Source organism: Mesoplodon bidens (assembly GCF_964165515.1).
Source record: "Mesoplodon bidens genome assembly, chromosome: 16".
NCBI lineage: Eukaryota > Metazoa > Chordata > Mammalia > Artiodactyla > Ziphiidae > Mesoplodon > Mesoplodon bidens.
Genome location: NC_138173.1, coordinates 28,641,566 through 28,713,654, shown reverse-complemented (window position 1 = coordinate 28,713,654; position 72,089 = coordinate 28,641,566). Strand labels below are relative to the sequence as shown.

The window sequence follows — 72,089 nt, the reverse complement described above, 5'->3', positions numbered from 1 at the left end:
CGTCTTCCAATACCAGTGCTCATCACAATGCCTGTCACATAGTAGGGACTCAGGAAAGAATGGTTGAATAAATAAGCAACAAATATTAGTAAACAGCCATTACTTACTTACTTTTTATTAATGCACCAGTAACTATAACCTATTTATAAATAAATGAGTTTGTTCAAAAATATTAAACAGGGGCTTCCATGGTGGCACAGTGGTTGAGAGTCCACCTGCCGATGCAGGGGACACGGGTTCGTGCCCCAGTCCAGGAAGATCCCACATGCCGCGGGGAGTGGCTGGGCCCATGAGTCATGGCCGCTGAGCCTGCGCGTCCGGAGCCTGTGCTCTGCAACGGGAGAGGCCATAGCAGTGAGAGGCCCGCGTACCGCAAAAAAAAAAAAAAAAAAAAAAAAAAATATATATATATATATATATATATATATATATATATATATATATATTAAACAAACGCTATGTGTCTGAACTGTGTTAGTTCTGGGGGTAAAAACATGAAATAGACACACCCCTTGCCCCAGAAGAGCTGCAGTCTGCCAGGAGTGGAAGAGGTAAATACAAAGAATTATGTTATAAGTTGGGCATGCTCCAAAAAAATACATGGTAGCAGATTTGAAAAAGCTCTTAGTTCTGCACAACAGAGAGAGATGGTCAAAGAAGGATTCTGAGAGGAGGCTACATTTGTGCTGGTACTTACAGGCCAAAGAAGTAGACAAAGGGAACTTAATGGAAAAGAAGAAAGCATGAACACGAGCAAAGGTAGCAAAGAACAGGGCTTGCTTAGAGCTTGGCAAGTTATCTGAAGAGTCCATACGCTGGAGGGTAGGGGTGAGGTGCTGGCCAGGCATGAGTGGCAGGAAATGAGGCTGGAAAATGGAGTTGGAGACAGAGAGAGTAAGCTTTTGAAGGCAAAACCTCTTGAATGTTAGGACTCTGTCGACTGTGTAGTCCTCATCAAAGGTGTGTAGTCAAGGAAGAACCACCAGCTCTGTGTGGTAGAGAGATGATCAGTACAACAGTGAAGCATTGGACTGAAGGCAAGACAGTGGGAGGTGATGACAATAAAGACCTGAACTTGGGCAATGGATGTGAGGAAGAGTTCCTGCTTCCAAAGACCTTCATGTTGCACACAGGATTCCCAGGTTCACAGATCTGTATGAATGTGTGAAGGGGGGTATTCAATGGACCCATTCGTCCAATCCCTACTGCATCCCACAGGACCAAACTTAAAATGAATTTCTCTATGCAAAAAGGCAAACATGACTTTTGCCAGTTAAGATCCTGGCATCTACTTGCTCACAGATTTAACAAAAAAGACATATTATTTCCTTGTTTGCTCTGCCCTTAATCCTAGCATCTGTGTGACATCATAGACTGAATGTTTCTGCTTTATGAGAAAAGAGTTTAGCACCACAGGACACTGTATGACATTCTTCAACCATTTGCCACCACCCTGCCATGGATGGTGTCATGTGAAGGTGAGGAAATTGTACAATTTTTCCTGCCGTCCTATTTTCTGCCTTGCAGACAGAAAAGCCAGCTGGAGGTTTTATATTTGACTGAGGAAAGTAAACTAGTGCTTTTGGATAAAAAACAGCCTTTATCCTTCATATTATACAATACATTGTAACTTACTGAAAATATGGAACTTACAAGATTGGAGTTACACCCAATTTATTTGGTTCCTTCAATTTTCCACTGCATGATCCAATTTATAAAAAGTAAAACAAATTATCAAAACTTTATGACAGCAAGATGCACTAGAGAGTCATATGCTAACACATATATATGGAATCTAAGGGAAAAAAAAAAGGTCATGAAGAACCTAGGGGTAAGACGGGATGGGAATAAAGACACAAACCTACTAGAGAATGGACTTGAGGATACGGGGAGGGGGAAGGGTAAGCTGTGACAAAGTGATAGAGTGTCATGGACATATATACACTACCAAACGTAAAATAGATAGCTAGTGGGAAGCAGCCGCATAGCACAGGGAGATCATCTCGGTGCTCTGTGAGCACCCAGAGGGGTGGAATAGGGAGGGTGGGAGGGAGAAGCAAGAGGGAGGAGATATGGGAATATATGTATATGTATAGTTGATTCACTTTGTTATAAGGCAGAAGCTAACACACCATTGTAAAGCAATTATACTCCAATAAAGATGTTTAAAAAATGGCAAAATAGAGTGATATTGGCGTGGAAGTAAGAATATGAGTGATCTTTTTCTTTTTCTTGTCTTCGATAAGTGATATTTTAAAGCTACTATCTGCATGTGGTAAATGCATTAACATTTTCCCAATAGAACCTGTGAATGAGCTGCACCAATTAAATTCTGCCTGTCTAACTTTCAGAGGCAAGATATCTTCTGGGAAAGTCCAGTTGCCCAAGTTGGACATCCCTCTAGGATGGCCCCTCACAATTCCAGGAGGACCAGGGCCTCTTACCTTTTCAATGGTCCCTGAAGAACCTTTTAGGAATGGCTCCTGACAGTCTTCTACTTCCACAGACTCCCTGGACAGAGTTATACCATTTTCACATGGACTCTCTGGCCACCCTACCACAGCCAACTCAGCTCAGCCATGGGCAACCTCCAGTTGCAGGCACCTCTTAAATTAGGTTATTTTAAACACACTAATTTATGTTGCTGATTTTGTATTGGTTGGGGTTTTGTTTGATTTTTGTTTTGTTTTTTAAAGCCGTTACTTTTGGGTTGTGGGCAAACTGCATGTGTGCTCACATTGCCATTGGCAGTGTAAATTGTAAATTGCCTTAGACAGGGCCTCTTGGCAATGCTGCCTAAAACTCTTATAAACATCCATGCCCTGTGGGCCTAAATCAACTCTCGGAAATTTAAAGTAAGGAAACAGTTTAATTGAAAAATTAAAACAATTAAAAGGAAAAAAATTAAAGGAAAAAAAGAGATGCTCTTAGGAGTATTATTTATAACAATAAAAAAACAGAACTAACCTAAGTGTTCAATAGAAGAATTATAAATTATGATATATTTTAAAAGGAAAAATTAGAACAAAAGGAAAAAAATAAAGAGAATAAAAGATGCCCTTAGCAATATTATTTATAAAAATAAAAAATGGAACTAACTTAAATGTTCAATAGAGGAATTATAAGTTATGATTTAGTTAGTGATATTTAAACTTGGTTTAGCAGTGGGAACCTGTCCTCACTGAAACATTACACATAAGCTAAATACGCAAGTTGATGTAAAATATTTTATTTTTAAAGAGCAACTCCTCTAAGTGAAGCAGGGGATAGGGGCTGGACCTGAGGCCTTCCTGTTTGTGCTCCCATCCACCCTCCATGGGGCCCCAAACCACCACTGAGACATCCATAGAGCACCATGAAGCACCATGATACACCATTTCTGTTGTCACGAAAAATAAGTGTATAGCCACAAAAAATATTTCTGAGACAATGTTATAGAGTGATGATAAATGAAGAGGGTGGAACACAGGCACACTATACATACATATATACATACAACTGTATAAAATGTACATAATTAAGTTTGGAAAGATGGTGGATAGATGAACATAATTGGTCTTATCTTACAAGGTTGTTTTAGAAACATACAAGTTGACTTAATGGAAATGTATTTTAGCAACATCACTGCTTAGCCTCAATGCTTTAGACAATTAACCTGAACTTCCTCAGCATTCTCATCTGTAAAATGGCAATAATTATAGTACCCGTGTCATGGGGTTACTGTGAGCCTTGAATGGGTTTATTTTTGTACAGGGTTTAGAGCAATGCCTCAACAGATATTAGCCATCATTAGTAATATTATCAGTCCCTTACACTCAATTGTAACATTTTTGAGGGAAAGTGTGATAGCAGAAGAGAAAAGTTCAGATTTAGCCAGATCCCATCTCCTTCCTCTTTTGCTAAACCCAGTAAATGCCTGCCCATGCTGGCTATGGAGGGCCACCCCTGAGCTAAGACTCTCCGCTGCTGTAGAGGAACCCCAGGAAACAATGTTTATGAGGCTTCTAGACTCCCACCCACCCCCTTTTTAATATTGTTCTTGATAAAAATAGTATTTCCCTCTCAGACCTCTCATGCAATTAACATAATCAGCACAACTTGAAACTCCATTCTTCTTGGGTATATACTGAATTCAGGAATTTTTACTTTAGAATATTTTCACTTAATCTGATATTCTATACACATAGAGATCAAAGAAGTTACTTGAAATAAGGCTACAGTATTTAAATACATTGACTAAATATTTAATGGGAAGAAAAAGACCTATGTTTATATGACGTCACCTGTCATACAAATACAGGGTCAGTACGATGCTTTATGTCTTATTGTTTTTCTTCCTTCTGTTGTTCATCTATTTGCTAACATTCCCTCTCCATCTTCTCATCCAAGCCTCTAATTTCTGAGGCTGATTTCCTTGCTTTAGGCTTACATCAGAAGCAGCAGCATCTTAAATATAGCATCAGGATATATTTTTTATCAACTTGAATCGGTTCATCAGCAAACCATAGCTGGCTTACTTGATGTCTAAATATGTTGATTAAAGCCTTATGACTTTTCTAAAGTTGACTCACTTTTATTATGATATTTAAAGGAATGCTTCCGGGCTCATGTTCTTAAGAAAGCAATCCCCCCACCACTCCCATCCCTTTTTTTTTCCTTTGGAACGTTTTTTTAACCTTCATTTGGAAAGTACCAAACATTGGCAGTGACATTGAGTGCCTAAATCTAAAAGGAACCTGGAACTACTGGATTGTCCTTGTATCTCCCTCATTGACAGACTGTGTTCATTCAAAGCATGAGACTTCTTGGAGTTTCCCTTTGATGATTCCTTTAAGTGCCTCTGCTTGTCTAAGATGCACAACCAACTTATTATGTTGAAACTCTTCTCCTTTTTTTGTGGATTAGCAAAGTGAGACCCGAAGAAGTTAAGAAAATTGCCCGTGCTCACAAGCCATTACACTTTTTCCTCCCTCCTGATTAGAATCAGTACTCCTAGGCGGCCACTGTCCTTAACCTCAAATCTAATAATGTGCAGAATGAAGTGCTCAGATTGTTCCCGGGTGATTCAGTGTGGGAGGGAAGGGTCAGAAACCCTGAAGGCTTTTCAAAAGCCTTTATCTTTTTGAGAAAAGATTTTTTTTAAAATTGCTTTTAGGGCTTCCCTGGTGGCGCAGTGGTTGAGAGTCTACCTGCCAATGCAGGGGACACGGGTTCGTGCCCCAGTCCGGGAAGATCCCACATGCCGCGGGGAGTGGCTGGGCCCGTGAGCCATGGCCGCTGAGCCTGCGCGTCCGGGGCCTGTGCTCCGCAACGGGAGAGGCCACAACAGTGAGAGGCCCACGTACCGCAAAAAAAAAAAAAAAAAAAAAAAAATTGCTTTTAAATGAGAAAGCAGTAACCTGGTTTCTCTAGAATTTTATGGCTAGAAAAATCCTAGTTATGCTCCCCTTGTGAACATTTTTGTGAGTATTTTGTTTTTTAATTCCGCTAATTGTAAGAATGGCCTGGGAGGAGAAGAGGTGTGTGTATGGTGATGGATGTATGGGGATCTGAGGGAGAAAGCTAAGCTGAGCAAGGGAGTAGACTGCCTTTAATGAAATCTCTGAGCCTTGAAGGCAGGTATAAGGTTTGTTTGTTTGTTTTGAATTTTATTTTATCTATTTTTTTATACATCAGGTTCTTATTAGTTTTTGACCTAACAGAGAATGAGGATTGAAGAAAGAATAGCAGCTGGTCTCCTAACCCCACCATGAATCTCAACAAGACTGAGGTGGTGCTAAAGAGAAAGACTATGTGGTAAAAATGACACAGATGCCTTTGTAAGTAAGCCTCTGATAAGAAAGCTTTTAATAAGTAAGTCTCTTATATCTGCTGATAAATCCTGAGCACTGCTTGAAGACCCCTGAGTTAGTCCATCCCTTTTGCATAGAAAGAGAACAACAGTCACAGATGAGACTCTATGCCATTCATAAAAAAAAGAAAAACACACACACACACAGGGAAGGATGACATTTTTATAGAAGTACAAGTGAAGCATTAAAGCAGCCTTGACTCCAGGAAAATTTCATGCAAACTTGTTTCCACCTGAGGCTGCTTCCCCTGATTATGTGCTAGTAAAAGTAGACCACAGAGAGTAGATACATCAAATGTTTACAGTTAACGAGTACTTCCTCAGCTTTCTCTCCCTTGGCAGGGGCAGAGACACTGTGCAGTGGGATCTGCACGGTGCCCAAAGGATTAAAAGATACCCAGAACAGGTGGCAGAGATGTGCCCAGAGGGAATGGTAGCCTGGAGATGCACCTGGGGGAGAAGGGAGAAAAGGAGTTAAGAACAAAAGAGAAGGAATTACAGGACACCAGGTATGAGCTGACTTGACTAATTCATGAGCACAAATTAGACACTCTGTCTCATACTAAAGAGTAAAGGAGAGGAAGCCTTTGGCAGGGACTGGAATCCAACACCAGCCAATGGAAGTAAAGCATGGGGTTCTATGTTAAAGCCCCTTGGTGTGCAGTCTCCCTGCGGTCTGTCCACTCCCAGGAGAGCAGATTAGCTTTTCTTCTCCAACAGCACCATCTGGAGGTTAACAATCACTGCTGTCTTATACCTTCATTTTTCACCCTTTTATGGAGATTATGTTCACATACATTTTTCCTCTGAAAGTTTTTTTTAATTCCTGTTAAAATACTCTTTTTCCTTTACCATATACTCTCCATTTCAAATATTGACCATGTACTGAGAGAACATCCCCATCCTCTCCTGTGTTTCCTTTCTCTTAGTGTGTCTCTCACACTACCACTGTTGTTCTGGAAGATTTGGTGTCCCGGACAAAGTGACCACCTGAGTTTGGAAATATGGTATCCATTAATTTGTGAGCAAGAGTCTTCGAGGGAATCACCTACTTGACAGTAAGATTTATACATTGCATGAAAACTTATAAGAGCCTTTCAAGTACAAAAGCACTATTGCAGATAGCTTGTGAACATATATGTATATGCAATGTTGTACTCACTCACATCTTGAAGACTGCAAAATCATGTAAAAGTTTTTTTAAGGAACACTGCACACTCTATATGTTACCAAAGCTGACAAATAATTATAAGTCTACACTCAATCTTCTACAGAAGCACAAAACTACTGCAGAAAATTAAAGATTATATTGTGAATCTCTGTGTTATTTTACTTGTTTTTCATTGAGATGTAACTGACATAAAACATCATGTAATTTTAAGGTGTAAAATGGGTTGATTTGATACCTTTGTATATTGTATTAGCTAACACCTCTCTCATGCCACATAATTATCATTTCTTTTTTTATGGTGAGAGCATTTAAGGTCTAGTCTGTCTGCAACTTTGAAATATATAACACAGTATCATTGGCTATAATCACTATGCTGTGCATTACATCTTCAGCATTTATTCATCTTCTAGTTGCAAGTATGTACCATTTGACCAACTATGTTTATTTTAAATATGCATGAAAAAATATTCATTTGTTCCTTAAATAAATATTGGTTGATTTCTATCATGTGCCAAGGAATATTTCAACGCTCAAAACACTGGTTAACAAAATAAAACCCCTGTTCTTAAGAAGGTTAACATTCTTGTAGGAGAAGGTGACATTAGAAATAAACAATATTATGTTATATTAAGTCTTATGAAGAAATAGTCAAGCAGAGTAAAGAGAGAGTAATGGTGCTACTTCAGAGGGCATGGTCAGGTCCTTTGACAGGGTGACCTTTGAACGAATGAAGGAGTGATCCATGCGAAGATCCAGGGAAGGGCTTTCCAGGCGAAGAGAATATCAGATGCAAAAGCTTGAAAAAGCCTGTTGGAGGAACCACAGGAGTGTGCGGGCAGTGGAGTGCAGTGGGGAAGGTAGTTGAGAGTGAGGACAGAGAGGCAGCCAGCACACAGGTCCCACAGAGCCCCACCAGCCCCCATAAGGACTTTGGCTTTTATTCTGAGTAAGAGGAAGTCACTGAAGTGTGGAGCTCAATGGAACGAAGCACTTTGATGTACGTTTTTTTAAAGATTCACTCTGGCTGCTTTGTGGAGAAGACAGTAGGAGGTGAGAATAGAGCTGGGAAACAAGTTAGGAGCTATCATTTAAGAGCAGAGTCCATAGGACTTGCTGACAGATTGACATGGCTTGAGAGAAAGAGAGTAATGTGAGATGACTGTGAGTCTGGAGATGAGTCTGGAGTGAGAAAGTGGCACCACCACTCCAGATGTGTGAGTGCCATTTACTGGGATGAGCCTCCTAGGAGAGCGAGAGGTTGCAGGGAAGAACACGGGGTCTTGTCTGGATGCATTATTGTGAGTGTCCATCAGAAATCCCATGGAGCTGTCCTACAGGCAGTTGGATGCATGGAATTGGAATTTCAGGGGCAAGGTTGGGTATCATCAGTATAATTAAATATTGTTTAAAGTGATGGTGCTAGAAAAAATTCACCCGGAGAGAGAGTCAAGTAGAGAGCAGGGCAGATGAGAAAAAAGCAGCTGGAAAGGAGGGAGGAAACCAGGAGGTGTGCCTCAGAAAAGTGAAAAGATGCATTCACGTGTGTGCGCGTGTGTATATGCATGTGGATGTATATATATATGTATGTGTGTATAGGTGTGTATGTGTGTGCATGTGTAGGTATATATGTATGTGTGCATATGTATACCCATGTCTAGTAGTAAATAATTAAATTCATAATTAGGCACATAGTGTTTCTCTGATTCTCTGCCAAGACTAAAGGAGATTAAAGGAAGGTGAGGAAGAAGGAGAATAGACGATTTTTGGCCTTGATTTATGACTCTGTTGCAGAGCCTTCACGTGTAAGCCTAGCTATATGAAATTATTACAGAACTATGGCATGTGATTAAGTTTTACCAAGTCACTTGTAACATACTATCTGACCTGACGATAAATTGACACATCTACAATAAACAATAATCAGTTATAGGGACTAATTTAAGAATTAACTGTTGTTGAACATTAACAGTTCAGAGATATATCTGAAATATTTATTTTATTAAAAATATTAAAATAGAATATGTCTTCAGAACCTTGTCAATCTTACTAATTTTTAAAAAGGATATATCTTCGTTAAATATGACAGGGATTTTTTGCTTGGGTAGGAATGAAGTGTATCCTCATAATAAAGAAAGTAATTAGAGCTCTTTGTTTCCTCTCTTAATACTGGTTGGAAAGCCAGATTTGGCTTTGCTTTTTCTAAATAGAATCCTTTATGTAAAAGAATAATTGGGGCTCAAATTTCAAACTCTTGTGATAAATAAGTAAACTAGGCCAAAAGTGTGCTTCTGGGTAGCTACAAAGCACCACAAAAACTTCCATTGTTTAAGGAAGGAGCACTTCAAGCTTGTGTTTGTACAAGCTCCCGTTTCTAAAGGGAAAAACAGAGAAAGTATATTGACTACACAGGAAATAAAAAGATCAAATAGATGTAGGTTTAGGAATTGTTGTTTCCCTGCTTGATCTCAGGACGTCTGGGTCGAGTGGTGGCTGGAAAGCCCACACAGCAGAGTCCCTGTACCAAGAGAAAAAGGCACGGTGAGGTAAATGATATTTGGGAGATCCCTTGTTATCAGGGCTGCAGGAGTTTCCTGGGTCCCAAAGATTATTTTATAACAACCCTGAAAATTGTCTTTAAAAGTCTTTATACATGCACAATCTTTACTTAGCCACAGAATTGTGATTAGTCTGATTCATATTTACCACGGTCAATGCCTCCCATCTGTATCCCTGATTTTATCCTTTTGTTTCTCATCTCAGCTGGCTAAGAAAACAGTTCATCTACTTATAACAAATGTTAAGTTTTCCCAACCTAAATCCATCGACAGATGCATAGATAAAGAAGATGTGGTACATACATACAATGGAACACTACTCAGCCATAAAAAAAATAAAATAATGCCATTTGCAGCAACATGGATGGACCTAGAGGTTATCCTCTAAGTGAAGTAAGTCAGAAAGAGAAAGACAAATACCATACAGTATCACTTATATGTGGAATCTAAAATATGACACAAATGAACTTATCTTTGAAACAGAAACAGACTCACACACATAGAAAACACACTTGTGGTTGCCAAGGGGGAGGAGGGGTGAGTGAGGGATGGATTGAGAGTTTGGGATTAGTAGATGCAAACTATTATATATAGAATGGATAAACAATAAAGTCCTACTGTATAGCACAGGGAACTACATTCAATATCCTATAATAAACCATAATGGAAAAGAATATGAAAAAGAATATATACATATATGTATAACTGAATCACTTTGCTGTACAGTAGAAATCAATACATTGTAAATCAACTATACTTTAATAAAATTAAATTAAATTAAAGAGTTGTTTCCCTAGAGGAAAATTACCATAAAAATAAAACAGGATAAAATTAATAAACAGGCTATATTGAATTCTTTTAGGTATGCTGTCTCATTTTTTGTTTTCTTTTTTATCCATTCAATACATAGATTTAAATGATACCATTGTCAGGCCTTGGAAGATTTACTGAGACTTTCTGAAAAAAAAAAAAGAAAAACTTGAGAATAAGAAAAATAAATTTAAAAGTTTACATATCAGCTAAACAGATCTAAAGTTGGGCTTTATAATCTATGTATTATGAATAAGAGCTGACATTTGAAAACTCTCTTTAAAGGGCAGAGTAGCCTTCAGATTTGAAACTCTTACTTGGGTGAATGTGACATGTCCCAAAAAAGGATGTGCCAACTAGGGAAAAGGTTGATTTGTCACAACAGAACAGAAAAATGAAAACCATGGAAGTATTAATAAAGTTTTTCCAAGCATGATCCAATGTTGAGAAAATATTAGCCAACAGACCATGTCCTTCTGCCAAAATTATCTATATTTTAGAGATAATGCTGTGGAGATACAGGAAACAAAATTCTATCATTATGGTCTCATTGTTAAAAGCACCCTTTTAGTGATCTGGCTGTTTCATACTCTTCCAGCTCTAATGTTTCTATTTATCTTCTTTGTCCTGAGTTCCATGCTCACCAAGCAAACTTTTGATTCAGTTTTCTGTGTATGGTAGCCTTCCTAGTGGAACTCAGTAAATGTTCCTTGAATGAATGCTCATGTTGGCTTGGGTATTCCAGCTAAGGTAAGACTCATATTACTCTTTCTAAATTAATAACTTGAATTTTGTTTTGTATATCAGCCTTGTAAGCTCACTTATGTTGGGTCTGCCCCTCTTCTTGTATTGATTGCTTTATCACTATATAATTCATTGCTGTGACAAATTAGGTTTCTGACCTTGCAGAAGGTCTCTAGACTTGGAGAGCTCTATCAAGGTATATCAGCTTGTGAGACTCCTTGGGAAAGTGGCGTGATGGCCAACATCTGACCACACATCCCCAATTTGTACTGCTTTGACATAGTAAGAAAGCTGAATTCTAACTAATCTGCCAAGATAGATTATTACTCTTTTTGAAGAGAAGAAGCAAGAACGAAGGTAGAAACAGTAGAGAGATCATTCTCTAAGGGTGGACTAGAAGGAGTGACGGAAAGGGGAAGGTCGCAGTAAATGTAAAAGATGAGGTTAGGAAAGGATATAGGAAAAAAACTTGCAGTTCATGGCCAGAAGCATTCAGAAACACACAATGAGAAAAAGAGAAAGGTCTGTAAAGAAATTTTTCAAAACTGGGTGCTTAGAACAGGAGGAAGAGCAGTTTGCTAGGAGCAAAAAATAGGCGGGAAATTTCTGCTGGTAGAACCCAGGGAACAGTTGGAATAGGACCTCAAGTGACTATAATGAGCAGTTCAGCCTTGAATTCAAGGAGTTAACCTAAACGTAGAGAAAATTATAATGTTAATTCAGCACCTAAACAGGAATTAATGCAAATTTCCTGGCCTTGAATTTGATGTTGATAAGAGTAAATCTAGAAGTACCTGTAATAGAGCGTAATCCTATGCCAAATACTGCATTCAATCTGTTGTGATATGTTGTTTTGGTTGAGTATATGAAGAAAATCTATTCTTACAGGGACATGAACGTGGAAAAGGGAAGAGTTTTCAGGTAATAGTGGATATTCTTCTTTGATATTCCACCAAAATTTATAAGTAATAGTTCTTCAAGGTTATTTGTAATATGCAATATAGTTTCATTAGAACTATATCAAGAAACTTTTTGTACTCTGTTTCACTAAAAAAATCCTATATCAAATAATGTGAAACTATGGACCACAGTTTACCTTTTTTATATGAGTTACATATATATGTATATATATATGGTTTTATTACAGCATAAGCCAGTCTGTTTATTAGAACTGATTACAGCTCTTTCAGAGGAAAGGAGTGCTGAGAAGAACAAGGGATGGGACACTGAATCATGGTACGGTCCTCGTGGGTGGTTAGGTGTTTCTCAATCCTTTGGTCTCAAGATATTTTACACTCTTAAAAGTCACTGAAGGGCTTCCCTGGTGGCGCAGTGGTTGAGAGTCCGCCTGCCGATGCAGGGGACACGGGTTCGTGCCCCGGTCTGGGAAGATCCCACATGCCGCAGAGCGGCTAGGCCCGTGAGCCATGGCTGCTGAGCCTGCGCATCCGGAGCCTGTGCTCTGCAAGGGGAGAGGCCACAACAGTGAGAGGCCCGCCTACCGCAAATAAAAAAAAAATAAAAATTAAAAAAAAAAAAAGTCACTGAAGACCCCAAAGAGCTTTTGTTTATGTGGGTTATATCTTATTGGTATTCACTGTACTAGAAATTAAAGAAGAATTTATTAATTCATTTAAGGATAATAGATTCATATCATAAAGTAACATAGCAGGTTTTATAAAAATAACAATATTTTATAAAACAAAAAATGTAATAAAAAAGTTGCACTTACATTTTTAAAATCCCTTTAATATCTGCTTAAATAGAAGACAGCTGGATTCTTATATCTGTTTCTGCATTCAGTCTGTTGTGATCAGCTGTTTTATTTGAACTACTTGAAGTAAATCCAGTCTCGCACTGACGTGTAGCTAGAAAATGGAGGGGCATATTAACAGCCTTTTCAGTAACTGTGAATAGTATTCTCCTTCAGTACTACACCAACGCTTAACAAGTGGTAGTTTCTTAAAATTTGTGCATAAATAAACCATATGAATGAACTTTTCATACTCTGTTCCATTCAAATCTATTCGTCTATCTCGTATTTCGAATAGATATTTTACTTGTGCATGATTTTGTAACACCATATACTGTCTCATTAGAAAATATTGATTCACTGAGTGACACATATGTTCAAAATGTTGACATGACTCATTATACAGTATCAAAAAATCACATTTGTTAAAATTACTCCTGGTCCCATCAGAAATATCTTTAAGCATTGAGAAGTGGGCATGCTCACAGAGGCAGATAGAAATTTTCCAAAATCCTAATTTTCTCTTGAAAGTTCTAATTTTATCTTTGCCAACAAATACTTTTCGCTGTTTTTGTTGAAGTGACAAACTCACTTTGTTCATTTGCAAGAAAATATTTGCCAGTTACCCAAGTCTGAACATCTGTAGTTTGTCAGTTGTTCTTTCAAGTCAACATGATGCTCCATGAAAAAAGTGGTTTACTTAGTTTGCAACTCAAACCATCACGTAAGTGCTTTCCCTAAAGAAAAGCATCGTACTTTAATGTGCATCAGGACTTAATGCAGACTTTCCACATATTTGATTTTACACCAAATATTAAAAGAATATGTCCTCAGAGTACATGCCCAGTAGTGGAATTGCTGGGTCATAAGGTAGTTCTTTTCTTTCTTTTTTTTTCTTTTTTAAACATCTTTATTGGAGTATAATTATTTACAAGGGTGTGTTAGTTTCTGCTTTATAACAAAGTGAATGAGCTATACATATACAAATACATATATCCCAATATCTCCTCCCTCTTGCGTCTCCCTCCCACCTTCCCTATCCCACCTCTCTAGGTGGTCACAAAGCACCGAGCTGATCTCCCTGTGCTATGTGGCTTCTTCCCACTAGCTATCTATATTACATTTGGTAGTATATATAGATCCATGCCACTCTCTCACTTCGACCCAACTTACCCTTCCCCCTTCCATATCCTCAAGTCCATTCTCTACATCTGCATCTTTATTCCTGTCCTGCCCCTAGGTTCTTCAGAACCTTTTTTTCTAGATTGCATATATATGTGTGTTAGCATACGGTATTTGTTTTTCTCTTTCTAACTTCACTCTGTATGACAGACTCTAGGTCCATCCAACTCACTACAAACGACTCAATTTTGCTTCTTGTTATGGCTGAGTAATATTCCATTGTATATATGTGCCACATCTTCTTTATCCATTCATCTGTCAGTGGACACTTTGGTTGCTTCTGTGTCCTAGTTATTGTAAATAGAGCTGCAATGAACATTGTGGTACATGACTCTTTTTGAATTATGGTTTTCTCAGGGTATATGTCCAGTAGTGGTATGGCTGGGTCGTATGGTAGTTCTATTTGTAGTTTTTAAAGAAACGTCCATAGTGGCTGTATCAATTTACATTCCCACCAACAATGCAAGAGGGTTCCCTCTTCACACTTTCTCCAGCATTTATTGTTTGTAGATTTTTAGATGATGGTCATTCTGACTGGTGTGAGGTGATACCTAAATGTAGTTTTGATTTGCATTTCTCTAAAGATTAGTGATGCTGAGCATTCTTTCATGTGTTTGTTGACAATCTGAATATCTCTTTTGGAGAAATGTCTGTTTAGGGCTTCTGGCCATTTTTGGATTGCATTGATTTTTTTTTTTTTTTTTTTTCTTTTTGTGGTATGCGGGCCTCTCACTGTTGTGGCCCCTCCCGTCACGGAGCACAGGCTCCGGACGCGCGGGCCCAGCGGCCATGGCTCACGGGCCCAGCCGCTCCGCGGCATATGGGATCCTCCCAGACCGGGGCACGAACCCGTATCCCCTGCATCTGCAGGCGGACTCTCAACCACTGCGCCACCAGGGAGGCCCCTGATTGTTTTTTGATACTGAGCTGTTTGTAAATTTTGGAGATTAATCCTTTGTCAGTCACTTCATTTGCAGATATTTTCTCCCATTCTGAGGGTTGTCTTTTGGTCTTGTTTATGGTTTCCTTTGTGGTGCAAAAGCTTTTAAGTTTTATTAGGTCCCATTTGTTTATTTTTGTTTTTATTTCCATTTCTCTAGGAGGTGGGTCAAAAAGGATCTTGCTGTGATTTATGTCATAGAGTGTTCTGCCTATGTTTTCCTCTAAGAGTTTAATAGTGTCTGACCTTACATTTAGGTCTTTAATCCATTTTGAGTCTACTTTTGTGTATGGTGTTCCAGAGTGTTCTAATTTCATTCTTTTACATGTAGGTGTCCAGTTTTCCAAGCACCACTTATTGAAGAAGGTGATTTTCTCCATTGTATATTCTTGCCTCCTTTATCAAAAATAAGGTGACCATATGTGCATGGGTTTATCTCTGGGCTTTCTATCCTGTTCCATTGATCTATATTTCTGTTTTTGTGCCAGTACCATAAGGTCTTGATTACTGTAGCTTTGTAATATAGTCTGAAGTCAGGGAGCCTGATTCCTCCAGCTCCGTTTTTCTTTCTCAAGATTGCTTTGGCTCTTCGTGGTCTTTTGTGTTTCCATGCAAATTGTGAAATGTTTTTTTCTACTTCTGTGAAAAACGCCATTGGTAGTTTGATAGGGATTGTATTGAATCTGTAGATAGCTCCGGGTAGTATAGTCATTTTCACAATGTTCATTCTTCCAATTCAATAACATGTCATGTCTTTCCATCTGTTTGTATCATCTTTAATTTGTTTCATCAGTGTCATAGTTTTCTGCATCAGGTCTTTTGTCTCCTTAGGTAGATTTATTCCTAGATATTTTATTCTTTTTGTTGCAATGGTAAATGGGAGTGTTTCCTTAACTTCTCTTTCAGATTTTTCATCATTACTATATAGGAATGCAAGGGATTTCTGTGCAATAATTTTGTATCCTGCAACTTTACCAAAATCAGAGATTACCTCTAGTAGTTTTCTGGTAGCATTTTTAGGATTCTCTATATACAGTATCATGTCATCTGCAAACACTGACAACTTTATTTCTTCTTCTCCAGTTTGGATTCCTTTTATTTCTTTTACTTCTCTGATTGCTGTGGTTAAAACTTCCAAAACTAAGTTGAATAAGAGTGGTGAGACTGGGCAACCTTGTCTTCTCCCTGATCTTAGTGGAAATGGTTTTAGTTTTTCACCACTGAGAACGACGTTGGCTGTGGGTATGTCATATATGGCCTTTATTATGTTGAGGTAAGTTCCCTCTATGCCTGCTTTCTGGAGAGTTTTTATCATAAATGGGTGTTGAATTTTGTTGAAAGCTTTTTCTGCAGTTATTGAGATGATTGTTTGGTTTTTCTCCTTCAATTTGTTAATATGGTGTATCACATTGATTGATTTGCATATATTGAAGAATCCTTGCATTCCTGGGATAAACCCCACTTGATCATGGTGTATGATCCTTTTAATGTGCTGTTGGATTCCCTTTGTTAGTATTTTGTTGAGGATTTTTCAATCTATGTTCATCAGTGATATTGGTCTGTAGTTTTCTTTTTTTGTGACATCTTTGTCTGGTTTTGGTATCAGGGTGATGGTGGTCTCATAGAATGAGTTTGGAAGTGTTCCTCCGTCTGCTATATTTTTGAAGAGTTTGAGAATGATAGGTGTTATCTCTTCTCTAAATGTTTGATAGAAATTGCCTGTGAAGGGCTTCCCTGGTGGCACAGTGGTTGAGAGTCCGCCTGCCGATCCAGGGGACGCGGGTTCGTGCCCTGGTCCAGGAGGGTCCCACATGCCGCTAAGTGGCTGGGCCCATGAGCCATGGCCACTAAGCCTGCATGTCCAGAGCCTGTGCTCCACAACGGCAGTGGCCACAGCAGTGTGAGGCTGACGTAGTGCAAAAAAAAAAAAAAAAAGAAAAAGAAATTGCCCATGAAGCCATCTGGTCCTGGGCTTTTATTTGTTGGAAGATTTTTAATCACCATCTCAATTTCAGTGTCTCTGATTGGTCTGTTTATATTTTCTATCCTTTCCTGGTTCAGTCTCAGAAGGTTATGCTTTTCTAAGAATTTTTCCATTTCTTCCAGGTTGTCCATTTTAATGGCATATAGTTGCTTGTAGTAATCTCTCATGATCCCTTGTATTTCTGCAGTGTCAGTTGTTACTTCTCCTTTTTCATCTCTAATTTTGTTGATTTGGGTGTTCTCCCATTTTTTTCTTGATAAGTCTGGCTAATGGTTTATCAATTTTGTTTATCTTGTCAAAGAACCAGCTTTTAGTTTTATTGATCTTTGCTACTGTTTCCTCCATTTCTTTTTCATTTATTTCTGTTCTGATCTTTATGATTTCTTTCCTTCTGCTAACTTTGGGTTTTTTTTGTTCTTCTTTCTCTAATTGCTTTAGGTTTAAAGTTGGGTTGTTTATTTGAGATGTTTCTTGTTTCTTGAGGTAGGATTATATTGCTATAAACGTCCCTCTTAGAACTGCTTTCCTGCATCTCATAACTTTTGGGTCATCGTGTTTTCATTGTCATTTGTTTCTAGGCAACTTTTAATTTCCACTTTGATTTCTTCAGTGATCTCTTGGTTATTAAGTAGTGTACTGTTTAGCCTCCATGTATTTGTATTTTTTGCAAATTTTTTCCAGTAGTTAATATCTAGTCTCATAGCATTGTGGTTGGAAAAGATACTTGATATGATTTCAATTTCCTTAAATTTACAAGGCTTGATTTGCGACCCAAGATATGATCTATCCTGGAGAATGTTCCATGAGCACTTGAGAAGAAAGCGTATTCTGTTATTTTTGGATGGAATGTCTTATAAATATCAATTAAGTCCAGCTTGTTTAATGTGTCATTTAAAGCTTGTGTTTCCTTATTTATATTCATTTTGGATGGTCTGTCCATTGGTGAAAGTGGTGTGGTAAAGTCCCCTACTATGATTGTGTTACTGTCGATTTCCCATTTTATGGCTGTTAGAATTTGCCTTATGTATTGAGGGGCTCCTCTGTTGGGTACATAAATATTTACAATTGTTATATCTTCTTCTTGGATGATCCGTTGATCGTTATGTAGTGTCCTTCTTTGCCTCTTATAATAGTTTTTATTTTAAAGTTTATTTTTTCTGATATGAGAATTGCTACTCCAGCTTTCTTTTGATTTGCATTTGCATGGGATATATTTTTCCATCCCCTCACTTTCGGTCTGTATGTGTCCCTAGGTCTGAAGTGGGTCTCTTGTAGACAGCATATATATGGGTCTTGTTTTTGCATCCACTCAGCTAGTCTATGTCTTTTGGTTGGAGCATTTAATCCATTAACATTTAAGGTAATTATCGATATGTATGTTCCTATTACCATTTTCTTAATTGTTTTGGGTTTGTTATTGTAGGTCTTTCCTTGTCTTGTGTTTCCTGCCTAGAGAATTTCCTTTAGCATTTGTTGTAAAGCTGGTTTTGTGGTGCTGAATTCTCTTAGCTTTTGCTTGTGTGTAAAGGTTTTATTTTCTCTGTGGAATCTGAATGAGATCCTTGCTGGGTTGACTAATCTTTGTTGTAGTTTTTTTCCCTTTCATCACCTTAAATATATCCTGCCACTCCCTTCTGGCTTGCAGAGTTTCTGCCTAAAGTTCAAATGTTAACCTTATGGTGATTCCCTTGTATGTTATTTGTTGTTTTTCCCTTGCTGCTTTTAATATTTTTTCTTTGTGTTTAATTTTTGATAGTTTGATTAATATGTGTCTTGGCGTGTTTCTCCTTGGATTTAGCCTGTATGGAACTCTCTGTGCTTACTGGGCATGATTAACTATTTCCTTTCCCACATTAGGGACGTTTTCAACTATAATCTCTTCAAATATTTTCTCAAATATTTTCTTTTTCTCTTCTTCTGAGACCTCTATAATTTGAATGTTGGTGCGTTTAATGTTGTCCCAGACGTCTCTGACACTGTCTTCAATTCTTTTCATTCCTTTTTCTTTATTCTGCTCTGCAGTAGTTATTTCCACTATTTTATCTTCCAGGTCACTTATCCATTGCTCTGCCTCAGTTATTCTGATATTTATTCCTTCTGGAGAATTTTTAATATCATTTATTGTGTTGTTCATCATTTTTTTGTTGTTGTTCTTTAATTCTTCTAGGTCCTTGATAAATGTTTCTTGTATTTTTTCATTCTATTTCCAAGATTTTGGATCATGTTTACTATCATTACTCTGAATTATTTTTCATGTAGACTGCCTATTTCTTATTAATTTGTTTGGTCTGGTGCATTTTTACCTTGCTCCTTCATCTGCTGTGTGTTTCTCTGTCTTCTCATTTTGCTTAACTTACTGTGCTTGGGGTCTCCTTTTCACAGGCTGAACATTCATAGTTCCCGTTGTTTTTGGTGTCTGTGCTCAGTGGCTAAGTTTGGTTCAGTGGGTTGTGTAGGCTTCCTGGTGGAGGGAATGGGTTCCTGTGTTCTGGTGGTTGAGGCTGGATCTTTTCTTTCTGGTGGGTATGACCATATCTGAGGGTGTGTTTTGGGGTGTCTGTGACCTTATTATTATTTTAGGAAGCCTCTCTGCTATGGGTGGGGTTGTGTTCCTTTCTTGCTAATTGTTTGGCATAGGGTATCCAGCACTGTAGCTTGCTGGTTGTTGAGTGGAGCTGGGTTTTAGCGGTGAGATGGAGATCTCTGGGAGAGCTTTTGCTGTTTGATATTACAATGAGACGGGAGGTCTCTTGTGGACCAATATCCTGAACTTGGCTCTCCCACTTCATAGACACTGGCCTGACACCTGGCCAGAGCACCAAGACCCTATCAGCCATATGGCACAGAAGAAAAAGGAGAAAAAAAGAAAGAAAGAAAAAAATAAATAAAATAAAATAAAGTTAGTGTAATAAAAAATAATTATTAAAAAAATTTTAAATAATAAAAAACAGAAAAAAAGAAAGAAAGAAAGAACAACCAAACCAAAAAACAAATCCACCAGTGTTATCACAAGCAGTAAAAACAATACTAAAAACAAAACAAACAAAACAAAACGGACAGCCAGAACCCTAGGACAAATGGTAAAAGCAAAGCTATACATACAAAATCACACAAAGAAGCATACATATACACACTCACAAAAAGAGAAGAAGGAAGAAAATATACATATCTTTGCTCCCAAACTCCACCACCTCAATTTTGGGATGATTCATTGTCTATTCAGGTATTCCACAGATCCAGGGTACATCACTTTGATTGTGGAGATTTAATCCACTGCTCCTGAGGCTGCTGGGAAAGATTTCCCTTTCTCTTCTTTGTTCACACAGCTCCTGGGGTTCAGCTTTGGATTTGGCCCTGCCTCTGCGTGTAGGTCACCTGAGGGCATTTTTTCCCTGCCCAGAAAGGTCGGGGTTAAAGTAGCAGCTGATTAGGGAGCTCTGGCTCACTCAGGCCTGGGGGGAGGTTGGGGGGATATGGATGCGGGGCGAGCCTGCGGCGGCAGAGGCCATCATGACGTTGCACCAGCCTGAGGCATGCCGTGTGTTCTCCTGTGGAAGTTATCCGTGGATCACGGGACCCTGGCAGTGGCGTGCTGCACAGGCTCCCGGGAGGGGAGGTGTGGATAGTGACCTGGGCTTGCACACAGGCTTCTTGGTTGCTGCAGCAGCAGCCTTAGTGTTTCATGCTCATCTCTGGTGTCCACGCTGATAGCTGTGGCTCGTGACCATCTCTGGAACTCATTTAGGTGGTGCTCTGAATCCCCTCTCCTGGCACACCCCAAAACAATGGTCTCTTGCCTCTTAGGCAGGTCCAGACCTTCTCCCGGACTCCCTCCCGGCTAGCTGTGGCACACTAACCCCCTTCAGGCTGTGTTCACGCAGCCAACCCCAGTCCTCTCCCTGGGGTCTGAACTCCAAAGAAGCCGGAGCCTCAGGTCCCAGCCCCCAGCCCCCACCCCTGGCCGGCAGGTGAGCAGACAAGCCTCTCGGGCTGGTTAGTCCTGGTCGGCACCAATCCTCTGTGCAGGAATCTCTCCAGTTTGCTCACTGCATCCCTGTTGCTGTGCTCTCTTCCATGGTTCTGAAGCTTCCCCACCACCACCCGCATCTCCACCAGTGAAGGAGCTTCCTCGTATGTGGAAGATTTTCCTCCTTCACAACTCCCTCCCAGTGATGCAGGTCCCATCCCTATTCTTTTGTCTCTGTTTATTCTTTTTTCTTTTGCCCTACCCAGGTACGTGGGGGAGTTTCCTGCCTTTTGGGAAGTCTGAAATCTTCTGCCAGCGTTCAGTAGGTGTTTTGTAGGAGTTGTTCCACATGTAGATGTATTTCTGATGTATTTGTGGGGAAGAAGGTGATCTCCACATCTTACTCTTCCGCCATCTTGAAGGTCTCCCTCGGGTAGTTCTATTTTTAGTTTTTTAAGTAACCTCCATAGTAGCTGTATCAATTTACATTCCCACAAAAAGGGCAAGAATGTTCCCTTTTCTCCACACCCTCTCCAGCATTTATTGTTTGTAGATTTTTTAATGATGGCCATTCTGACAGGTGTGAGGTGATACCTCATTGTAGTTTTTTTTTTTTTCTTTTTGCAGTATGCGGGCCTCTCACTGTTGTGGCCTCTCCCGTTGCGGAGCACAGGCTCCGGATGCGCAGGCCCAGCGGCCATGGCTCACGGGCCCAGCCGCTCCGCGGCATATGGGATCCTCCCAGACCGGGGCACGAACCCGTATCCCCTGCATCGGCAGGCGGACTCTCAACCACTGCGCCACCAGGGAGGCCCTCATTGTAGTTTTGATTTGCATTTCTCTAAGAATTGTGATGTTGAGCAACTTTTCATGTGCTTTTTGACCATCTGTATGTCTTCTTTGGAGAAATGTCTATTTAGATCTTTCACCCATTTTTTGATTGGTTTGTTTGTTTTTTCTGATATTGAGCTGCTTTTCACTTTCCCCTCCTTGCCCCACCTCCTCTCAGGGGACAAGGCAGCCCAGTGCAGGGCATCACAATCCAAGCTGAGAGAAAAGGGCATCCATGACTGTGTGGGTGAGAGGTCGGACGTGCTGATGGGATACTGGTTACACACAGAAGAAGAGGCCAAACTAGTAAATGTATTGAGGATAGTGGGAGCCAGGTTTCTCACTGTTGGAGAAGGGGATTCGAAATATGGAAATGGAGAACTAGAATGAACCCTGTAGTATTGGATTGAAATTAGAGATATGAGTGTGAAATTGTGACTTTTTACAATATAGATGCAGAAATATAGATGTTGTACATATGAGTACACACTGTGTGTCTGTGTTTGTGTGTGCATTTCTGACCTCTGTTCACTGAGAGGATCTAGGGGTAGCAGTGCTCCAATAGCCATGCACTCATCTAGCACCCAGACGTTAGTTTTTTCAATACTATTTTCCACTAAAAGAAACCAGGGTTCCTTGGAGAAATGTTAGATTCCAGGGCAGGGGAAGGTGCAGAATGAGCTGAGCCAGGAACATCACACTGCTGTCAGAAAGTAAGAACATGGGGATGAAGTGTCAAAAGGGCACAGAAGCCAGCTTGGAGGTGCTCCTCCTGGCCAATTAAGAAAAATATGCATGTGAGAATAGATGGTAATAGTGATAACAGTCTTACAGCCCACTGAATAAAACAGGGATCCCTTAAATCCGTAGTGGAAACAAATGAATAAATTGGAGGTTTCATCAGAAACAGGATATTTACATAGTCTCAAAGCACATCCCCACACAAATATTTGTTAATTACAAAGGAAAAAAGAGTAACTTTGCAGTGGAGAAGCCTAGCAGACACCATCTTAATCAAGTGCTGAAGTGAATATACTCCATTAGAGGAAAAATCAATTTGCCTGATAGGACCCAGCATTGCTTTTGTGATCTTCCTGCCAACAATGCAAAATCTTGATCTAATCACAAGGAAATCTCGAACAAACCCAAATTGAGGGGCATTCTGTAAAATAACTAGCCTATCATCTTCAAAAGCGTCAAAATCATAAACAGCAAAGAAAGACTGAGGACCAGTGCCCAACCAAAGGAAACACAGCCAAGTGAACGAGTTACCCTCGAATGGCATAGTCAGTGATAATAAAGCAAGGTTAGCCTCATGGTTGTTTTAGCTGTACTATGGCTCTGTAGGATAATGTCCTAACTTGTGAAAATATACACTGAAGTTTGTGGGATAATGCATTAACAGGTTAACAACTTACTCTCAAATAATTCAGCAGAAAAAATTGTTTGCAATTTCTCTGTGAATTTGAAATTCTTTTCTAAATAAAAAGTGTAAAAATGTAATCTCATTCTGTACCTTGCATATACAAGTTCAAAGTTTGTCTTGTAATCTTTATTGTGGTTGAATCCAATTTAAGTTAAAATACAAAATGCTTAACAAATATAAATCCAATACAGGTGGGAAACGAGATTATCCATGCTAGTATTTACAACTCTTCAATCTTTTCAAAAGATAACAACTTAGACTTTAGATAAAACTTAGACCTTTTTGCCTCTAAGAGATAAATTATCAGACAATCTTCAAGGAAATTGGTGCTGTGTAGACGTTTTTAGTCTACTAAAGTCCAATTTGTAGCATAGAACTGATGGAATATTGTAGCAGAAACCGTTATGAAGTGGTAATGCTCATACACAGTAATTAGAATCCCCATCCTACATGCTATTTACTTTCTCTGAGAAAACAGACTTCTTTCTCTGACTAGGATACTTCACAACATGTCTTTCCAAACTAAAGAAGTTCATTCAACATTGGTATTTTTAAAACCAGTGAGAACTTCTGGTTACACAGGTAGATTTAACAAGTATTCCTTTAAGAAAAAACAATTTTCAAGGGATAACTTGCACTTTACTTGTTACATGAACTTACCGTGCATTTGATTGCAAGCAGCAAGATAATTACCAAAGATACAAAATAAAGTTTTTTAAATATTCAATTAATTAAATATTTGCTACTTGTCAATCACCTGCAAGGCCTCAAGCTAGATACTGTGAAGGAGAAACAAAAACCAATGGAGCTTTCATCTTCAGGAATTCGTCTTAATGCAATCCTATCTATCATTATTACACAATTTACTGATAATCGGTGATCCTATCAAGAACTATCACGGGGAATTCCATGGTGGTCCAGTGGTTAAGACTGTGCTTTCACTGCTATGGGCCCGGGTTCGATCCCTGGTCGGGGAACTAAGATCGCACAAGCCATGTGGTGCAGTCAAAAAAAAAAAAAAAGAAGAAGAAGAAGACTATCACAGAATACTTCCAATTATTAAAATCTACATTCAGGGGAAGAGAGGTGTCTTAATAAATCATCAAAATTAAGGAAACTCAGTTAAACTTTTCTCAGAAGATGACAGAAGTGTAGCATGTGTTCAAGTCTTAAACGTGATTATTAAGTTAATGCTTAGTGTCACTGTACTTGTACCAGAAAGAGCAGAAGGACCTCCCCCATCCTCCTTCACCAAAAACAAACAAAAATATACAAGAGAAAATAGGTTAAAGTGAATATATCAAGAGCCAACTTACAAAATTAAGAGATGGATGGACACGTGTGTAAGGGGAGAGGGGTGTTGTCATGGAAATGGGTTGAAGGGTTTGTGACTGATTATATCTATAAAACTCAAGTAATTTTTCCCCATCAATTGACAAAACAATGACCTTCACAGGACTGCTCCCTGCTCTGTTGCCAAAACACAGGACAAAATTAGCCAACCTGTGCCTCATGCCCATGGGCAGCTCTGCCTGCACTGGTACCTTGTAATCTGTTTCAAACCATGCTAATGCCATAAATTGACAACCACTTTGATCAATTATTAGCCAGTTTATCATTAACATCACCAAGTGAATGAGACATATGGCATAAGTCATTAAAGTTTAAATAGCCATTTATATCCTGGGGAATTCTTCACCAAAATTGTATTGACTCTTTTTCTTTTTTTTTTTAATTTTTTTTTGCGGTACGCGGGCCTCTCACTGTTGTGGCCTCTCCCGTTGTGGAGCACAGGCTCTGGACGTGCAGGCTCAGCGGCCATGGCTCACTGGCCCAGACGCTCCACGGCATGTGGGATCTTCCCGGACCGGGGCACGAACCCGTTTCCCCTGCATCGGCAGGTGGACTCTCAACCACTGCGCCACCAGGGAAGCCCCTGTATTGACTCTTTTTGAGCTGTGGAATAGATGCTTTAATTCGCTATATCCCACCCCCACCCCCATAACTCTCCTCTTGTTCATTTTATTAGAGGTATCCTGCAGTGAGAATCAGCAACACGATCCAAACGAAAATTCACTTTAAGAGGAAATAGTATCTACTTTTATGAATTGGAATGATAACAAGATATTAAGCAGAATCACTTGTTTAGGAAAAGGTACCACAATCCTATCATTCTGGGAATGAATTTAAGTTTTTCACCAAACATCACTGAGAGATATGACTGATCAGTCTTTATGGCAAGGGAAGATTTTTAATACATTCTGAGGTTTGCAATGCCTGCCACGTTGTCACGCAGGTTGAAGTAGATGTACTCCGTGTATTTTAAAACACACCAGTGTTCACTGCTTATATACCCGAGTATATACTGCTTACATACTGCAAATCTGAGACAGATGACTTAAGTTAGTTTGATTTAAAAGATCTGATTTTCTTTGTGCTGAAGCTGACAGCAAAATGGCACCCCATAAATTAGAATTCTAGGAAAGAACTGTTAGTAGGGATTTTTGTGTTTCTTTTGTTTTGTTTTGTTTTCTCTCCACAGACATGTTTGGGGTGGTCTGTTGGTGACAACTTTTAATGGAAAGAGGCTCTCACTTTTCGGCCCTTCAGAGGCTGTGGTGGACGGTGATTGCTCAACAAAAAAGCCTCTGCTTTGCCCTCCCCTGTACACAAGAGGGTGCGGAATGTGGCCAGCTGTTGAAGAAAAGAGAAGAGTTAGTTTTAGCATAGAAAGTCACACCAATGTTAATGAATTGCCCTGCACAGAAAGTTAAGAAACTTATAAGCTTTCTTCTACTGGGAACTAAATGTACTTCAATGAAAATTTTCTAAGTTATGGGTCATACATCATAAAGCAACTCTTCTGCTAGATTCTTATCACTATACAAATACCTATGGGTTAAAAAATTAAGTATATAAGCTTCCTTCATTTGAAGATCAAAGTAATAAGAGGAAACAACATTTAGAAAGTGGTTTAAAGAGTACATATCTAGAAATCAGAGAATGTCACCTGCAAAGGCATAATGGGACAGTGGAAAGGGTTTTCCAAGCTGGGTCCCAGTCCTGGTTCTGCCACTAGTGAGCTGTGTGACCTTGGGAAAATCATTTATTGTCTCTAATTTCCTCATCTATAAAGTGAAGCATTGGATTAGATTACCTCAATAGGTATCATCCAGTGTCTGGAATTACACTGAATACTCACGAGCACTCCAATATAACATGGCCCAAATTTTCAAGGGAACCATGTGGTACTCATCCTACAGAATTTTCATCTTTTATTTACTGTTTTCCTTAAACAGTGATTTTTCTCTCACCGTATGTGTGCCTTGTCAGCAACTAACTCTGGGAAAAGACTAGGAGTCTTCAACCACTTACAATATTTCAATACAATTTAAGTGATATAGGCATATTTCTCAACACAAGGGCTTACTTTTTCTTATCACACACACACACACACAATGCTTAATTATCTTACAAACTTCATATAGTACACAAAGTGTCAAGAAGAAAATAGAAATTATGAGAAATCACATCACAAAATATAACCACTGTTAACACTATGGAGTATACCCTTCTAGATGTTTCCTTATGTACAAGCACTATATGCACATGCACCAGTGCACACGCTTGACATATGTTATTGCAAAATAAGCTCAACTATACTTACTCTTTTGAAACATTATTTTATCACTTAATATATATCCCTCACATGTCAATAGATATATCTATGTCATTATTTTTAATTGCTGAAAAGTTTTCTATTATAAGCTTGTTTTATAAACTATTTAGCAATTCCTTTGTGATTTAATATTACTTTTTAAGACTAAGCACAGGTCTATAGTAGTAAAATGAAGACTGGGTAAATTACCTGAATAATTCTACTCTCTCAAAAACGTTCACTGAAATCATATTGCCACATAAGTAAGTTTTTGGTGTCTGTTTTGCTGTTTTGAGTGAGTACAAAGTATTAAATTGTTGAGAATGAGAGCCTTCATTCTCTAAGTTTCGTCAGTCACCTAATCAAAGAGTCAAGGAAATTCAGACTAGGACACATATATTAGGTTTCCATCATCATCATTTACATGAAGCCTAAAATATTTCTTTTAACAGTACTAGCAAGGATGGGAGACAGAGGTGACGCAGGTCCTTCATAATAAATAGGCAATAGTTTATAACCGCACTCTATGGAGATATGTTCAGGTATCATATACAAGCAGCTCTGTATTTCCACAAGTCATATTTTGAGGTGTCTTTTCAAAGAGTATAGATATGGGAAGAATAAGATAAATATTTACAACTTGCTATTACTCATGTTTCATTAGACCAGATCATTATGGCTAAAGCCAGATGGGGCATATATAATTCTCTGGTAAAGTCAAGTAGCAGAGGCTAATGAAATCTAACCTCCACAGCCACAGAGAAGATGTCCAGCCTTCTGCAGATCATGATGATCCAGGTCTATCTGGAGTGGCCACTCCAGGTGACTGTGCTGGAATCCCAAGTCCTGAATCAGGGCACTGATTTACCGGCCTCACCTAACACAACTAGCCTCCCAGGGAAACCGCCTAATCCTCTGAAGATCTTGGCTTTATTTATCCCCCTATCCCCCTTTGACTCCTCTGCAAATTGATCATGGCTCCCTACCTCTGCAACACCTTAGCCTCATCCATCTAGAACTAGACCTTATTCTAGATCTTTCTCTGACCAGCCTGCTCATTTTGGTAAGAGTCTCTGAACCTGTCCTGGTGTCTCATCAAACCCCTTCCCTTTTTGGTGCTGGATCATCCTACTGGTCCCTTAGCCCAGCTAGGAAGACCCTGATCTGCTAGGCTCTGCTTAGATTGGCTCCTATCAGTGTCATGCCCTCACCAGGCCTCTGGCTTCCTTTAGGCAGAAAATCTGTCCCTCTCTCACTAAGGCTGACTCAGTATCTAAACAGCTCCTGGCAAGAATCTTCCCAGCTCAGAGTGAAGGTTGTTTTGCTGTTTTCTTTGGCTCTACTACTGAAAGTTTAAATTTCTTCTGTAGTGACCCGAGTAAGCAGAAATACCCTTTTCTAATATTTTGTAAACAGCTTTGATTAGTCACTCTAGTGCTCAAATGTCTTTATTAGCTCTCCACTGCCTGCTGAAGTTGAGTAACAATAAAAATAATCTCTCTCTTATAGAACATGGTGGGCCACGTACTATGCTAAGTGTTTTACATTAGGTATCACATTTAATCCTCCAAACAAACCTATCAATAATATACCATTAGGGGCTTCCCTGGTGGCGCAGTGGTTGAGAGTCCGCCTGCCGATGCAGGGAACACGGGTTCGTGCCCCGGTCCAGGAAGATCCCACACGCCTCGGAGCGGCTGGGCCCGTGAGCCATGGCCGCTGAGCCTGCGCATCCGGAGCCTGTGCTCCACAACGGGAGAGGCCACAACAGTGAGAGGCCAGCGTACCTCAAATAATAATAATAATAGTAATAATAATATACCATTATACCTATTTTAAACATGAGGAACTCGAGGGAGAGTTAGGAAATTTCAATAAATAAGCCATCTGGCAAATAAGCCATGCACTAACCACAGCACTACACTGTATCTATAAGTGTTTTTCTTTCTTTTTTTTTTTCCATTTTCCCCTAATCTCTTCTTATTTGCTTCTTATTATGGAAACTGGCAGATATACAGAAGGGTAGATAGAGTAACATAATAAACCATCACCAGGCTTCAACAGTCATCAACACGTGGCCAATTCTGTTTCACCCACACTCTCACCCATTCTCTCTCTCCACCTAAGAATCCTGCGCAAACTGTATTATTTTGAAGCACATTCCAAATATCATATCATTTCAGGTGTAAACATTTCAAAATATATCTCTAAAATATATAACATTTCAAGCCCTATTAAGGCTCCAAAACAAAGTTGTTAGCATGGCTTCCAAGCCTCTTGACCACCCAATTCCAGCTAATCCTTCTAGATTATTTCCTATTATTCCACACACAGGTCCCACTCTAGGTCAGTTTTATGAAGGGGAGGCCCAAGAGCATCTGAATGAAAAGATTTTGAGGTGATTCTTAAAACTTGAGATTCCTGGAACCCCCTCAGACAATCAGAGTTTCTAACAAGGCCCAAGGATACACATTTTGGTAAACTTCATCAGGTGAATTCTTGCATACTCTCAATTTTGACAACCACAGGTACAAAGTTGCCCACATTTTTTTTTTTTGTGGTACGCAGGTTTCTCACTGTTGTGGCCTCTCCCGTTGAGGAGCACAGGCTCCAGACGCACAGGCTCAGCGGCCATGGCTCACGGGCCCAGCCACTCCGTGGCATGTGGGATCTTCCTGGACCGGGTCACGAACCTGTGTCTCCTGCATCAGCAGGCGGACTCTCAACCACTGCGTCACCAGGGAAGCCCTGCCCACATATTTTTTACACTTCTCTTTTTTGCCTTTATTTATGCTATTACTTCTTGAAATTCCCCTTTCCTTTATACCCCCAACCTGTCTTCACTTTTTGAACCAACCCAAATGTAAGCTCTTTCATGAAGTCTCTTCCTGATTTCTCCACTGAAAACTAGTCTCTCCCCTTCTGAACTTCCCTTACACCTTATATTCCCTTACAGTACCAAGCAAAGCCACTGTGTTACCGTTTTTTATGCATTTATTTTATCCCCTCTGTTAGATTATAAACTATGGGAGGACAAGGGCCTTTTTAACACTTGTTTATACCTCTTGCATCATGCCTTGCAAAAATTGGCAATTATTAAACAATTCTAGAATTGACTTATACTGTCTTCTAAAATTTAAAACTTTAATTTCAAAGATAATTAGATAGTTTCATATAGTAAGTCAAAATTAATATTCAAGTGAATGAATTATTGCCTCAATTCACACATAGTCTGAAGATGCAGAAGTTAGGGAAATTTTCCTAGATTGTTAATTATCATTAATTACAAAATAAAAAATTTTACTATTAAAAAAGGGCATTAGAGTTTTGATTCCAGATTTACTGGACTAAGACTCTGCAGACAACCTTCCTGTAGAAAAAGACAACTGTAAAACCCAGACACAATACAAAAAAACAACCAGTTGCAGGTACTAAAGAGTGAACAGAAGTAGAGGGATTCAGATGGGGAGTTCATGCTCACTTGGAGAGATGGGAGCCCTCAAGTGAGTTCCTGTCTCTCCAGTTTTTCACTTGGACAGGGTGGAGTCTGCAAGGTGCATAGAGCTGCTGTGGGGCATACCTGTCTTGCAAGGAAAGAGCCAGAGAGAGGATCCCCAAACTCATACCCAAGAACTACATATGTACTGAGACTGAAGCTACTGCACAAGAAGGAAAATCTGCAACTCAAGCCCAGCCAAGAAAATAACCTGCCAACACAAAGGAAACAGTAATCATCAGAGAAAAATAACAGATCCAGAATCTCCACAACTTAATGTTTGTAACATCTAGAATGCAATAGAAAATTACTCAATATACAAAGACTCAGGAAAATGGAATACATTCTTAAAGAAAGAAAAATCAACAAAGTGAGACTCAAGATTTCCCAAATTTGGAACTTACAAGGATTCTAAAGTGGCTACTTCAACTACCTGTGGGTTATATGAAGTTAAACAAAGCATACTTTTTAGTGTGTGAAAAATCTCAGCAGAGTAATGGGAAGTCTCAGCAGAGAAATAGAAATAACAAAAAAGAATCAAGTATAAATTTTAGATCTAAAAATATAATTTCTAAAACAAAAATTCACTGGATAAAATTAACAGCCAAACTGACATGACAGAGAAAGAGCAAATGAACTTGAATATAGATCAATAGAAATTATCCACAGTGAAGAACAGAGATTTTTTAAAAGATTTCAAACTAATAGAGCCTCGGAAGGAACCTGTTAGATGTTATTAAAAGGTCAAATGTTTGCATAATTAGAATATCATATATGAAAGCAACCTAAGTGTCATCAACAGATGAATAGATAAAGAAGATGTGGTGTGTGTGTGTGTGTGTGTGTGTGTGTGTGTGTGTGTGATGGAATATTACTTGGCCAGAAAAAAAGAATGAAATGTTGCCATTTGCAACAAAATGAATAGACCCGGAGGGTATTAGCTTAGTAAAATAAGTCAGAGAAAGACAAATACCATATGTTGTCACTTATATGTGTAATCTACAAAATAAAACAAATGAACAAATATAACAAAACAGAAACAGACTCAAGATAAGGGAACAAAATAGTGGTTACCAGAAGGGAGACGGGTTGGGGAAGGGCAATATAGGGGTAGGGGATTAGAGGTACAAACTACCAGATATAAAATAAAGAAGTTATAAGGATGTAATGTACAGCACAGGGGAATATAGCCAATATTTTGTAATAACTTTATGTAGAGTATAATCAATAAAAATAATAAATCACTATGTTGTATACCTGAAACTGATATAATATTGTAAGTCAACTGTACTTCAAGTAAAAAAAAGAATATCAGAAGGAAAGAAAATGGGACACAACACACATAAAAATTAACTCATAAATAATAAAACACTTAAATGTGAAAGCTAAAACTATTACTTAAAGTAGGAAAAAATATTTTGTGGTATATAGTTAGGCAAAGATTTCTTATCAGGAAACCAAAAGCACAAACGATAAAAGATAAATTGATAAAATGATCTTCATCTAGATTAAGAACTTTTTAACTTTTGCTCTTCAAAAGATATAGTGAAGGGCTTCCCTGGTGGCGCAGTGGTTGAGAGTCCGCCTGCCAATACAGGGGACGCGGGTTCGTGCCCCAGTCCGGGAAGATCCCTCATGCCGTGGAGCGGCTGGGCCAGTGAGCCATGGCCGTTGAGCCTGCGCATCCGGAGCCTGTGCTCCGCAACGGAAGAGGCCACAACAGTGAGAGACCCACGTACCACAAAAAAAAAAAAAAAAAAAAGATATAGTGAACAAAAAAAGAGAGGCAAACCACAGACTGAGAGAAAATACTCTGTCAGAGTGCTTTGAATGCTCCCTTTTGGAAAAGGCCTTTAATTCCAAACCTGAAGGAGGAGCAGGAGTGTTTATGTACTATACGATTCCATTTAAATAAAATTTTAAAAAGATAACATTCTAGTGACAGCATCTCAGTGGTTGCCTGGGGCCATGGACGAGGAAGAAGATGGAGTACAGAGGGGCACAAGGAAACTTTTTCAGCCAAGGGATCCATTCTATGTCTTGATTGTAGTGGTTGTTACAATAACCAAAATCATCAGTTGCACACTAAAATTCATGAATTTTATTGAATGCAAATATCATAATAAACAAAACAAGAAAAAAAATTTCTTTAAAAAGGAGTACAGAATTAAAGCAGAAGCACATCAAATTTCAGCAGGTCAGGAAGCCACTTTAGATAATCTGGCATAAACCAAAGAGACTTGGCAAGAGAAGTCAGCCTTCCAAAGAATGACAGATCTGTTATCGGAAGTAGCAAAAAACAGTGTATCTGTTTACTGGCCTGGCAGTTAAATCAAGCATTCCCGTAAATGACTCTTTTTCTTTGGGGAGAAAAATGGACTTGGATCAAGAAAAAGAAAATGAAAACCATCTGATTTGCCCTTTAGGTCAAACAATGACTTGGCAAGAAATAGCAGCAGGAAAAAAACCTAGAAAAAAATTGGCACCAACTTACTAAAAAGAGGATTTAATCTTCACAGATAGTGACATTATATGGTGGAATTGAAAAATAAATAAAAATACTATTTTCCAGTGGTTTCTAAAATAAAGAGCTGCTAAAATTGCGATTAAAAATTCTCTTTTGAAAAGTAATCCTTAAATCAATGGTATACACAAAAGACATTTTCATTTTACTTTATATAAAAGAGTTAAGCAACTAAATAATTTTATCAACCCTTTCATGCTTTGGATTTTTAAAATATGCTTTCTATTTTAGAACAGTTTTGGATTTACAGAATTCTTGCAAAGATAGAATAATTAGTTCTCGGATACCCCACACTCAGTTTCCCCTTTTATTTTTTTTCATTCACTTTTAAGGACACACACAAAAGTTTCCCGTTATTAACATCTTGTATTAGTATGGCACATTATTCACAATTCGTGAACCAATATTAATATGTTATCATTAACTGAAGTCCATCCTTTATTCAGATTTCCTTTGTTTTTACCTAACATCTTTTTCTGTTCCACGATCCTATCAGGAAATAGCATCATATTTAGTTGTCTTGTCTCCTTGAGCATTTTGTGATTATGACAATTTCTCAGACTTCCCTTGCTTTTGATGACCTTGACAGTTTTGAGGACTACTGATCAGGTATATTGAGAATATCTCTCAACTGGGCATTTTCTGATGTTCTTCTCATGGTTCAAATGGGATTTGACTCTTAAAATATCTTTTGCTTCATTCTTTAAATCTTAAAATCACCATAATAATTTGGATTATTATGATACTATAATCATCATGATAATTTGGATTATTAAGCTATTATAATCATCATAATAATTGGGATTATTACTCAGATAATCATTTCAATCTGGTTAAAAATAAAATGCCTGAAAGTGTTCCTGCTACAGTAGATTTAAGTGAATGCCTCAAAGTGAATTACCACTCACACTAAAGCTCTAAAATACAGCTATTATTTTATAAACTCTAACTGCATAAAAACCACATTAACAATTAACATTAATGAATTGAGGTTCAAATAAGATACAGTAGTGAATTCACAGCTAGGCAGTCAGTCATTCCTAAACTTGCAGGGAGTTATTTTTGATTAGGTTAACTTTATGTATTTTAAGTAACTAAATATATATTTTGATATATATTGTTTTCCAAATCACAGGTGGATTGAAAAAAAATATTTTCCAACTGGCTTTAAGGAATAAAGAAATTCTTGAAATATGAGGGAAAACATGATTCCCTTAATATTACTAATCTGCTGTTATAATGTATTAACTCTTACTATTAACCTATTCAAATTTAATAAAAGAATGTAAAAGTAAACAGTTTAGCACATGAAGGGGAGGAAAATTAACCCATTAATAAAGCCACTGAATCTGTGACAGGTCATTTTTCTCATGATGCAACTCACCTTATTTATGATGGAAAAAATTCACAGGAATTTCCGTGTCAGTCAAGCTCTGGATTTCTACCCAGACTTTTATAAAATATTTTAATAAGTATGCCCCAGATTATTATTTGGCTTTCATTCTAAAGACAAGGTCAACAAAAGTTGGATGCGTTCAACACCTGAAGGGGAAAAGTTACCTGATATGACCTTCGTAAATGTGAACCAGCTCTAGTCTTTGGACAAAAGATATAAACCACTAGGCATGTGGGCCAGCCCAGGACAGGAGTACTTTATTAGATGCAAAAATTACTAGGTTATGTTCTTACTAAGATTTCGCAGCATATAATTCGAAACGGAAAACAAAACAAAACACGTTAGGTACAGCATCCCAGAGCACAGAGCATCCACCCAGCAGATTCATCAGTCACAGGGTGGGTTCACAGCTCTGGCCAGAGTCTCTGGGCATCAAAGACAGTCCGAGACTGACTGACCGACTGACCATGGGGGCTCTATAAGCATTTATCAGAAGAACCAGTGAGGAAATGTCCTCACAAGAAGAGCACAGGCAGCCACCCACAGTCTCTTAGCAAATGCTTAAAGCCCCTCAGGCAGCTTCACAACAGTTTTGTCAATAAAAGCCAAAAGATCAGATGGACTTCTTAAATTTAACAAGTACACACATTTTTTAGGGTTCTATGCCCATGGCTGTTATCACCTTTCCCTTTCTAAATGTGAGATCATTAGGGGAGGCAGGTCCAGGGACTGAGGTCAAAAAGGAGACTATCATCTTTTGAGAGAAGCCTCTCTCCTGATTTTCCCGTTTGTATCCCAGGCTGTTAATATCTCAGACCACACAAAATAAAATAAAAACAAACAAGTATAGCCCTTAAAATGGCACTTCACTTCCATCCGTGCCTGTTTGCACATTGCATTTCTAGGAAATGGGAAAGAAATCATCTAATCACAGAAGGTCAAATAAGAAAGGGACATAAATCTCATCTTGTCCAACCACACATCCGACTAATGAAGAGAAAGGTAAAGCCTTAATTTCAGGCTTCACAACAGCAGAAATGAGGGCAGGGTTTGAAAAACACACACACACACACACACACACACACACAAGATTAAGCCCAGTTTCCTCTAGTGAATCAGGATAAATGTGGAAAAAGCAATATACCTGTTGAGAGCTGATGTTTATAGGTTGTTTTAAAATGATCCATGTGACGCTCTCTAGAAGAGGTGGGACTGTAAGGGAACCAGGATACGTCCAATAATCCCAGCGTGGAGGAAGCAGAGATAATGGGTCAAAATTTGTGAATCGAGTTTGTTTACCCTGAGGAAGAAAAGAGAATTCCCACAAATTACAATGGGAAAGCTTTACACAGACCTCAAAAAAACATACATCCATTGAAATATTATTTCAATGGAATTCTGTAATTCATGGAATTATTTAGTATCTGCTTTTCATATCTTAAAAAAAAGAATCTTCCTTAATCTAAAAATTTAAGATGAAGTAGCGCATCACCTAGATTTATTTAAGAAGCTCAAGATTTATTTTTTAATGTAAGTGGTCTTTAAAATGTGTTGCAACGAAAGGCTTACTCTGCAAAACTCCAATAAAAGAAACTAGTTATGAAAAAATAGACATATTAGTGATTGTTTTAGATAATTGATTGTTTTAGATAACTTAAGACCCCTTCATAATTTTCAAGAGATAAGTAGTAATAAGCTACTTCTATTCTATTGGTCAAGTATGTTCCAAACTTGCTTCCAAGCCGGCAGCATATGTTGTGTCAAAGTCTAAATTTTTAAAAGAAGATAAGAGAATTCAGGAGAAACCAAGGAATATATTAGTCACTAGTAAATAGTAATTAATTTTACCTTTTCTTTAATGGAATCCAAAATGTCAGTAATCTTTTGCAGTTGGGGATTATGCTCACCAATCTGTAAACACAAAATTTCAGAAGAAATGGTCACTGTAGCACATCAGGTCTGAATCACTCCATTTCAGTCGCTATTTTTAAATTCTTTAAAAAAAAAAAAAACCTAAGCCAGCCCAGAACAAACAAACAGTGATTGTTCTATAGTGAGGCTCTCTTTCACCTGCCAGCTTTATCACGCCAGAAAAATCTAAACAACAAGATAATATTACAGGGCTCCTTGGCTGAACTATAACTTCGATTCCAAAACTAGCAGTAACAGCTTCATATTTGTCAGCTTTATGAATGTTCAGGGTACAGATTCTCTTGAGAGAAACTTTGCTTAGGAAACTCCTACATAACACCCGCACTATTAAACCAGATGTGACTTTCAGACCCTAGATCCAAACTGACTATCGGTGACAAAACATTAGAGGGAAACATCTCCCACTTTCAGCTTAAAATGACTTGAGGTCCTGAATCAAGGGAATATATCATCATGAGGAGAATCCTTCAGAAAAATATATGTACTTCTTTTCATTTATTTGGGGTGTCCTGAATCTCTCTGAAGGTTTTAAGTCCTTGGAATTCAAGTATAATGCCTTGCCCCACTTGGATCTCACTGCCACCACCAGACTTGGGGACCGAAAAAAGGAGCTGCTGCTATGCATGCCAGTCTCTGCTCTGCCCCATGCTTCCCCCTGTCCCAGTGCAACGACTTACAACATCAACATCACGCAGAGTCAGGGGCATATGGAAAGTGCACACCCTAAAGAATGTGGTCGCAGTGGGAGTTGAGCGGCCCAGCCCACCCACAGGTATTATGACAGTGATACCTCCTGTGAATATCAGATAAAGGAAAATACAACAGAATCTTTAAAATGGTCAGTGTGTTTAGGACAAAACACTATTGTGGTCAAACTAGTGCTTCAAGAATCAGGAACTTGAATTTTACCCCATCCTGTATCTCCAAATATTGAGCAGTCAGGAAGAGCCTATTATAAAGATTTTCTTCTGAAGATCTCAGTTGTTACTTCTGCTACTATTGTTGCTGTATCTGCGTTTGCTATTCACAAAAAAATGATCAATGGACAATGAGATGTATCATAAGACAACATTCCTAGGGTAGTTCTGGGCCCTTAGATGAACCATAAACTAATATACAAAACTTTAAAATTCACTTCAAAAGGAAAACATTAAACCTAGAACTAGTTTCCTATTAAAAAATGGTAGAGGGCTTCCCTGGTGGCGCAGTGGTTGAGTCCACCTGCCGATGCAGGGGACACGGGTTCATGCCCCGGTCCAGGAAGATCCCACGTGCCGTGGAGCGGCTAGGCCCGTGAGCCGTGGCCGCTGAGCCTGCGCGTCCAGAGCCTGTGCTCCGCAGCGGGAGAGGCCACAACAGTGAAAGGCCCGCGTACCGCAAAAAAAAAAAAAAAAAAAAAATGGTAGACTGTCTACCCCATGATTGAAACTCTTTATCCAACATGGCTGACTAGTTATTCAAAATGAAATTAGTGATTCTCACCTGTAAAAATACACCCAAGACAGCTAGTCCATCTGGCTCATGAGCTGCCTCAACAAAGCTGGGGTATTTGTCTGAATTCCAGTGAACAACGTGGAGCTGAAAGGGAAGAACACAACATAATTCAAATGTTTTTTTTAAACACCCTTAAAAACATAAATGCAAATAAAACATTTATATAGATCTTCTGGTGTTGTGCACTTATATGTATAATGTCCAGAATCCTCCTCTTTACTTTTGTCTAGAAACTAAAGTACACAGGCGAAGGACCATGTCACTTTGGTCTGTAGTGCACTGTGCTGAAGTCCACATCACTAGAAGTCTCTGGAGCATCTTGTCAAGCCTGTCTAGGCCTAACAATCTCCAACCATTGCTCCCAAGTGACTCAGGGTTCCCCCATGTCCACAGATGGGACTGCAACTGTTCAGCCTTCAATTAGACCCCAGGTGGTGGCTGAGTCCAACGCACAAGTGCAGGGTCATAGGCAAGTGGAGAAGTCAACCAACACACAGTAGGTATTTGGGGACAATCCTGATACCGAGGACAGCGTCAGTTGTTCCTTAAACTGCCAGTCAAATGTTCATCACTGCAGTTTAAGACTTTTTATGGTTTGAAAATGCAAAGTCTCCTTGGGGTAATTATTTTTAGTGGTATTTACACATTTTCTAACTTCTAAGAATATGTTCAGATCCTCTGTTGAGAGCAAGTTTTAAGAGGGAAAAAGAGGCTTCCGGGTCTTGTAAACAGAGGCATCTGAGGAAGAAAATGAGAGGCAGCTGGTGCTACTGATGGGGGTGGGAAGGAAGAGACAAGGAGTTGGAGAGCCTGGAACTCTAGAAAATAGGCTTCACCCACTTCACAACTTCCAAAGGTGTCCTAAATGTCCTATGAAGGGTTGTAGAATGACAATAAGGCAGAAGACCACTCTTAGAGGGTCTTCATTCCTGGTTAAGGGAAGGACAAACTGAGATAGAATCCAGAGGGCAATGAAGGCACCAAAATGACTTGGCCAAGATCATGACTCGGCCGTGTTGTCCAAGGACCCTCCATGAAGGATGGACTTCAGATAAGATCTCCTTCAAATGAGTCCTTTTGGCACCTCGGGGAGGAAACACTTATTCACGAAGGGATTCATGCACAAATCACCTTTCTGGCTGTTACAGAGAGAATTTAGTATATTCAAATGAATGTTTTTATCCCTTCCTTTAAATATAAATTTACATCTTACAGGCAACTAATATGGGAGGATTTCTAGATAAATAAGAGTTACCATAAACTGGGAACTATAAAACTATAAAATAGTGCACCATTCACAAACAATCAAGGAAGACTGTGGCATATCCAGATGCAAAATACAAAAGCGGATTCTTCTGGTGCCATGTTCTATGTTGAGGTCAGATAGCTGGGAGAGGCACAAAGCCTGAAAACATTGGATGATGAAACAAAATTCATGTGGCTCACGTGAGACAGATGATGTTCCACTGTAAGGGAGAGGTAGGAAAGTATGCTAAAGTTGTTTTAAGTGGCTCCTTGCCAACATAGTTCACTTTGTAAGAGATGACATCAAAGAGATAGAAAGATGTGAAATGCCCTCTTTATGTTCACAACTCCAACGGATTAGAAAATGAATGTGTAACTAAAGAGACATGAATCTATCTCTATATCCTTCCACTGGTTAAAAACAACAATTGTTTGAAATATTATAGGAGACTAAAGCAAGAAAAATGTTTTGTTTTTTTAAACAAGTCCTTCTCTCTGCCACACACTTTGCTTAACTGGCAGCAGTATTTTCAGAGCCACTGATATCAGCTTTATTAGCATTTGAATTTGAACTAAAACTCAAACAAACAACAAACTCACATTTCTTAACAGTGATAGCCAAAGTGATTTGAACTGAATGACAAGAAGTTATAGTAGCCACTGCAAAAATGGAAATAAGATTCTTCCCTATTGGAAAGCAATTTCTAAATAATAGTATTTTTCAACTTTAGTATTTTTAAATTGCATACTATTGCTACATAAAATGTGCTCATTAATGTTGAAATTGTAATTTTACTATCAACTACATATTTAATACACTCATTATGTATTTGGCATAGATTGTAATCAGATAAAGTTCCAAATATGCAGTGAACTATTAGCCTACGTTTTGTAGATAGGTGACTCTCAGGATAAAGTCTTTCATGATTTAGATTACTTTAATCTGTGTAATGTCACAAATCATTAGATTAGGCTCCAAATTAAATTTTTATAGGTTACAGCTTTAAATGTTTTTTTTCCTTTCTTTTTTTCTTCATATTTTTATTTTTTAAGAGGACACAACTTGATGATAGTCCTGAAGTTAGGTACAAAAGTAGCTGGAAAAACTAAACAACCCCTAGGAATCACTTCGATAGCCAAGCATAAAGGGATCCTTTTTTTTTTTTCTTTTTTTTTTCAAAGGGATTTTTTGAACCTGAAACCCAACGCAAATGACTCCCAAATACCTCCATCTCCCACGCTGACCTTTTCTTTAAACTCTAGGTTTGTATCCAGTAGCCTATTTGAACACGAGACTAGAATATCTATAGTTGTCTCTCCAACTTAACATGTCCAAACAGTTCATTCCTGTCTGCAGCCTGCTCCTCCCTGGACTTTCCCATCTCAGCAAATAGCACAACCATTCTCATGGTTGCTCAAGCCAAAATCTTAAGAGTGTTTCTAGATTCCTCTTTTTCTTTCCTCCAATCTTGACATCCTTCTCCTTGGCAAGTCCCATGGATTTTACCCCCCAAACATATGGATTCGTCTAGCTGTCTTCATCTCCACCACCCCATAGTACAAATCACCATCATCGCTCGTGTGAACACATTCATAGACTTCTAGTTTGTCTCCCTGCTTCTTCAATGTTTGCCCAAACTCTTAGCCATGGAGCAGCTAAGTTATATTTTATAAAATGTAAAGCAGAATATGCCATTGCCCTGCTCAAAACCCTCCATTGTCTTTGTCCTGCTACATGAAGATAAACTCCAAACTGCTCACCAAGCCCCCCAAAGCCCAGCGTGGTATGGCCCCTGCAGGCCTCTCTGGAACATGGCTAATAATTTCTCCTCTCTCATTAATTCCAATCCTGGAAGCCAATGTGTTTCTCTTCTAGAACATGCCAACCTCATTTCTGCCTGAGAGCACCTGGACCTGCTGTTCCTACTTACCAGAAAGATCTCCCTAGATTTCCTCAGAGTGGCTTCTGCTGGTCATTCAGTCTTAACTCACTGATCACTTCGAAGAGGCCTTTCTTAAGCACCCAGTTACTCTACCAGATCATATGGTATTGTTCCTATCAAAGAACTGACCACATCCAATTTATTTATTTGTTTATTGTCTACCTTGAACACCCACCAACCCTGAGGTCTGACCCAGACTTCCTCTTCTTCCAGTTACATTCCTATCTCAAGCCAGAAACACTGACCCCTTCCCTCCCTCACCCTCAACCCCAAGTAATCACCAATCACCCCACTGAGGCGGCACTTCCAGCCAGCCAGCCCTCCAGCTGCACTATGTCCTATTACCTGGAACATTCCTGAAAGCCTCCTGACTCGTTCCCTTTATCCACTCCTGCTTCAACCCAATCTATTCTCAAACTATAGTTTGAGTGATATTTTTAAAACACGTGTATGATCACTTCCTGATTCAAAGCCAATCAGTGGCTTCTTGTTGCATTTAGAATACAGTTTGCAATACTCACGTGACTTACCTTAGTAAGATCAGATGCCTCTAGCCTCCCAACTTTACCCCTGACAACTCTCCCCTTTTTACTTCGTGCTCTAATCACACTGGCCATTCTGTTCTTCAGATATGTGAGAATATGTTATACTCTTTCCCAGCCCCAGTCCTCATACATGAGTCTATGCAGGTGCTCTCCCCTTTGCCTGGCTCACTCCTACTCCTCTTCAGGTTTGGGTAAAGCCTCTTCCATGAGGAAGTGTCTCCTGACCCATCCCTCCTCCTTCCCAGCACTCCCTTCAGGATGAGTACAAGTAAGTTGGGCCAAGATGGGGACATGCTAGGATCTCAATGAATTCTTCAAAGAATGAATGAATGCATTAATGCATGAACAAATGAAATAACTAGCCTTAAACATACATTAAAAAACAGTGTGAAATTCCAGTCAAAGCTTCATCTTCTTATTTATTTATTTATTTATTTATTTATTTTAAAGCTTCATCTTCTTCAAGAAGGAAAACCTACAAAGATGGCCCTTGCTCTGCAAGTAAGGACTCTGAACCTCTGACTAATTTCAGGATATATGAGGGCCCTTTCCAGGAAACCACTTGCCAACTCAGAGTCAACCTCTCTGAGAGTATACTTTCAAGTTTATGAAGTTAGAAGGTGTAAACATAAAGCAATGTGACCAATTTTCCTAAGTGGCTTAGGAAAATTACAGTTCAGTGATCCAAAGCCAGCTCTTAAACTGCACAAAGCTTTTGAAAGTTAGAACATGTCAAATTTAGAACACAAAACTTTAGAAAGCAAGCATGAAAACTATTCAGTAGGTGATATAAACTGAAACACTGTACAGATTCAGGAGTTCTGCTTTGTACATTCTTGGGATCTTTTGTCCACTTTGGATGTAGATTTTATTCCTCCACCCCAAGGACAGAGCAGGTCCCATACTCTAAGCACTTGGCCTCAAGCAAGAAGTGTTTCAGTAGGCAAAAGGACATTTTGGCTGATAGTGTCAGAGAGCAGATGTATAAGTCAACAGAAACATAAAACTGGAAAGAAGTCCATTTGCTGAATCTCTCTGAACAGCAGGGCTATAAAAAAGGGTCTCAACTCCACAGGTCAGTAATCACAAGATAAATGAAGAAAAACTGTACTTACCTGGTAACATTTGCTCTGTCTTGCCTAAGCGACTCACAAGCCACATTATATATTTTCATATAAGTAGCTTTGGTTGAGTCACACAATAATTCACTTTCATCTCATGGTAAAGCTGGGTGTTAGCAATATTTAACTGTTTTAAAGCTTGAAGTATATTATGCTTTGTCCTTTAACCAGAGGATTAGAAAAAGTAGAATATTATTAATGAATATGATTATAAGGAAAAGAAGTTCACTACCCAATGGGAAAAAACAAGTCAATGAACACTTCATCCTATTCTGCTTTACCAACGACCTGAATAATTAACAGAAACTATTTTAATACCTGGGGTTGTAGAGGTAATGTAGAGTTTAGGAGAGTTTGTGACTTTACTTTTTTTCCCTAAGAGGAACTTGGCCACTTACTGTTAACTCTATTATATGGACTTTACGTGATCTTAGTATATATTTGTGTCTGGACCAAATGTGTACACAGTTGGGCCTAAACCAAATGTTTCTTTCTCTCCCTTCTCACTGGCTTTTCAGGAAATACAACCGAGTTTATAACTGGTATCAGACAGACCTGGGTTTCAAGCCATCTCAACTGCTTCCTAGCTGGATAAGTTACTTAGTCTCTCTAAGTCTCCAGTTTATTCATTTCTAAAATGGGCACAAAAACCCTAATCTCTAAGACTCAGAAGGGCCAAACGTGTGTCTCTCATGTTGATAAACTCTCATGCTGACAGAATAAAGTGATTTCAGCCACTGAGATACCTAATCTGGCATAAGGAGAGTTGTCTTCTGTGTCCCCAAAATCCCATCACATAGAAAAACTCTGAATGATGAATACAAGTCTGATGGCTCACCTCTGCAGCATATCCCATGCCGTCCACCACGTGTTCAGAGCCGTGATCATCGGTGGACCCCCAGTGAAGGTGAAACTGTCGTAACCTGTAGCTTCCGGTGAGAGGACCCCCACGCAGAACTAAACATCAATACATTTTAAATTGTCAGCAAGAAAAAAAAAGTACACATCCTGTCACAACCCACAGCATCTCCCTGGATCACTCAACATCTACATGTCCTCCAAGGAATTTTCTATAAATGTCATTCAGATGGCTGATAGGAATATAACTTTTAAATATATGAGGAGTAAAAATAAACATTTTAAAAGGTTAAAGAGTCCACAATACAGATTTTTAAGGAATATCTTGTAAATCAAAACAGACACACTGGTTAAAAGTAGCAGAAACTGGGAGTTTGTAGAGGTAAAGAATTGCTCTGTTTAATGGAGGATATCAGCCTCTCTATATAAAAATGTGATGTGCTGGGCTTCCCTGGTGGCGCAGTGGTTGAGAATCCGCCTGCCGATGCAGGGGACACGGGTTCGTGCCCCGGTGCGGGAAGATCCAACATGACGCGGAGTGTCTGGGCCCGTGAGCCATGGCTGCTAAGCCTGCGCGTCCAGAGTCTGTGCATCCAGAACCTGTGCATCTGGAGCCTGTGCTCTGCAATGGGAGAGGCCGCAACAGTGAGAGGCCCACGTACCACAAAAAAAAAAAAAAAAAAAAAAAATGTGATGTGCTAAGAGCTCCATCTTGAACACGGTAGAGCAGCCTAGCAATACGGTCAGAGAACAGGCTTCAGCGTTAGGAGTCCAGGGGCTCACGCTCTATTTACTAACTGTGTCATCTTGCACAAATCCTTTAACTTTGAAACCTCAGCTCTCCTGTCTATAACGTCCAGAGAGTAATGTTACCTCCTCCTGATGCTGTTGTGAAAACAGAAGAAAAATTCAACACAAAGCACTTATCACTGTCTGGCAGAAAGTCAGCATGCTGGACACGGTAGCTATTATTACTATTTTATTGCTGTTATGATTACTACAAAAACTGGCAAAGTAAGCGTGTCTTTTATACTTGAAATTCTATCTTCTTGGGGAAGCATGAAATACAGGACAAAATTAACTCTTTTGAAATAATCCGTCATATCTTTGTCACTTTGGCAGAGTATATTTTAGTACTTTGCCTCAACACATATGATCTCTAAAACCGTGGCAATAGAACCATATCTTAAGTATACAGAAAAGCTTTTTAGTAGAAAACATAGTCCTAAGCTGTCTCCTCCCAATTAATCTTTATTGAGCATGTTTTAAAGGATATGTGAAGATATGGAAGCATCACATGCTGATTACATCAAAAGCACTGCTAATGTCTCATAGACATTCCAACAGGATTAAGTGTTGGATTGGTATGGTGCAGCCTTAAACAATAGTTTGATTTAAATTACCCTCCTCTTCAGAAGATATATATATATATATATATATATATATATATCAAAATTTGTCAAGAATTATGTGCCTTATATAAGAAGCAAAAGATGTTAAGAGGTATCACATGCAGTTTTCTACAAACAACAACAAAAAAAGGACAAGATAATACATTTGCCTAAGGCACACTCCTCTTTCAGCTATACTGTAGGAGAAAGAATGATCCAGACTGCCATCTGTATTGACCAGACCAACTGAACTCATTTCTCCCTTACTTGGTTTGACTCGGCTGAAGTTGAACATCAGTAATTAAGAGTTGGTATAGTAGTTGGAATCAGCAGACGTGGGAATAGTCCCAGCTTGGCTACTAAACTATGCCACCTTTCAAAACACATTTAAGCCTCTATGGGCTTCAGCTTTCTTGTCCATATTTGTGATTGTTTGTTTAATTAGGAGATTGGACTGGATGTTCTTTAACTTCTACAATTCCCAAAACGGCCTAAGGAGAAAAAAAAAAAAATGGGAGCGTATGTAATAAAATCTTCTGTAAGGTTGAATGGTTGGGGCTTCCTTTAGATTCATTTGCATCCAGATTTCTTTACAATAAATAAAGATAGCTATGTTCAGAGCCCTCTGAAAAATAAAAGAGAAGGGAGAACCACTTACACCAGACTCTAGGGCTCGCTCTTCTGCTACTCTGTCACAAACAGAAAGTTGTACTGTTTCTTCTCCCACGGAACAATGTTCACGAGGGCAGAGACCATCTGCTCGGGTCTCTATTGTACCCATCCCATCACCTAGCACAGTAACCATCACAGAGGAGATGCACAATAAATATTTGATGAAGGAATGAATAAAATATTTGATTTGTATTTAAACAAACAGTTTCAAAGATGATTCACAGATAAGTTAACTTAAAAGGATCATTTCCCTGACTCCATAGAGCATGGATGCAGTGGCATTCCAAACAAAAAGAAATTAACAGCTCTATTGTCTCTTTTTCCCTTGCTATTGCATAATAAGACCTGAGCTGAACCATGAAGTCATTCCTTCACAGATAAAAAGCAGCTTAGAGAGCTTCAGTGATGGATGTGGAATTGACTTTGGGAGAAGATGCAAACAAGCTGGCTCAGGAGAAAGAAAGTGATACCAAAAGACACACACATTATTAGGGAAACATCCAAGAGTACTGGTTGATCTCTGGAAAGCCTGCTCTGAATCCAGGGTTTAAAGCCAGATTAGCACAGCTCTGCTTAGTTAAGCAACAGAGATTGCCTTACTCTTTACATATCTGGACTTTGAGTGTTTTAACTAAAATATCCAACCTGGGACTATGATCAGCAAATGTCTAATCATGAAGACCATTCTCTTGGAGCAGTGCTCTACCAAAGAAACACAGAGGGGGAAAAAATGAGTCAAAATACCAAGGTTAATCACCAACGTTGAGATGGTCTATAATAAAACAACTAAACAGCTAAACTATGATATAAAATGAATAATGGTGACAAAAATTAATTTTTAATGAGGATGATTTAGTGTTGTTTTTTGTTTTTGTTTTTGTTAATTTTTTTTTTTTTTTGCAGTATGTGGGCCTCTCACTGTTGTGGCCTCTTCCGTTGTGGAGCACAGGCTCCAGAAGCGCAAGCTCAGTGGCCATGGCCCATGGGCCAAGCCGCTCCACGGCATGTGGGATTTTCCCGGACCGGGGCACGAACCCGTGTCCCCTGCATCGGCAGGCGGACTCTCAACCACTGTGCCACCAGGGGAGTCCCTCATTGTAGTTTTGATTTGCATTTCTCTAACGATTAAATATGTTGAGCATTCTTTCATCTGTTTGTTGGCAGTCTGTATATCTTCTGTGGAGAAATGTCTATTTAGGTCTTCTGCCCATTTTTGGATTGGGTTGTTTGTTTTTTTGCTATTGAGCTGCTTATATATTTTGGAGATTAATCCTTTGTCAGTTGCTTCATTTGCAACTATTTTCTCCCATTCTGAGGGTTGTCTTTTGGTCTTGTTTATGGTTTCCTTTGCTGTGCAAAAGATTTGAAGTTTCCTTAGGTCCCATTTGTTTATTTTTGTTTTTATTTCCATTTCTCTAGGAGGTGGGTCAAAAAGGATCTTCCTGTGATTTATGTCATAGAGTGTTCTGCCTATGTTTTCCTCTAAGAGACTAAGAGTTTCTGGCCTTACATTTAGGTCTTCAATCCATTTTGAGCTTATTTTTGTGTATGGTGTGTTAGGGAGTGATCTAATCTCATACTTTTACATGTCCCTGTCCAGTTTTCCCAGCACCACTTATTGAACAGGCTGTCTTTTCTCCACTGTACATTCCTGCCTCCTTTATCAAAGATAAGGTGACCATATGTGCGTGGGTTTATCTCTGGGCTTTCTATCCTGTTCCATTGATCTATCTTTCTGTTTTTGTGCCAGTACCATACTGTCTTGATTACTGTAGCTTTGTAGTAGAGTCTGAAGTCAGGGAGCCTGATTCCTCCAGCTCCGTTTTTTGTTCTCAAGGTTGCTTTGGCTACTCGGGGTCTTTTGTGTTTCCATACAAATTGTGAATTTTTTTGTCCTAGTTCTGTGAAAACTGCCAGTGGTAGTTTGATAGGGATTGCATTGAATCTGTAGATTGCTTTGGGTAATAGAGTCATTTTCACAATATTGATTCTTCCAATCCAGGAGCATGGTATATCTCTCCATCTATTTGTATCATCTTTAATTTCTTTCATCAGTGTCTTCTAATTTTCTGCATACAGGTCTTTTGTCTCCTTAGGTAGGTTTATTCCTAGGTATTTTATTCTTTTTGTTACAATGGTAAATGGGAGTGTTTTCTTGATTTCACTTTCAGATTTTTCATCATTAGTGTACAGGAATGCCAGAGATTTCTGTGCATTAATTTTGTATCCTGCTACTTTACCAAATTCATTGATTAGCTCTAGTAGTTTTCTGGTAGCATCTTTAGGATTCTCTATGTATAGTATCATGTCATCTGCAAACAGTGACAGCTTTACTTCTTCTTTTCCGATTTTGATTCCTTTTATTTCCTTTTCTTCTCTGATTGCTGTGGCTAAAACTTCCAAAACTATGTTGAATAAGAGTGGTGAGAGTGGGCAACCTTGTCTTGTTCCTGATCTTACTGGAAATGGTTTCAGTTTTTCACCATTGAGGACGATGTTGGCTGTTGGTTTGTCATATATGGCCTTTATTATGTTGAAGAAAGTTCCCTCTATGCCTACTTTCTGCAGGGTTTTTATCATAAATGGATGTTGAATTTTGTGGAAAGCTTTCTCTGCATCTATTGAGATGATCGTATGGTTTTTCTCCTTCAATTTGTTAATATGGTGTATCACGTTGATTGATTTGCGTATATTGAAGGATCCTTGCACTCCTGGAATAAACCCCACTTGATCATGGTGTATGATGCTTTTAATGTGCTGTTGGATTCTGTTTGCTAGTATTTTGTTGAGGAATTTTGCATCTATGTTCATCAGTGATATTGGCCTGTAGTTTTCTTTCTTTGTGACATCCTTGTCTGGTTTTGGTATCAAGGTGATGGTAGCCTCGTAGAATGAGTTTGGGAGTGTTCTTCCCTCTGCTATATTTTGGAAGAGTTTCAGAAGGATAGGTGTTAGCTCTTCTCTAAATGTTTTATAGAATTCGCCTGTGAAGCCATCTGGTCCTGGGCTTTTATTTGTTGGAAGAGTTTTAATCACAGTTTCAATTTCAGTGCTTGTGATTGGTCTATTCATATTTTCTATTTCTTCCTGATTCAGTCTTGGCAGGTTGTGCCTTTCTAAGAATTTGTCCATTTCTTCCAGGTTGTCCATTTTTTTGGCATAGAGTTGCTTGTAGTAATCTCTCATGATCTTTTGTATTTCTGCAGTGTCAGTTGTTACTTCTCCTTTTTCATTTCTAATTCTATTGATTTGAGTCTTCTCCCTTTTTTTCTTGATGAGTCTGGCTAATGGTTTATCAATTTTGTTCATCTTCTCAAAGAGCCAGCTTTTAGTTTTATTTATCTTTGCTATCGTTTCCTTCATTTCTTTTTCATTTATTTCTGATCTGATTTTTATGATTTCTTTCCTTCTGCTAACTTTGGAGTTTTTTTGTTCCTCTTTCTCTAATTGCTTTAGGTGCAAAGTCAGGTTGTTTACTCGAGATGTTTCCTGTTTCTTAAGGTGGGATTGTATTGCTATAAACTTCCCTCTTAGAACTGCTTTTGCTGCATCCCATAGGTTTTTGGTCGTCGTGTCTCCATTGTCATTTGTTTCTAGGTATTTTTTTATTTCCTCTTTGATTTCTTCAGTGATCACTGCCTTATTAAGTAGTGTATTGTTTAGCCTCCATGTGTTGGTATTTTTTACAGCTCTTTTCCTGTAATTGATATCTAGTCTCATAGCGTTGTGGTCAGAAAAGTTACTTGATACAATTTCAATTTTCTTAAATTTACCAAGGCTTGATTTGTGACCTAAGATATGATCTATCCTGGAGAATGTTCCATGAGCACTTGAGAAAAATGTGTATTCTGTTGTTTTTGGATGGAATGTCCTATAAATATCAATTAAGTCCATCTTGTTTAATGTATCCTTTAAAGCTTGTGTTTCCTAATTTATTTTCATTTTGGATGATCTGTCCATTGGTGAAAGTTTGGTGTTAAAGTCCCCTACTATGAATGTGTTACTGTTGATTTCCCCTTTTATGGCTGTTAGTATTTGCCTTATGTATTGTGGTGCTCCTATGTTGGGTGCTTAACTTTTTGTTTTTTAATTGTTAGTAATTTGCTTACTCTACTCACTTTCTGAAACTACACTGTAGTCAGCTGCCTAAAATGATAAGCAAGGCTGGCAAAACAAAATCAGAAAAAATTCATTTAAAAAGCAAAATACTTGGCTGTTCACGCATTTACTGTCTATCTCATTAGGATACAAACTCCTTTAAGGCAGAATTGATCTCATTCTCTTGTATACCCAATGCCTGGGACAGTGCCCGGATCAATAAATGTTACTAACATAAAGTAAGAAAGAGACCTCACCTGTAGAAACACTCCCCCACAAACTTCAGTTTGTAAGGATGCTACTGAAGTGACCTGGGCATCACTAAAGAGCATAGTCTTAGGACTTGTGAATCTCATAAAAGTCATTGATTGATCACTGTATGGCAAACAGTTCTCTGAAGTAAAACTAAATGAACAGCATGTCTATATTTTGCTTGGAATCTAGGAAAAGAAGAAACAAAGAGCACAAATCTGCCAGGATTATAGTGAGAGAGAGAGAGAAAGAAAGAACAAAGATAGGAATGGTCCTAGCTACTGGGGCTTGAATTCTTTTCAGAGCCAGGACAGTCTTCATTAGTCTGGCTTCTGGCTTCCTTTGTTCTGAGCATGTGCACACCAAGTTACTCTCTGATCATTCATTCATTCAACAATTCTTAAGAGCTTATACTGGGCCAGCAACTGTGTTCAATACTAAGTACACAATGAGCAAGGCCATCCCTATCCTCAAGAAACTTACAGAAGGAAACATAATTATAATAAAGTTTTATAATACATCATTTTCACAGATTGCCAATTTAGTTTCCTGTATATCTTGGCTCAGGGTGGGGGGGGCGTGGATCACACAACTAAGGTATGCTTACCCCCCATCTTTTGCTGTTTTTTTTCTTTTTTAATATATAATTTAAGATCTTGTACATTTGATTAACTTCAGGCAGTTACCTAGAACTAGATAACAGGATTATAACTGAGAAATTGACAATTTTTAGAGATGAAAATTAAAGAACAGTCACTGAATCCATCAAGTTACTAGAATTCCTAGTAGGCCTTTCTTAGCAAGAAAGCAGCTTCCTTCCTTTTGACATCTTTTTAAAATTTCAGCACAACATATCTTATCCACAGAAAGGACACAGACCATTATTATTTATTATTTTTTTATTACTAGTTATTAGTAGTTATTTAGTATTTACTATATGCCATGAACTATTTCATTTATTAAAACTTAAAAAATTAGTACCACAGCTTTTAAAAATTAAATGTTCAAACAATGAATAATCCACCAATGTTCAAACTATTTAGGCGTCAAATGGTAAATATTAATTGATTTCTGGTGGTTTGTAATTCTATCGGGACTTCACCTACATATACTAATGCATTCTGTACCCTAATGCCATACCATGGTGTTGTTCATATCTTCCAAGAAACATCAGACAAAAAAAATGCTTTTAACTGAAACATACGTTTATTGAGTACCCTCTGTGTGCCTCCCTGCTGCTTACAGGGAGCCTTTAGCTGAGTGGAAAGAACCAACTGGCAGTCACAATGCAATGTGGGAAGTTCTGTAAGAGGACAGGCCTGGGATGCCACAGGAGGGGTGACGGGGCCAGTCAGGTGTGATTCCCTGAGAGAGGGGACCTTGTCTGTGTTCCGAAAAACCAGAAGCTAGGAGGAGAACACCCTTGTCTGCTACAGCCAACAGGAGTTGTCTCTAATGAATTTCTTCCTGTGTGAATTTCACATCTACCTGTTGCTTTTTAAAGGACTATTAAAATTCTGAAGAGTGGCTCCCCACAGGTTAACCACTGGTTGTGCAGCTGCCCAGCCAAAGAAGCCCTGCCAGGACCATGAGGAAAGTTTCACGCCTGTGGTCTCTTGACTGGTGGGACTGAGAGTTAACCTTGGTAAGAATGGCTTCTTTATAAAATGGAGACTGTTTTACTCAAGTTAAAATGGCTTGTTACAGAAGTATCTTTATGTTTTTTATAGTTTGTACCAAAGAAAAAGAAAAACCAGCAACAATTTATTTTAGCCATGGCGGTTTCTATGTTTTAATTAATTTAATCCCCCAAATCACCATGAAACATTCTCTTCATTTATCTTGAGACAGAAGAACGAGAATCATGATGCAGCATCAAATCTGGAAACACAGACAAACTATTTCCACTGATTAACCCAAAGTAGAGGGAAAATGAGAGGAAGGGAGAGGGAAAGAGAGGGAGAGAGAGAGAGAGAAGACCGGGATCATCACTGAGCAAATTAAAGTAAGAATTTTTTATGACTAAGGTTTTTTTATGAGAAAGTTTTAGATGAAGTACAATCTAATCATTTCTTATTCTAAAAGTAGGAATGGATAACCTCCGTTTTTTGAGAGATCAGTATCAAACTACCATTATGGGTGGTATAAACTTTGTACTTAGAAACCTCGGACTACTTTTATAATGTACCATCACATCAACCATATCTATTAATACAGATTCATAAAACTGAGGGCCTGAAGGAAGGACAATTTAATATATGTAAAAAGTGAGGTTACTTCTCCACCCACCCAAAAGTTGAAAAATACCATGTGTTAATCTTTCCTTATGCATTTTTTAAGTTGCTCTGATGAAAGTGAATCACTTTTATGAATTTAACAAATATGAGGAAGAAATGTAATGGGCTTATAATTTTTGCTAACAATATAGCACTACATAAACACAAGATATTATTACTAAACTAAATCTGAGCTTAATGAATAAGTGAAGACTTTCTTCCAATTAAGGATTTTTAAAATTTATTTTTCGTTAATAGAGTAAATACAGCATTATCCTAATATTAGCCTTAAAACAAAAATAATTTTTCGGAAGCCTTAAAAAGTGCTCCAAAATACGATTCTCTCTGATCTTCTCTTTAATCTTACCTTTAAACTTGATATCATCTATTCTTTGGGCAGGAGGTATACTTGAATAAGGATTAAATGTTCATTTTAAAAGGAAATGCTCTTTTCTACTTCACTCAGTTTTTAAATTAACACATAAACTAGTTTTTTTTTTTGGTTGGTCTATTATTTATTCACCGTGTGAAAGACATTATTCCATGAACTAATCAAACAAAACTTTTACTATAAGTTCTAGCAAAGTACTAATAAGGAACACACAGTGCATAGGTAATTCAAATATGAAAGATAAGAATGTGCTATCCAATCAACCAAGCTCCTCACCCCAATCAAGAAAAAAAAGAAAAGCCAACCTGATTTGTCCTCTGTGTCATCAAAGTCAACATTGAAGGAATGGCCACTATTACTGATGATTTTAGCTGAGCTTGTGTCATACTTGATACTAAGAGGTCGGAGGGAAGAATCATATTGCACTTCTTTGGTTTTAATCTCAATTGGAGATTGTTGATTTCCATCAGCAATAGGGAAAAATTCACTCCAATGAATAGGACCTTTAACATATAGAACCAAAAGAAAAGGACTGAATAAGTTATTTCATTCAACAAATACTTGTTGAGTGCAATGCACTGTACTTGACATTGAAGAAAATACAAAGATTAATAAAATACGATCTTTACCTTCAGCACTTTGTTTTACAAGACCAACTGCTTTTATTATAGGTATGGAAACTTCCTGGTTTGCCTTAATTCATCTTCAGAATTAAACTCACCCTTGTAGACAAAAGAGCATGTAAGTTTTATAAAGTACTTCACAAATGCCTTCTACTGAACTAAAAACAAGAGTACAATTCATCATTGAAAACAATGAGATTCAGTCTCAGCTCCAAGAATGAGCTGTGATAGCTCCACAGGTCAGGTTTATGGGCTGAAAGAACTAACGGAGCTGAGAAAGCTGTGTAGCAAAAAAGGGTGTAGTTCTTTAAAATGCTCTCCCCACTTCTATCACTCACTGTATCTTCACATGTCACCCAGTCCTCAGCTCAATTTCCTGTGAATGTGCAACAGGCAAACTAAGGAAATATGTAAAATTTTCACATATAAAATGACTGCACCATGTCAGGAAATGTAATATTGTTGGTTTTCTGCAGTAGAGTCAGGCAACAATTTATTTCTCTCTTTCTGTATTTCGGAAGGTCCTTCCAGGGTTGTTTTGCCAATATTAGATTTGAATTCCAATACAAGGTACAATTGTCATCCCGGTCCTCATTCACAAAGTCAAAACCGCATCAAGTTCCCGAATCGAACACATGTTTGATAAATTGAGGTGAAGCAATAAACTGACAATTCCCTTGTCTACTCTCACTTCTCTGGGAGACTCATTCAAGTTCTGCCTCTCAAAATCAACAGCGAGGTTGCAGCTTCAAGTAAGCTCCAAGCCAATCTACGGACTTTGCAGGTTAGAGGTTCTTATTTCCTCCTCTACTCTGCCTGCAATTTACACCGCCTCCACCAGGTCTGTAGAGTATGGCTGCTGATTAAGCTTTTCCCTACTTCACTAACCAACTAACTTGATTTCCCTAAAAGTCAAGTACTAACTAAAATGACACAGCATGACAATGAATTAAGCATTTGTTACTAACAACAACAAATATTTTTTAAAGATGAGGTTTAGAATGAAATTTCAAGAAATGCAAATATATCACAATTATCAACAGCTTCAATCTCTAAATCTAATGCTCCTTATTACTCTTCTTCTTTGCAAAAGAGAAAGCATAAATTATTTCCTTTACAGGTACAAAAAAGTCATAGCATGAATACATAACCACACACATAACTTAGAAATTGTTCTCTTATGAATCATACATTTTGGACTTGAAAGCAACTTGAACATCAAAAGTCCTTCGTTACATCTTATTACAGAAAAGGCATTGCATTTCCTTATTTACTAAGTACTTTCATTTACCTTTCTAACACTCTCTTTGTATACAATCTCGTCCTTCTTTCATGTGAAAAAAATGTTCTATTTCACTGCCCACAAGTATGAGTTAACCTAATGAGAATCGGATTTCAAGTATGCAACACATATGTCATGATATATTAACATTTTTCCAATCAGGAAAGAGCATCTTTCTCCTCTTAATTCCTTTATGCTCCTATTTCCAGTCCTTTATAACCAGAACTATTTTTAAAAGCAGAGGCAAGCCAAAATAAAATAAAAATAATAGCACTTTGCGTTACTCAATATTATCTATTAACCGTGATGGTAGGTTCATTTCCCTTGCCTTTTACGTGCAACGTTAAACCCATTTAAATAGTTATAGAGATATACGGAAGTTCTTCCATTGATTCAGGAACTTTCTGAATATCCATAGAGATAGGTAGTTTTCAGTGATTGTCACATTTCCTAAACTAAACTAATAAAATTGTCAAAGGTTTGTGGAAGAAGTTGTAAGCTGTTTGTGAAGGTGGTAACCACTTCCAATGCCTCACTTCTTGATGTTCCATTTTATCACTGCTACTATTCCCAGCTAAAGTTTCCTTTTGTCTGCTCATTCACTGCTCTTGTCAGTCTAAACTGGCAAGCAACAAAACTTGCCCAGTCAGGATACAGCACATTTCCAATAGGATTTTGTCAAAGTTGATCTACTTAAAGGTGTGGTCCTCAGAAAGCTATTGAATCTAAAAGCAGGGAATGGTCCTACAATTCTTAGCCGAAATACAAAATCACTCCTTGTTAATGGCTTTTCTAAGATGAATTTTTTTTTTACGTTTTCAAATTTTCATTTTTTTCTTCTGTTTTCTCCAATTTTATTGAGATATAATTGACATACAGCACTATGTAAGTTTAAGGTGTACAGCATAATGATGTGACTTACATACCCCATGATATGATTACCACAATAAGTTTAGTGAACATCAATCATCTCATATAGATACAAAATTAAAGAAATAGAAAAAATATTTTTTCCTTGGGATGAGAACTCTTAGGATTTACTCTCTTGACAACTTTTATATATAACATACAGCCGTGTTTATTATATGTAGCATGTTGTGCATTAAATCCCTAGTACTTATTTATTTTATAACTGGAAGTGTGTACCTTTTGACCACTTTCATCCAATTCCCCCTTCCCACCCACTCTGGTAATCATAAACCTGATCTCTTCTTCTCTAGGTTCGTTTGTTTGTTTTTGAAGCATAATTTACCTATGTTAGTACCTAGTGCACAACACAGTGATTCAATATTTTTATACACTTCAAAATGATCACCATGATAAGTCTACTTACCGTCTGTCACCATACAAAGACATTACATAACTTTTTACTTTAGGTAAAAAGTTTACATAACTTTATTCCCCACACTGTACATTTCATCCTCGTGATTCATTTATTTTGTGACTGGAAGTTTGTACCTCTTAATCTCCCTCACATATTTCTAAGATGGATTTTTAGAATTTCAGATGCACTTCATTGGAGCCAATATTTTAGAACATATTAAAGAGTAATCAATACTCATTGATTGAAAATACGCTTCTCCTTCCTAATCATAGTGAGGGCACTGTTAACACCCAGTGACTATTAAATAACAATAACAGAAATTATTCCAGCAGAGAGGGAAATTAAAAGAAATTTGTTTTGAAGGTTTTTTCCCCAAACATAAATTGAAAATTAGCAAAATGTAAGATTATAATTGTAGTCTCAAAGAGAAATCCACCTAAATTATACCTTTCATTATTAAAACTCTTTCACCTGCTGCCATTTTTTAACTGGCAAGTTAGTCATAGCCTCAAAAAGGCTACAATTAGAAATGAAACTTTTCTGTTTCTTTGTGAAAGTAAGCTTTCTATAAAATTAACTATACAGTACTGCTGAATAATATGCATGTTCATCCAAGAAAGTATTATTATTATTACTATCATTATTCTCAGACTTAATTTTGACAGTGATTCACTGTAAGGCTTTCGTGGTGTCACTTTGCAAACATTTCAAGTAATGGTTGTTTGAAAATCATCAGTTCAGTTTAATATAAAAACAAGAAAAATGGTTTACTTTTGATAACTTAGGATATACAAGAAGAAAAGTATACATCTTATTATTCCTGTTGGTCCCATCAATAAACACATTTTTACCAACGTGTTACAATGTCAATGATCCTTTGCTAATTCCTCAGTCTCTGAAAGGATGTGTAGGAGAAGGAGAAAGCATGCAGACGTAGCTTAAAATATAAATTCATTTCTAAGAAAGATCCTAAAATCTTGCTAAAACCAGCAGTACCATTCAACCAACTGCAAGTTGCTGTGGGAATATTTTATAGTTAACAGCTATTAAGGAAGTTGCGGTACATTGGTTGACAAGAAAGCAGCGTACATCTTCAATGTTGCAATTCAAGTCATTAAAATTTCTTAAGTATATTTTCAAATATTTTCCATGATTTGTTTCCCCGTAGAGATAATGAGCTTAGAAGACTGAAAGCAAACTTGTCCTCAATTCATTGAAATATGTCCTCAGGTTTCTAAACTCAGTGCCTTTGATTGATAAGTAGTTACTACTAGAGAAAGTTTTTGGCTTTTCAAATGAAAGCGAGGGGACATATCTGAAGATTTCGGGGTCTGGGGTATCGTGACAGGGCTAACGCACGCCAACTCACCCCCACTATCAACAGCCTCCGAGACGCTTTGCCTGTCCACGCAGGACTAAGCCTTCCCTCCGCTTCCTGCGTTTGGCTCCGGGGAGCGCTGCTCATTCAAAAGACAAACCGAAAAGTTTCTCGCTAAGTGTCGATTGGCAGAGTGCGGTCGGTGGACCCCGGGAAGCGAGCGGTCCCCCTCGGCCGCCCCCGGCTCAGAGCCCCCTCCCTCACCCCTCCCATCCGCGGAAGGCGCTCACCATTGTGCTCGCCGTATCCCCAGCTGAACCTCGCCATGGTCCCTCGGGGTGGCAGGCAGAAGAAGTAGTGGCGGGGCAGCTAGCAGAAGGAGGGAGCGGGCCGGGAGAGCGAGCTTGCGTGGGGCTGGCGGGGGCCCAGCTTAGGGCGGGGGCCGCGGGGGACCGGGAGAGACCTTGAACCCCGGGGCCAGGGCGCTCTCTTCCTCGTCCGCCAGAGGGCAGTGGCGGGCAGAGAAGGCGCCCTCGAGGGAGGGCGAAGGGGCTGGCGGGGTAGCGGGGTGGGCGCTCGGAGCCCGGCTGAGTCCTGCGGTGCGAGTCCTCTCACTGTTTGAACTCGGGAAAGATATAGTGCTTGATAGGAAGGCGGGGAGATGGAGAGGGAGGAGGGAAAGAAAGAGAGAAGGGCTTCAGAGGGGCTTTCTTGCCTTCTGAGAAGCGGTCCTCCTAGAGAGGCAAGTGTTGCCCAGCGGGCCCTCCAGGGAATCAATGAGCCACCCAGGCCGGGAGCCGCCCGGCTGGAGAAGTGAGGAACCGGCTGGAGAAGTGAGGAGGGCGGGGATGGACTTGGTGGCGGTGACTGCAAAGACAATACAGCGCAATAATGACAATGATAAGAGCCACAAAAAGAATTCTGCTGCTATTTATTAAGGACTTACCACAGGCCAGGGTCTTAGCCAAGACGTTTACCCGCATTTTCCCATTAGATCCTCACAACAGTTTTTTGAGGAAGACACTATAAGTTCCCAATAGTTAGGAAACAAGGGAATGAGGCTTAAAAACTAAGTAACCGGTCCCAGATCAACGCAGCTACTTGGAGCCTAGAGGTCCCTCTTAAAGAGGAGCCGATCCCCACCCGCCCATTCTTGCTGCCCCCTTCCCCTAACGCTCACCCTCTGTGGGCCTGTGGCTTGGGGAGTGAGGGACCCAAGCCTGGTTATTGATACTCGGCCCTGAAATTCTGTTGCCCTTTTGACCCTGCAGGGATGCTTGGTAGGCTTGCTGCCCTAGACGGACGATGGAACTGACTGCAGAGCCTTGAATTTCTGTCCTCGTGTGGGTGTTCTGGGTTCCCAGTGAAAAATAAACTGTGTGACCTGCTGGGATTATAATTACTGTTCCAGCCGTGTAAGGGTTTGAGTTAGGTCTATGTGAACTTTCAAATTGAATTGTGCAGTGTTACTTAGAGACAAACTAATGCAAAGAGGTCTTAATTGGCATGAGCCTCCATAAAAGACTTAAGAGTGGCGTTAAAATATCTTTCATTTTCTCTTGCCATCACATCGCAGCTGCATAATGTGGCAATTGCAAGTCCCAGGAAGTCCCTCTTTGGGTAACCACTGCATTGTTCAGGGACCACTAAGTAAGGATCAATTTGAACTATTCTTCTTTAGACCTGACCTAAATAGCCCACAGTGAGCCTGTAGCTCCTTCTGCTTATATAGATCTTAATGAGGTTAGAATGAAACAGAAGAAATGCTGCACTTCATATAGCATTAAACACAATAAACTTTATGCTTCTCTTGCACCTAGGAGAAGGCCTAGGCTGCCACATTCCACATTCTGTGGCACAACTGGGTTCATTTATGCCAAGAATATAATAGGAACCAAACTTTTAAGAGTAATGTCTGATCTATATTCATTTTCACCACAGAAGACAATATGCATATATATATTTATAAACACACACATATATGGGTGTATATAAAATATATAAATACAATACATGTAAGATACATAAGACACATATAAGTATCTTAAATTTATTTAAGAATGTTATCTTGAAAAGTTAAGTCTGGGTTACTTAGCTAAGCACCCTTATTCTCCACTAAGTCTATAGATATAGTTGGGGATACATGTATGCACTGTATGAATGCAGTGAAAGAGATTGCAAAAGCTCAGAATTCCATGAGCCATTTTCTCACGGTGCCCTTGTCTCAGATCAACTGTTTCATATTTTATAAACCCAAGGAACCTCTCTGTAAGGAGCTTAGTATACCCATTTTCAGTAAGTCAGATGATTAGCACATCAAGGTGAATAATGCTCTAAGTAAATGTCAGTTCCTGATGCTCAAGAATAGCTCTTGAATGAATGAATAAATGAATGAATGGACCAAAACTGTTAAAGAAGTTCCAATTAGTGGGCTTCAAATCCTTCCCAAATTGTTACTTTTACTACTTGGGTACACAATTTCCTCTGGCTTGAATGTATTGTGTAGTCTATCCAATTTTCCAAAAGAGCAACATAACTATTGGAAACAATCAAATAACCATTTATAGAAACTGTTTAGATAATCTGTAGAGCATCCACACAATGGGCTACTATCAAGATTTGAAAAGAACGAAGATCTCCATGAACAGAGATGGGGTGAGTTCTGGGACAGATTTGGTGGAAAAAAAGAGGAAAAAAAAGCAAAGGTGCAAAAGAGTGTATATAATATGCTACATTTTTTATAATTTTAAAAAAGAGATATAAGAATTTGTATACATACTTGCAGATTTTCTCCAAAAAAAGTATGGAGTTTAAACCACAAGTTAACAAAAATGGTTCCTTATAGAGGATGGTTGGGGATGGGGTCTATAGGGATGAAAGTGAGATTTCTCAGTATATCTTTTTAATTTTCTAATCATAAATGTTTTATATTTTCAAGAAAATTAAAGAGGATTAAAAAACACTAAAATTTAGTTTAGACAGAAACAGATGAACTTAACTGTATATTAATGTGATAATATAACCACACAGAAAAAAAATGCTTTGAATAGAGTACTCTGGCTATCTATCCTTAATAGAGTATATTACATATTAAGAAGAACTGCAAAACAATCTTGAACTTTACTGCTAGATTTAATTTTGGTAGTAATATCAGTGTTGTTATTGTGAAACCACTTTTGTGTATACTTCTTATATTAAGAAAGAACAATGAGTAAATATATTGATAACCTCTGGAAACAATGATTTTCACTCTGGTTTATACAAATATGAAATGGCAAAAGCTAAGATGAACACTGTCGTACTAGATTTGAATATTCTGTTCACTGAAAGATGCTAAAAGCAGTAACACCCCAATGCCAGTGAACCAAAAAAACAAACTTTATGGTTCCTCACTTATGGACTTCTTATAAGGCTCTATACCTAATTTTATATTTGTAGTTTTGTATACCTCTTTTAAAATAATAAGACAATTCCAAAATTATATTAGCTTCAGGCTCCACAAATCTGCATCTACCTCTTGCTATGGGACACCTGGCCCCCGGATTTTGATTTCTGAACTCCATTACCCTTTACAAGGAATCAGAGCCCCTTGGAGAAGTGGCTGGTTTCAGAAATGGAACAAGGAAAGATCAAGGTGAGAGCCTAGAACATATTTTTTATGCTAGAAAGCTAGAAAGTGATCAAAAACTAATGAGTCAAGAGAATGAGACACAAGCCACAGAATGGGAGAAAACGCTTTCAAAAGACACATATAATAAAGGGCTGTTATCCAAGATATAACAAATACTATTAGACCTTAACAAGAAGAAAATAACTTGATTTTTTAAAATGTGCCAAAGAGCTTAACAGGCATCTCACCAAAGAAGATATACAGCTGGCAAATAAGCATACAAAAGATGTTCCACATCATATGTCATCAGGGCAATGCAGATTAAAATGAGATACCACCTATTCAGAATTGGTGAAAATCAAGAACACTGACAACACCAAATGCTGGCAACAATCTAGAGCAATAAGAACTCTCATTTACTGTGGTAGGGATGCAAAATGGTAAGAAGACAGTTTGGCAATTTCTTACAAAACTAAGCATACGATCCAGCTATCACACTACTTGGGATTTACCCAAATGAGTGGAAAACTTTGTCCACACAAAAACCTGCACGTGGATTTTTTTTTTTTTTTTTTTTTTTTTGCGGTATGCGGGCCTCTCACTGTTGTGGCCTCTCCCATTGCGGAGCACAGGCTCCGGACGCGCAGGCTCAGCGGCCATGGCTCACGGGCCCAGCCGCTCCACGGCATGTGGGATCTTCCCGGACTGGGGCACGAACCCGCGTCCCCTGCATTGGCAGGCGGACTCTCAACCACTGCGCCACCAGGGAAGCCCCACATGGATGTTTATTGCAGCTTGATTTATAATGGCCAAAACTTGGAAGTAACCAAGATGTCTCCTTCAGTAGGTGAATAGATAATTAAATTGTGGTACACCCAGACAACAGGATATTATTATTATTAAAAAGAAATGAGCTATCATCATGAAAAGACGTGGAGGTAACTTAACTGCATATTTCTAAGTGAAAGAAGCCGATCTGAAATGGCTACATACTGTATGATTCCAACTATATGACATTCTGAAAATGACAAAACTATGGAGACAGTAAAAAGATCAATGGTTGCTGAAGGGGTGTTGAGATGAACAGGCAGAGCACAGAGGATTTTTCAGGGCAGTGAAACTATTCTGTATGATACTATTACAATGAATACATGTTATTATAAATTTGTTCAAATCCACCGAATGTAAAACACCAAGAATGGACCCTAATGTAAACTATGGACGTTGGGCGATTATGATGTGTCAAGGTAGGTTCATCACTGGTAGCAAAGGTACCCTCTGGTGGGAGAATGTTGATAATGGTTGAGGCTATGCATGTGCGCTGGTAGGGGGTATTTGGAAACTCTCTGTACCTTCCTCTCAATTTTGCTGTGAACCTAAAACTGCCACCCAAAAATAAAGTATAAAAAAAAACAGACCCATAAAATAAACCCATAAAAAAACTAATGGAGTCATGTAAAACACATACACACACACACCTCCCACAGGAGCTAGCTTACAGGAAGTCCCACTGCCAGATTTGGGACAATTTGGCCACCAGAAAGAATAATGATGATAATACATTAATCCTCTCCCTCAAATATCTATGAGTCCATAGTGGTACAGAATGAGAGAGAGAGTGAGAGAGAGTAAACTTCTTTATGAGAGAATACAGATGAAATGATAGAATTTTAAACAACCATTTTTGCAAGGCCAGTATTTCAGGCAAGAATCAGTAATGGGTGCTCAAACTTCTGGGTGAAAGGTTTGGTTATTGGTGAATAAAATATTCACACAGTCTAGGATTAAGAGACAAAAGATACATAACAACAAAACATAATGTGTGACCCTCAATTAGATCCTAGATTGGGGGAAAAGGTGTAATAGATGCTTTGGGGACAATTGGAGAAATATAAGCATGGACAGCATGTGGTATTATTGAAATGATGTTAATTTTCATAGGTGCGATGATGGTACTGAGAATACTTTAGGAGATGAATGTTAGAGCTATAAAGCCGAAGTACCTTGATGTCTGCAACTGATTCTCAGATGTCTCAGTCAATAACTGGTGACACTAGTTGAGGCATGTTTGGGTGCTCATGATGCCATTCTTAGAACTTTTCTGTGGGTTTTAGTTTTTTCAAAAGAATTTGGGGGGTCAAATCAATGAACCCTCAAATCAATGAACCTATTAACTTGCTAAGTAAACTTTTATAACTTTGTGTGGACTTTCTCCTTAACAAGGAGCCTCTGACTCTGGGATCACAGCCATCAAGTGTAAACAAGTAAAGTGAGATTAACACTGGCCAGAAAACCCAGGATATGGTCATCAACTCCACTTAACTCTTGAACCAGTTAGATCCAGTACAAGCTTCCTTCGCAGAAAAACATGCTTAAGTCACCTCTCCTCAGTGAATCAGATACTGTATGTATGAGAGGCACTTGTAAATTACAACTCTAGCCATACAAATATTCAATTAAGTATAGTAGCATATTAAAGAAATATCAAGGTATGAATTAAAATTCTTTTGTTAGGGGACATACACAGATTCTTCCTCAGAAATACACTTTTTTTTTTCCCCAGGGATTCTTTTTACAAATTCTACATGTGAAATGAAGTGGCTGTTTTCATCTGACTTTTACCCAACAGGAAACTGACATGAGCAAGTTTCCTCATTCCTCAGTTACCTAGAGAGGCAAGCCTCACTGTCATCAGGAACACAGCCCCAGTCTGCAGAGTCCCAAGTCCGAGGTGCTCTCACTTTGTACCCATTTCCTTCATTCATCAAGTCCTGTGATTTGCACAGCTATGACTGATTAACCACAAGACTTGTCATTTGATTAGAAATGCACAAGGCAAGCTCTCCAGATTACACTGAGGCCCAAAGGGGCTAAAGGTCTTGCTCAAGGGACAGAGATTTCACGCTAGGATGAGAATTCTCATACCAGAACTGGAAAGGTGACTACAAGGAATCACCTCTTAAGTCACTTCTCAAATTATAACTTTCAGAAACTAGAGTAAAACATTTTGTCCCATATTGTCAGACAAGAGCACATTGCTAAAACCCTGCCTGCTATATTTTTGTTCTTTCGTTTAATCTCACACTGTTTTCTACAGTAACAGAAATGTATCCATACCCTATTTTATAGTACTTTGTGTCTTATTTGAACATATTATAAGAGTAGATAAAGTGTGAAAAAGGAGAGAGCTAAGATTACTTAAAAGAAAATGAAGCTGTATAAACATCAGAACAGTGTTGAAAAGTCCAGATAATTCATGCCAAAATAATAATTCAAGATAATTAACTAAAAGAATTTAGTTAATTTTTCCTTGGTTTGGAATGAACAAGTCAATGTCACTCTACTCCTGCCAACTCTCTGAAATATAATGACAGAGAGAAATTAGGGTGCTGACAGACATTCTGTCATCAGCTCTTCTAAAGTTTATCCTTTTCTGTCCTCTAGGAAAGGATGGCCTATTCTATCAAGAACGATTCTCATATCCCCATCTCAGCACCAAGGAAGGCTTCATACATCCTCACTCCAATAAGTTCCCTACCTGGATCCCACCATTTCACCACTGAAAGCTTGATTCACTAGCCTTGGACACCTAGCAAAACCTCCCACTCCCACCAAACACATACCATTATATCCTTTATCAACTTACGTTACCAACTCCACTCCTTCCTTGTCACTGCCATCAGCATACTAATGTGTTCTAGAATTTTCTCTATTTAGGAAGAAAGTTTCTTGCAGAACATACATACAGCTCCCATTTGCTACCCACTTGTCCTCTCTGGTGTTCCTTGAGTTTCTCCCTCCTATACTCAAATATATTAGTAAGGTTTCTCCAGAGACACAGGATCACACACTGCGCACGCACTTGTGTGTGTGTGTGTGTGTGTGTTATAAAGATATTTATTATAAGGAACTGGCTCGCACAATTATGGAAGCTGACAAGTCCCAAAATCTGCAGGATGAGCCAACAAGCTGGGGACCCTGGAGTGTCAATGGTGCAGATCCAGCCTGAAGGCCAACAGGGTTGAGACCCAGAAAGAGCCAATGTTTCAGTTCCAGTCCGAGGGCCATAAAAAGCTAATGTCACAGTTCATAGGAAGTTGGGCAGGAGGAATTCTGTCTTACTTGGGAAAGGGTCAGGCTTTTTGTTTTATTCGGGTCTTCAGTTGAAGGATGAGACCCACACACATTAAGAAGGACAATCTGCTTCACTCAGTCTACTGATTTCAATGCCAATTTTATTCAAAAACACCCTTGCAGAAACACCCAGGATAACGTTTGACCAAATATCCTGGCACCCTGTGGCCCAGTCGAGTTGAGACATGAAATTAACCATCACACAAACCTTTAAATTTGGGGGGGTTGGGGCTTTCCACTAAGATCTCTCCTCTCTCTACACTCTCTTCCTAGGTACTTCTATCACTTTCTAGGATGTAATCTACATAGTTCAGCTATCTCTTCCAGCATTATCCAAGTTTTACATATTCAATGATTTACACTAAAAGAAAAAAAGTAGGAATGCCCTGGTGGCGCACTGGTTAAGAATCTGCCTGCCAATGCAGGGGACATGGGTTCGAGCCCTGGTCCAGGAAGATCCCACATGCCACAGAGCAACTAAGTCCATGTGCCACAACTACTGAGCCTGTGCTCTAGAGCCCCGGAGACACAACTACTTAAGCCCGCGCACCTAGAGCCCATGCTCCACAAAGAAGAGAAGCCACCGTGATGAGAAGCCCACACGCAGCAACGAAGACCCAACACGGCCAAAGATTAATTAATTAATTAATTTTTTTCTTAAGAAGTAAAAAGAAAAGTGAAATTTGGTTAAATGATGTATCTTATTTAACCCGATACATCCAAAATATTGTTTCAACATGAATTAATAGAAAAAAATGAATAAGTGTGCCAATTATCAATTTATAATTAAATTGATTAATATTGAATTAAATATCATTATGAAATTCAGCATTAATTACTGCTCTGTGATAAAGGAGCTTCAAGAATTTCTTTGCAGCAAGCACAATGTTAATTTTTTTTCAGTAGAGGGACATTGCAGGAGGGGAGACTGGTTTCCTGGTTCTAGCGTGCTACATTTTTTGTTTTCTTCTTGCTCCTCTTGGGCTGCTGGCAGGAACACATGTGGGTGGACTTGCAGGGGCACCCTGGTCCAGCCTCACACCCAGAGTGTGCAGTCCCTTGGCAAGCTCACAGCCTCAGCCCCAGCCCAGTGACCGTCTCACTGCACTTCCTGAAGCAGGCACCACATACCCCAGCTCTCATGCCACCCTGCTGGCAAGCAGATGCCCCAGCTCCCTGTGCACACCAGCCCACCAGCCTCAGGCAGCCTGCACCGTGACGATGTCTGCCATGGTGCTCTTGACCCAGACCTGTGCATTCTAGGCTGTGCATCACCCTGCCAGAGAGTTGGTGCCCCGTGCTTGGAGTCCCTTTGCAACCTGCATGCCAGACTTATCCCACTGTACCCTGGAGGGGTGTTTTCTGCTTGCCTGGCAACCCTGGACCAGCTCCTATCTGGGCCACCCTTTAAACTCCTCTGCCATCTGGTGGGCTGCAACCACACTTCTCCAGAGATATGAATCCTAACCTTGGAAAAGAGGCCAACTACCAAGTTTGTCCTTCCTTCAGAACTCTCCCTTAGCCTAAGGGTATTCCTTAGCATTCTCCTTTACATCTTATTCCCTGTTAGAGTTAATAATTCTTTACAGTAAACTTTTCTTGTACAGGTTATTGTGTTATTTCTGTCTCTTGGTTGGCCTTAACTGACACAATATATCTTTCACATTCTTTTTTTCTTACTAAGTGTTCTAAATCTGGTTTGTATTTTACTGTTACAGAACATCTCAATTCTGGCCAGCCCCTTACAAGTGACTGATGGCCGTATGTGGTCAATGGCTACTACACTGGGGAGCACAGTTCTAGATCTCCCGAACTGATTCAACTTCTGCAACTTCAGGTGACCAGAATGGAATTATTTATTCCTCTCCCCATCCCAATCTCCTTCTCAAAAATTTTCCTATCTCATTAAATGGCACCACCACACACTTGGTTGCACAAGTCAGAAGCTTAATACTAATACTTCCTGCTTGTCTCTTTCTCCCCTCACCTCTAAATTTTGTTGATTTTGACTCCTAAACAATCAGTTAATATGACAAAACCAAAAAAGAAAGAAAACTATACTTTAAGCATTAAATCCAAATCCAAAAGATGTATAATTTTATAAAAGTTCTTATGCCATTCCTTCCGAATCAAAATTTCAGTTTCTTAAAAAGTATCAACATTCCATATTAATTAGGATGCAGTGAAATAGACATGTTCATACTCTGTTGGTAGAAATGTAAAATATATGATATTTCTGGAAACAAGTTGGTAACTTAAATCAAGTATTTTAAGTATTTGTAATCTTAGATCTTATTCCTAGTCATCCTTTCCAAGAAAATATTAGGAGATTGTTCAAAGGTTTATGTAGAGGGATGTTCATCACAGTGTATTTATAACAGAAGAAATCAAGAAACAACGGAAATGCTAATGATAAGAAGAGAGTTGAAATAACATCGAACATCAAAAAGATGTAACTTTAGGAAGATATTAAACATATTTTAAATATACTTAGTATATATGTTTACATTTATAGATTATACACTTTTATCTAAAGAAAAATTCCAATTTTTAATAAACAACAGAGTATATTTGCTTAGAAAAAAAGGTTGCCAAGAAATATATCTGAAAAAATCTAAGTGGTGGAATTTATTCATTGTTCAAAAATATTTTTCAGGTTCCCTCTATGTGCCAGACACAACGACGAGTAGCCCCTGCTCACCACAACTAGAGAAAGCCCGCGTGCAGCAACAAAGACCCAACACAGCCAAAAATAAATAAATTTTTAGAAAAATAAATTAAAAAATAAAAATACAGTGGAAGCGATAGTGTGTAACTTCTGAGTCTAGAGCATAAAAGACACTGCAGTTTCTCCCTTGATTTCTTGGATCATTCAGTCTGGGGGTAGCCAGCTTCCACAGCTGAGGATACTCAAATAGCCCTGTGAAGAGATTCTCCTGGAGAGGATTTGGGGTATCCTGGCCATAGCCAGCACCAACCTGCAACCACGTGAGTTGCTTTGCAAGAAAACCCTCCAGCCCCAGGCAAGCCTTCAGATGACTGCAGCCTCGGTCAACATTTAACTGAATCTCATGAAAGACCCTGAGCCAGAACCATCAAGCCAAGCCACTCACAAATTCCATACCCACTGAAATCATGAGAAAATAAATGATGAGTGTTATTTGGAGCAAATAAATTTGGGGGTGATTTGTTATGCATTAGAGAACCAATATAGCAGCAAACAAAACCAGATAAAAATGCTCTGCTTTTATGGAGCCTACATTCTGGCAGGAGGAGACAGATAATAAGCAAAGTAAATACATATATGGGATGCTATATGGTGATAAATGGGATAGCGGAGAAGGAGGGCAGGGATGTAGGAGGACTTGGAATTTTACAGAGGTAGTCGTGGAAGCCCCCCACTGGAAAAAAAAAATGGCATTTGAGAGAAGACCTGAAAGAGGTAAGGGAGGAGCTTTGCAGCTATTTAGGGGGAGAGTGCTCCAGAAGAAGCGTAGAGAAGCAAGAGCACGACTGGCATGATTACAGAAAAGTAAGAAACCGGTGGGGCGGTGGCAAGGGTTGTCAAATAGGGCTTTGCAGGCCGTTGTAAGTACTTTGGCTTTATTCTTTTTTTTTTTTTTTTTTTTTTTTTTTTTTTTTTTTTAATTTCACAATTAAAATGGCTTTTTTATTCCCCCAAGTAGTAAACCATACACCAAAAGAAAAAAAAAAAGACCTTATCTTCAATTGTGAAGGTGATAAATATTTTTGAAAAGATTTACCACAAGAATCTGTTTTGTCCGCATCAAAAACAATGTACCTGAACTTTAAACAAAATTCACATTTTATTTAGGTTGAAATAAACTATACAAAATTGATTTTCTTCACCAAAAATAACAGCAATATTTTCTATATTATTCCTAGATAAACCACAAAACACTTATTTTTGTAGGTTTTCTAGGTTTTGCTTGTAAATCAAGATGAGGCAGTAGATAGAGTCATGGAAAAAGACAGAAGAAAACAGACAAATCAGTTGTCAGTATCCATGGTCTCTGATCCTGTCTTGACCATGAAACAGAAGTGTTCAACATATACCTGTCAAAAAGCTTATGAAGATGTAGGCTCAATAAAGGAATGTAAACAGCAACAATCAGATGTGGAACAACAATGGCAGGCTCTTCCATTCAAACTTTAACTTGTTCCTTCAACTTCATTTGATAAAGGCAAAATCTACACTGAAATCCTTGTTTGGTGAGCTCACACGTTTCTCTTACAGTCTGATCATTTTAACGGTCCCTTACAGATTTTTAACAGCATACTTAAATTCCTACTATTCAAAGGTCAGTCATGAGCTTCATTGTAATGTTTTATATAATGTATTCCTTCCTCCCATACCTCCTCAAAATTTATTTCTTCCAAGAACTGATAACTAAGTACCTGACAATTGGATCCACAGTGACAAATGTTATATCTAAAATGACTTAATACAATTTCAAAGTGCCATTAGCAGAGATCACACAGAGTGTAACATGGTACTTTCAATGCTATCTTCTGGAAGAACAGTTAGGTCTCCAAAGCATGGGACTTCAAACGGGCCATTTAAACAGGCAGATTATCAATGACTAATGTACTCAATGGGAGGCCTACAGGTCAAGATATTCAGTGATTAAGTGGCCTACGTACACCTTACAACTTTTCTGTAAGATATTTTCAAATTTCCTACAGATTTTTTCAAATATCAAATATAAGAGAAAGCCTATTTTAAAAGTCTCTTAGGTATTTTCAATGGTTTCTGAATTATCTGTAGGAAGCTCTGACTTACTTGTATAGAGTTTGATATATGTATCCACCATTAAATCCAAATCGTGTTTTATATCAAAATTTATGTTAAGCAAAGCCAAGTTACTTGACCTTTGGTCTGTCAAAGTGTTCCTCAGGTATGCTTTGAGACGCTTTCGTCCATTTTCATAGCGTTCATTCTCAACCTTCATCACAGGAAGAATACACAGGACCTTCAGCAATGCATAAACATTAGGAAAAAACTTGATGTCTGGCAGATGAAGGGCTTCATAAATAGTGGATGGAAGTTCTATATCTTTCCCTCTGTGTTTCCACTTGATTCTCCAACAATGCAGCTCAGCAGAGAGTGTGTCAGGATTAGGTAAATCACTTCTGTACATGTCAGCATGATGCTCCTCTGATGTATTGAATTTAAGCTGTCCCATGACAGAGGGTACCAGAGATAAGCATTTAAGAGCTTTGAGGTGTTGTTCTGAGAATATATCTTTCAGTTCCTGAATAATGTGTTCCACTGTTGGAACACTTAGAGTTTCTTTATAGTAACTCTCAGAGGTTAGCTGAGATTCCAGGTTACTGTGCTGAGCTCTGCGAAATTTCCCTGGGAGTTTCATCTGAATATCAAGTTTGGCTGCCAAATTTGTGGCTTCCTCAAACCAAAATTCATGATAAACTTCGATATTTTCCATCACTTCATTTAGTGAATGCAGCACTGCAGTCAAGCTACTGGCTGCAAAGAAGACATCAGAAGTTTGCCCCTGAAGATTTTTCCCAAAGGCTCTTGTAAAAGATAGAACATTTTTAAGAACAACAATGGTAACGATGAAATCAAAATCTGTTACTGCACTACAGAGTACAAATGCTCGGCCAGCTATACAGTTATTCCATCTAACATTTGTGTCACTATTTATACCATCTAAACATAAAACAAGTGCTTGTAGGAGGTCCACTAAGATTTCAAAAGCATCATGCCTGCCTGTCCACTGAGAATGGCAAATTTCCTTCAGTTCTTTGCCCCTTTCTTCATTGTTCTGAAATAGGACAGAAATTACATTGTCAAGTTCTAAAAGCAGTTGTGGTGATCGATGGAAAAAAGAACAAACTTCCTCAATTGTTCCTAACGTGACAGATACCCCCATAACAGGCACTGATTTTGCCAACCACATATTTAAGGCACAGGAAGAGCAGAGTGTGTAGATAGCTTGGGGATATTTCTCTAAAAGTCTAGAAGCAACAACTTTCATTTTGGAAGAAAATCCACTGGACACAATGTAAGCCTGGCCACGACAGTACTCCATGTTTAATCCCCACTTCTCAGTTATCGTAGTGTGAAATTTCACAGCCAAAATTTCTGCATCAGCTTCATAAGGCAGGAAGCCCACAAATTCCTCTCTCAGGTTGTGAGCTTCGTCAACAAACCTCACCAACACAGGCAGGTGCTCTTCCCCTGCTATGTCCACCACATCGTCAGTGACGATGGAAGAGAAGTGAGAGTCTCTCACTTCCCTGAGGGTTTCTTCCCGAATGCAGCTCTCACAGATCTCTAGCATCTGTTTCTGCTGTGTTTTTGAACAGAACAATGTGTTAACTGCTGTTGTCTCAAAGCGCTTTCTCAGAACCTCTTCACCAGAATTGATCCGGCACTCCAGCAGTGCTTGAAAGTTATCAGGAGTAAAGAGACCTTCTGGGATTTCATCAGCTTCATGTCCATCCAGAGGTATGTTCTGTTTTCCCATAAGAATCAAAATTTCAAATAAAGATTTTAAGTATTCTTTGTTTTCCTTCTCTTCAAGGGTTAAAGGTAAAATGTCTTCATCCTGCTCTTCACCCCCTTCTTCTGCACTGGGGTTCTGAGCATTGCTGTTGTTTATTTCCTTATGTTTTGGGTCCTGTTCAGAAGTTTCATCAATTTTTTTCTGTTTCAGTGTCCTGATTTCATCTTCACTCAATTCTTTTATTCGTTTTCTGTGTCTACTGTGTGGATTATTCAAATGGCTGGTAAGATCAAATATTGTTGGTATTGCATTATCTCGAAGAACTGTCCTATAAGGGCTAGTTCTACAGATCATAGAAGTCTCAAAGTGTTTGGCACACAATCGATAATGTTTATTTAGTTGATCAGGTGTTTTATCTTCTAAGTCTGCTCTCCTACAATTCTCCACCCACTTCTGGCATCTGGCTGGATCCCGCGGGAACCTGAAAAAGGCCAGGTCCGACTGCGTGCTCTTCCGCGTGCAGTTGGGGGCCGCGCAGAAGTTCGGCATCGTCGTCTGCCCGCCGGCCGGCCCAGCCCTCCCCTCCCCGCCTCCTCAGGGCAGCCCGCCCGCCCGTCGGGGCCGGGGAGGGGAGCCAGGCCGGCCGGCCGGCTCGTTTGGGCCGGCGCGCCGGGGGGGAGGGCTTGGCTTTATTCTTATTGGCTTTATTCTTAGTGATGTGGGAAACACTGGAGGTTTTGAGCTGAGGAATGACATGATCTGATTAACATCTTAGCAGGAGTCCTCCGGCTGCTGTGT

At 38.8% G+C, this 72,089-nt stretch overlaps 1 protein-coding gene across 1 annotated transcript; it reads right to left on the bottom strand.

The window, feature by feature from the left end:
* Window positions 1-25,788: 25,788 nt before the first annotated feature.
* CA13 (carbonic anhydrase 13) lies at window positions 25,789-57,380 on the bottom strand (the record flags this gene model as incomplete). The annotated part of the gene is made up of 7 exons (XM_081258535.1): window positions 25,789-25,908; window positions 35,433-35,588; window positions 36,137-36,199; window positions 37,703-37,798; window positions 43,407-43,525; window positions 52,812-53,009; window positions 57,344-57,380. The coding sequence occupies 7 exons, from the start codon at window positions 57,378-57,380 to the stop codon at window positions 25,789-25,791; spliced, it is 789 nt and encodes a 262-aa protein (XP_081114661.1).
* Window positions 57,381-72,089: the final 14,709 nt, after the last annotated feature.